Here is a 57,449-nt window from a genome sequence, read left to right on the forward strand (position 1 = left end):
GGAGCAATAAGCACATCACCACAATCAACAGTGTCTTCTTTTGGATCAACTGCTCCCTCTTCAACTGCATTTGAAAGTTCAACTGTTAGTACAGGAGAATCTACAACACCATCATCAACAACAGTCACCACTAATGGAGCAATAAGCACATCACCACAATCAACAGTGTCTACCTTTGGATCAACTGCACCTTCTTCAACTGCCTTTGAAAGTTCAACGGTCAGTACAGGAGCATCTACAACACCATCTGCATCAACCACTACAAATTCTGCTCAATCATCAACCCCTAGTGGAGCTTACACTACATCATCAACACAATTAACAGCATCCACCTCTGCTTCCACCGCTTCTGCTGGAATATCAACCTCTAATGGAGCTGTTACCACATCAGCACCACAGTTAGCAGCGTCTACCTCTGCTCCATCCTCTCCCTCATCAACTGCCTTTAAAAGTTCAACTGTTGCTACAGCTGCATCATCTACAACTCCATCTTCAATAGCAACATCAACTTCTGCTGGTATACCCACCACTATTGGAGCCATTTCAACATCACCACAATCAACAGTGTCCACCTTTGGATCCATCACTCACTCTTCAACTGCATTTGGAAGTTCTACGGCCGGATCATCTACATCACAATCATCAAGAACAACATTAACTTCAGCTGGAATATCAATCACTAATGGAGCTGTTACCACATCCGCACCACAGCTAACAGCGTCTACCTCTGCTTCATTCGCTCCCTCATCAACTATCTCTTCAAGTGCCGCAGCATCTTCTACAACACCCACCTCACGAACAACATTAACATCTACTGGAATATCCAGCACTAATGGAGCTTCTGTTGGAATATCCACCACTAATGGAGCAATTTCCACATCACCACATTTAACAGCGTCTACCTCTGCTTCAACCACAGGCGCCTCTGTTAGCTCAACTGTTACCAGAGTTGGAACAGTCACCACACCAATAAATACAGTAACTTCAGGACCATCAATAACCAGAGTGGGTCTCAGCACCATTGCTGCAGTCACTGTGTCTACAACGGCATCTATTTTTGCTTCTTCAGCTTCAACTGTAGCTTCGGCCGTTTCAACTTCAACTTCAACTACAGTAACAACATCCAGTTCAACTACTACAACTACCACCACAGCAACAGGTGCTGTGGTCTTCACCGATCTGGAGTTTAGCTCCAATGATAGTTTTACAAATGACCTCCTCAATACAAGCTCTACTACCTACAAGAATAGGGTTCTGCTTGTAAAGAACTGGGTAGGTTGAAATCTTGTCAATTCAAAAGACACTGAAAAAAAATGGCAATAACTAAACTCTAAACGGACATACTTAATAATCCCACATTTAAATGTTTGTCTGTTATCATTTCCACAGCTTCAAAATATCTACACAGAAAAGTATCCTGCATTCATCAGAGTGGATGTTAAAGGATTCAGGTAAATACAGAAAATTGCAATGTTTCTTGTACATTGTGTGTACACTGTATGGCACTCTTACTAAACAAATATATTACAGCCCTGGGTCCATCATCAGCAAAACACAGCTAGTTTTCAAATACACAACTACAGACCTCCCAACAACCGAACAAATCAAAGATGTTCTTGTGACAGCACTGCAAACAGGAACTGACAATTTACTGAATATAAACACTGCCTCAATCAGAGTCAACAGTACAGGTAAATCTAACTTTTTCAAAACATCCTAATATTTATACATCTTAGAATACTGTTTATAACTATAAAGTATACCTAAAATATACCTGTAGACTTCTAGGCAAGGCAACTTTTCGTTTTGTACACAATGGTAATTCAAAGTGCTTTACAGGATTAAAATAAAAAAAAATATATAAAAATATTAATCACGGAATTTAAAAACCTTTAAAATGAATAAACAATTGATTGATGAAGTTAACTAAAACAGTTAAGAAAAAAACTATCATACATGAAATACAATTGGTATATCTAACTGACTTGATCCTAATGATCTAAGTGGTGTGTAAGATTCAGTGAGCATATCTGCAATGTACAGTATATCAGTCCTAGGCCGTTAAGTGATTTATAAACGAGTATCAGTACTTTCAAATCGATCCTAAAAGTAACTGGAAGCCAGTGTAAGGACTTTAGGACTGGTGTAATATGCTCAGATATTCTGGTTCAAGTCAGAATCCCTTTTCCCTCGTGGAACTCCGTATGTCATTGACGTCCACATGCTCTCATATACTCACATAATATGACCTGAACCATTTGAGGATCGTCCCAGAAAGGCTGACCCAGTTTTCTAGTCTCTCTAGTATGTTATAGTCAAATCCAGCACTGAGATCTAGCAGTACCAGCAATGATATTTTGGCAAAATCAGAATTTAGGTGAATATCACTTATTCTAATGCTAATTTAATAGAAATAAGAAATATAGGTCTCACACAAAATCCCAAAGTGTTCTAATAAACATATTTTGTTACATTTGTGTATATTTGTTCAATGGTTTGGTCTTTATGGTGTTCTAATTTGTGTCTTTGTTGCTTGGTTTTCTTACAGCTACAGCTACAACCGTTAGGCCAGCTATATTTTCGACAACAATAAATAAAACCACTTCCAGTGGCCTCAAGATTGAACCCAGTCTTCTCCAAGTGACATTCCTCATTATTATGTCAAAAATATTAAGACGTTTCCTGTAGATTACTCAATCAAATGTTTGTGCTAGAAAATATGTGCTTGAAAATTAAACATACAGCAAGTTTTATTGCATTTAATAAAGTATTTACTGTAGTAGCCTGATCTAAAAATATGCTTTATGACAATATAAACATAAGCCTGATATTGCACTATTCCTCAAAAACTCAGGCAACATAAACAAGTAATTGATTTAACAGCAGGCTGCTGGAATAATGGGAAGGGATATTACTTTTAGATTTTGATGCTTTTCTTTGGAAGAAAGAAGCTGTGTGTTTGACTGCTAGAAGATAAAATACTTTTGTCATAACTTATTTTTTTTGTAAAGTATATGCTTACATTGCAATATGTCATATTTTATTTCAATCCAATAAACATAATTGAAAAATACAAATATTGAAAAGCACACTCAGATGCTATCTTCTGTCGAAATATATTTTAAATACCAACAGCCTAGTATCTGTCTGATCTATCTGATGTTCATGCAGTCACATGTAATTTATTTTGTAGAATATTTTGAATAGCAGGAAAACTTCCCATTGACAGTAAACTGAAAAGGATTAACAAAAAACATTGCACTTTTTTCTGATAAGCATTTGCGTCATAAAAGCAAATATCATTTAATTTCAGATATGCTCAAAGCAGACAATGGACATTCTTCACATATATTTTTTACAGGAGTTGACATGGTCCGTCCGGGGTAGAGCACCAGCACATTGGCTGACTGTCTTGCTCTGCTCCCCACATGTGTGCCGCTCATCTGGTGTTATGGAGTGTAACTCTGTCATGCCCCAGTATAAATCTGGTGTGCCCCAGTATAAATCTTAAATTTAAGTAATATTTTACCCTTTTTGTCAGTGTATACACTTACATTGTTAATCAGGGTAAACGGATCTATATACAAAGTAGTAACCCAATTCTGCATTAACCGTGTGCGCGCAGAAATCATTCCCTGCATTCCATTCCAAAGTGATCATCCCTATGCCCTACTCTCTTCAAAGAAAGAGATGTGTAAGCTCTGAAAGGAAAAACTCAATTGTCGGTTTAAAATTCACTTGGCAAAAGGAGCAATAAAAAACAAGTAGTTTTCTCTTTATTTGAACTAAGTGATGATTTGTATGGTGTCCCATTCCCGAAGGGCCCTTTGGAGGGAGATATATTCTGTTTGGTGAGTGTCAGCGCGTGATTATGTTTCCTTTCTGCAGCTCCCAGCCGTGTACTGCCGCTTCTCATTCGGTGCACACTGTTGTCTTTACGTTTCAAGTCATATTGAGCTGTTTGTGAAGAAAGGCTCGACTTCCAAATTATGTCATTTTTATCAAAGTCAAGCATTAAAGGGATACTCTACTACCAAATCAAAAATTCCCCATGTTTCACTCACCCTCAAGGCATACTAACTGAATATGGTTTTCTTCTTGAAGAATAATGAAGTGGGAGTTATAATACAACGTATCATTTTACTTTCAAGTGACAGAATGGGAGTGAATGGGTGTTGACATTTTGAAGCTCCAAAAAGTGCCTCCATCGATCAACAACTGCTTGACGCAAGTCTCAACAAAGGTTTACTGAAGCGGATTGATGCGTTTGTTTAAGAACAATATCCTTATTGGCAGCGCTATTAACGTTGATGACTAGCTTCCGTCAGCTCTCGAATGCGTGTGAACCAGAGGCTTGTGTCGTAAATTCCGGTGACGAATGCTTCATTGTTGGTTTTATTTCAGTAGGATAGCATCTACTTTGGCAGGAGCTTTCCTCACCGTCATTTGCCGGAAAAACCTGAGCCGTGTCGAGCAGTTCTTTGATCGATGGATGCACTTTTTGGAGCTTCAAAAAGTCAACACCCATTCCCTCCCATTCTACCGCTTGGAAGAAAAATGATGCATGATATTATAACTCCAACTACATTATTTTTCAAGAAGAAAACCATATTCAGTTAGGATGCCTTGAGGGTGAAAACATGGAGGAAATTTTGATTTGGTCGTAGAATATCCCTTTAAAAGCTGTTTGTTTGTGGTGTGTGCAGAAGCAAGGATGCACAAGTTAATGGGTAATCTCAATCATTGTGAATGTTGTATCACGTTTGACAGAAAAGTACTGGAAATATATACAATTCTGTGGACATAAATAAATGAAGATATTTGATATTGACACAAGAAAAGGCACAGGCCTACACAAAGATTTTATTCTAACATGCATCTTTATAAACTCCTGTCATCTAGAATGAGTTTGATCAGCATTGTATTGTTCATATCAAAGGGCTCTCTAAACTTATATTTACATTTTGTCAAAAAATAAACTTCGGACGCACCCCTCAAAATCCCTTGTAATCTATTGTATTATGATTATTGGTAAACATAAATAAATACATCTAAATATTTCCTAATGTATACCTATATACTGTATATGTATGTGTATGTGTTGTGTTTATAAATATAAAATTGATATGCACATGTACACATAATTTTATGTAAACACAAATTTGCGATTAATTGTTTGACAGCCCAATGTTTGATGGCCACATTTATCATTTAGTTTGATTCTACAGGTGTTAAACCTGAGCTAGCACTCATATTAGAAATTGAATGTAAAACAGATAATGTGTTCATTATGCATAGTGAAGATCAAATAGTTGGAAAGAAAAACAACTACAAAATCTCCCATGAGGTCTTTGAAAAGGTGCACAGGGAGTGCAGTGAATCAGAAAATAGAGAACATCTATTTTGCAAAGTGCTAAGATCGTCCGGTCTCACTTTCTACACATATAAACATTTAAATGACAGGCCATCTTCGCTTTCCTGTCTGACGGAAGGTAAAAGCATTCACAGCAAGATTATGTTCAGTTTCTACCCCTAAGCGATCAGACTCTTTGGTATATGTGACAAAACAAAACACAATTACACACTGTCATAACTACATACAATGCCCCCATTGTTACTGTTGTAAATGCTGTTTGAAAATGTGAACATTACCAGTTTGATGTTCAATAGTCATTCAGAAGGTTAAGAAATATTTATTTAAGCTTCAGAATCGGTATCGGCAGACATCACTCTGAATAATCGTTGGAGAAATTTTGTATCAGTGCATCTCTAATTAAAAAATATTATTCAAGAAATATTTAAGAATATTTATTTCATTATTTACCTTTAAAAATAACAATTAAAAAAAGGCATATTTTGTCCTGTACGATTTATTATAGATAAGAATCTATTTTGAAGTATGTCAGTAATTCAGAAAGAAGAAATGAGGAAAAGAATTATCTTCCAGTAAACTGGCCAACACCCAGAGAAAACATTGACAATAAACATGTAGCACTCCTTTTACAGGAAAGAAGAACCTTGGCTCTAGTTCAGTTTATACTAATAGTTCTGAGATGTTGTCAAACATGTTTGTGTCCTTCTATTTTCAGGGAGCTGAAGTCATCAAGAAAACTTATCAAACAACACATACTTGATATTCAACCTTATCATTATCATCATGACATGCTCTAATTTAAGACCAGTTTAATTAATTAAGAATGACATTGTTGACCTAAAACTCATCTATACATAAGATGATAATGTAAGCAACAACAAAACTGTGTGAAATAATGAGAGATACCACACAGCAGGCCACGAAGATCTATTTTGCAGAACTGAATAATTTTAATTCTCCAGAACAAATTTACTGCAATCGTGTCATGTGTAAAAAGGAATGCAAAGTCCAGGGTATAGACATTCTGCAGAAATCTGTAAATCGTTTAAACTATTCTAAGGGCCTCTGTCTGTGTAGCTTTTTAATGTTATAAAAGTGACGAATCTTTGTTTCAATGCTCAACATCACGTTCAGAGCATCCTCTTTCATCCAGATTTTACTATATATCTCAGTTTGAAGATGATCAGTACAAAGATCAGGTGAGTTGATTGCTTGATTAAATTTGTAAATATGTGCATTTGCATTTTTAACACTGACTAGTCTTATGCCATTTATACCTTAATAAGGCAACAGGCTTTATCGCTTTTATTTACTGTTTTAATTTTGTTGTTCAATTTGTTATTATTATATATTTATTTGTGTAGGGGCTTAGTTCTCATTCTGTCAAATCACCTGTATAAGGAAATCCTTCAACATAAATGTGACCGTGTTTAATTTAAGATATTTCTTTAAATAAGTGCAGTATACACTGTCATATCAGTTGACTAAATCAACTGCAAGTTCTTTAAAAAAATTACGTTGATTTGATTTGTATTACAAAAGAAAAATTATTTGCCTAAAACTAACAATCGGACTAACTAAAATATTGTGAGGAGGACCTGCTACAAACCTCTTCTAGTACTATGATGCGTGAATAGCAACTGATAAATGCTATCTTACATACAATACAACAGATAAAGCGACATTTAAAGCAACATCAGGTAAGCAGTGGCAATCCGTGACTCTTCTTCGGGGGAAGCAGTAATGTAAAGTTTGGCAAAACATTTATTTAGCCAGTCATGTGTATGGAAAGCCATTTGGGTCATATTTCGCCATCAACCAGACGCCTGGTGTTCAGAAGACGGCTGTTTTTTACGGCATTTAAGCCATACAGACGTTCATTTCGCCGTTTGGACTTCCATAGTACGCCGTAAACGATGGCGCTTCAGTGTAAGAAAAACGCCTTAAAAAGCTTATAATGCTTAGACTTTCATTATGTGATATTTTTCCATTGGGCACGTTTATCCTCCTTCTCGTTTATCATTTGTGCACACCTATGATAAACGAAAAGGAGGATAAACGTGCCCAATGGAAAAATATCACATAATGAAAGTCTAAGCATTATGTGCAATAAAGTTAAAAACAGGAAACGTTATTCGGATTGACATTCTACTACACATGTCTTTCTGTTCATTGGAGGGGCTGGACTGTGTGGAAAAGGCGGGGCTGATTTGAATATTAAAGAAAACGGAAGTGACACGGAAGGGCCGTCGTTTACAGCGTTCTATGGAAGTCCAAACGCGAAATAAATGACGTTTCGCATTGCATTTAAAATGCAGTTACTAACGCAATTTCAACGGCGAAAACGCCGTACTTTGCGGCGTCTGCATGGCTTAAACGCCGTGAAAAACAGGCGTCTTCTGAATACCAGGCGTCTGGTTGATGGCGAAATGTGACCCAAACGGCTTACCATAGTGGTGCGTCATGTCAAAATACGTGTCATATGTTTATGATAAAAAAGATGCTCGTGTTCACAAGATACTTAAGACACTCTCTTACCACTTAAATCTGATCAGCCTACACATGAGACTAAGCGAGTAATGAGCAAACATGAGCATCTTTTTTTATCATAAACCCCCTTGACCCGTCTGCAGCCGGTACGTATTGACATGATGCGCGATGCACATGGGTTCAGCTGACGCGCCGAACACATATTTTTACACGACTCGCTACTTACATGACGCGCTGAACACATATTTTGAATATTTTGTAAGATAAATATGGGTTCTTTGGCTGGTGGGGTGATCTGATTGTACAATGTCAGAGAGGAGTCTGGCAGCTTTAAACAACAAAAGAAAACCTAGCCTGCAGGTTTAGTGTAGCCTACATTTTTTTCCAGATGGCTGGCAGGGGTGTGAACATTCTGTAGAATTAGATGACTGCCTTAAGTGCATGTGAGACAAAATGTCAACCAAACCAATAGTTAAATTGCTCTAAGTTTACACTCCTAAAGCATTAAGCAGGTGTAGTGTGGAGGCCGATAAAATAACCATGTCGTGGCATTAAGGAGTTACAATAATTACATTTAATTAATTGAGGGGTCAGCTGTGGCCTAATGGTTAGCGAGTTCAGAAGGTTGCCGGTTCTAATCTCAGTGCCAGCAGGTCATGACTGAAGGGCCCTTGAGCAAGACACCTTACCCCTGATTGCTCTGCAGTAATGTGCCACTGTATAAAACTACTTGTAAGTCGCTTAAGTGTCTGCCAAAAAAAATGAATAAAAATGAATAAAATAACGCACTTCTACAGCGTTAAACTATATGAAATGCAACCACTTGTTAGAATTCATCTCGCATGGCTTAACACCAGAACAGAATTATTGCTAAATCAAGCTTGTGTTAAATCAGATATTTTTTACCTTCTTGGGGCCCCAAGATGTGCCACAGTTTATGGCATTTTATGAAATATATAATTTATACTAAATTCTGTGTAATCGAACATCAGAATAAAAATAGGGTGCCGGGGGCCTCACAATGGAAAAAGTTTGAGAACTACTGGTTGACATGCAGGATTTTGTTGACATGTACACTCATTTAAATTTTAAAGAACATTATGTGAAGAGATTTAATCAATAAAGTGTATGACAGCTTGTTGCATTTGTATTTATTTCCTAAACATGTAATTAATTGTTAAAAATGTATTGTTCAGAAATTAAACATTACATAACATTTTTAGTGCCAATTAAAATTATTCATAACAATGATGACTATATTATTTAGTATTATTTCGAATTATTTTACATTTCGGGTATTTCCTTATCATTGAGCTGTTTTAATTAACTTATGGATGTATCAGAACGGCAAACAAATAAAACATTTGAAGCAGTGTTTCCTGCTTGAAAAATAGTTGATATGATTTTGATATTACACACAGCTTGCACATTTTAAGATGTAGAGATATCCAAAAAGACTAAAGATCCCTATACTCCTAATGTCCTGATAAAAATAGTTGACAAACCACAGCGCATCACATAACAATGCCTGCTACACCCAAAGTCCCTCACTGCGTCAAACAACAGCGCACAAAGGTTCTGCCATTATCATCAATGAAGATCTTAAAGGAAACTGGACTTTTTTCTTGCAGACATTTTTTAAATATTTTTGAAACTGATACAATAAAGCCGGATGTTTACTGCAAGATCAGATAACAATTAGCCTACAGTAAATGTATTATGAGATCTCTGCTATGCGTGTCAAGCAAGTTCTATTAAATGTGGCATTTGAAGTGAAAATGAATCTAATGATTCACATAATCTGTATTATGGAGTGCTTTTTCTGGAACTAGTGGCAAAACCGTGAAAGAACCTCATGTTTTATGTGAAGAGAGGCAAATTATGGCCCTTATGGTTTTACATACACTCGACTCTGTTACCGCCCTCTGGTCTCCTCGTTATTGCTTGTTATGATTTCATGCCCTGCACCTGTTCCCCTCTTGATTTGATTCCTTACTTAAGGCCCCTGTGTTCTCTGTCTTGTGCTTGTTCATTTCGTTTCATGTGGTGAGGTCCTGTTTGAAGGCAGTGTCGTTTAGACCAGTTATTTGTACCTAATGTCAATGTTTATCTTTAGTCTTGGCCAGTGTAGTTAAGTCTGTGTTCCTGTCACTCCGCTATGTTTTACCCTGTTCTTCGTATTTTACTCCTCGTGGGTCTTTTTTGTTTGTCTTTTGTTAATAAATGTCTTATTAACCCCTTACTCGCTTGTCTGGGTCCTCTGTCCGTGTCTCATTGTGGTCGCGCCACATAGAGTAACATTTACATTTTAGACAGACAGTATTGGGCACTGGGACCCAGAACATAAAAATTACATGTTGGTTAAAGAAACAATACAAAACATGTAATAAATAGACCAATTAGTGTATAGAAATGGGTCAAGTTTCAAGCATATCAACTTGCAGGCATGAAACTTGTTTAAAGCCTCAGTTACTTTAAAGGGAAACTTCACCCAAATATTAGAATTCTGTTGACATATTATGAACACAGAGAAAGATATTTGGAAGAATGCTTAACTAAACATATCTAACACCCCGTGGGAAAAATTCAATGGTAGTCAAAAGTGCCCAAGAACTGTTTGCTGTCCTACATTCTTGTGTTTAACAGAACAGAACAAAATTTATTTTTTCCTACTATGGCATAGTCAATAGGGGGCAAAATCTGTCTGGTTATATGCATTCTTCCAAATATATATCTCTGTGTTCATCAGAACAAAAAAATGTATTTGGAACAACTCATGGTGAGTAAATGATGATAAAATTAATTTTTTGGGTGAAGTATCCCTTTAAAAGAATCTGTTGAATGCATAGTGTTACAAAAAAACTGGGACAGACGTTTTTTTGTTTGATTGTTCCCTAAGGACCAATTGTGCACCTTTAAAGGTTAAGTCATTTAGCAGACACTTTAATCCAAAGCGACTTGCAAAGTAGTGGAAAACAATTGAAGCAATTCGTGTAACAAAAAACAACAATGCATAGCTGCAGTAAAACTGGTCTCAGTAAGCCTACCACAGTATACAAAGCTAAGACTTTAAGTTAAATGTTAGGGAAACTAAACATTTAACATCAGTTCAGTAAAGACCTCTCAATACAGCACATATTAAATTTAACACTTTATAAAACCATGTACCATGATACAAATGACACATTATTTGAAATTCTACTTAAGTATCTACCTCATATTTTACATGCAATGTAATTGTGTTGCTAAAGTGACACCCTGTGGTTGCATTGTATACCGTATTGTATAACATATTGTTTCCATGCAGAATGGCTTTACATAACACTAGTAAACAACACTTAGGAAGTCACACCTATGGCCCGGTTGCTTAAACTAGTCTTACAAGTTATGGAAACCATTCTTCAAGACTGATTAACGTTTTAAAGTTACATAAAAAGTAGACTGACCTCATTTGAATCCAAAAAGTAAGACTGATTAGCCATAACTAAGAATCTGACTAACTAGCAGTTGAAGGAAAATTCTGTCTCATTTACATTTACCTGTGTGATTTTCTTTCTCCTGCAAACACAAAAGAAGGTATTTTGAAAAATGTTGGTAACCAAAAACCGTTGGAACCAATTAACTTATATTGTGGACACAAAACTGAAAGTCATACAGTTTTGAAATGACAAGAGGGAGTGTAAATAATGACAGAATTTTCATATGAAGGTCAACGATCCCTTTAAGACAGCCTCAATTTTGCATCTTTAGCCTATATGTTTTCGGTATAGTTTATCGATACGAACAGTATCGTTAGCATAGATTGATTTTATCGAAACTTTTTGGAGGAAGTCATCATGTCTGTAATGACTATAAAAAGACAAATTACTGAACAATTCTTAAGGAAATCACATTCACAATGCAAATATGAAAATGACGAATGTCCAATATAAAAACAACATTACCGCAGTAAGGGACACTTCCTATCCAAAGTGATATATGTCATTCTATTTATGCCATACTAAGCACCTTATTTAAATTTAATCTAATGTTTGTACTTATTGTATGACTTTTGTTATATGTTCAATGCTTTGGCAATATTTTAAGAAAACGCATTCATGCCAGTACCATCAAATTGAATTGAAAATATATCAGTTAATCGACAGCAGATGTCGCCCTAATTACACATATGCCACTGCAGCGTTAACTATGCCGACTACACGGAATCCTTCGAATGGGAATCAAACGGGCATTAATGGGATTTACGAGGTCAGACAAAGGTAAGAACGTGGTAAAGATGGTTATGTGGACATTTAAAGCATCTAATAAAGTTACATAAAGTTAAACAGTACAGTGAACGAATGTTAAATTAAATACCATAGGTTTATATTCAAATATCGTTAAACCGAAACTGTTGTAACCACGGTTAATCTTTGTAAGGGTAGTTCAGGACATGGTGTGGGAATATGATAACATTTTACAATACAAAAGCACGTGTAAAACGTGTTTAAAATGTAGTACCCTCACGAAGACTCCAGTTGCAAAGAACGTACCAGGCTAGTATTGATATGTCTCAGCTGGGATGTTTTGTGTTCGTAAGTTCTGAAACGTAAATAACATATAAAGTATAAAATAATTATACCGTTATTCTAGATTACACATAACCAACCAAGAATGCTGAACGTTGCTGGATTGACAATACGTAGACTTTAAAATGTCAGCGTTGCCGCAAAAGCACTTTGTTGCTCGATACGTCCCTCTTGTTTTTGTTAAAAAGTGACGTCATACGCACGACGCTGACTCTGTAATGTTGGGTTTCAGACACTTCGGATCCAGAGGTTATTTCCGTGTCTGGAACTTTGAGTAAGATTCCCCAAGAATCCCAGCAGAGTGTAGTGTTTAAAATCCACAAGTTTAGCAAGGAAATATTTTATTTAATGCAATTGATTTCGATTTTATAAATGGTTTTTTTTAAATGAAATGGTTAAAGTCCTTTATCCAAAATAGTAGCTAATTCTTTTTGGTACATTGCCCCAGTGCAGTTTTAAAATAATTAGGGGGAATATATTTTTTGTTAAGATGTGATTTTCTTTACGTGATTTTCTTCTCTTCTTTACGCCCCACAACACTCCGGTTTAAGAATAGTTTAGAATAATAGATATCAACAAAGTTGGGTAGAAAGTCTGTTTATTGTTAGAAATGGGAAACAAAAAAGGATTGGGCTGTTTGGGCCAGATTTTTGCATGATAAAGGGAACCTATGATTGCATGAGGAGTTTTGAGGAAGTAAACTTTAACAATCGGACAAACGAGTATTTAACATTAAAATTCAATTTTGAGGTGAATAATTGTGTATTTTGCTAAAGTAAAATTGAAGGTTTAGACCATGTTAACGTTCTTTGTGAATTGTCCAACCTTTTTGGATAGATGTACAGAACTTGTTACGATCCAAAGAGATTATATCTCACCCCTTACAGTGCACCTAATCAAATTTGGGACATTTTTTGGAAAACAAACATTTAGATTTTGTTGTTAACTTTTTTATTTATATGGTTGAGCCATACAATGCATTACTGGTATGCTCAACCAAAGATGTTAATGTGTGTATATTTTGAATTAAGATTAAATGCCTATTTTGTGTTTACATTTGATGTAGTTAATAAAAAAAGAAATGTTTTCTTTAACGTGTCTGCACTAAACAATGGTGGATTATATTGATATCGTAGATCTATTCTTAATATTGCTGGACAATTACATCTTTGCTCTGCACATACCTTACATTTCCGTAGTAGACTTCCTAAAATATTTCAAACCAAAAGTAAACACTTAACAATGGTTATATTAGTAATGAATAGATCATAGACTGTATAAAACAGGTATAGATATTATGCCTATTTGTTGTGCTCTTATTTGTTGTGCTCGCAAATAAGTACCTTTTGTCAAATGAAAGAGAAAATGTTTTTTCCTTTTGTGGTTGCAGCAACCAAATTCTTTTCACCAAACACAGGATTTCCAAGAAATCAAGGCTATAAATTACAGTCCTGTGTTTGGCAAGAAGGGCTATGTTTGTTAACCAGATAACAGACAACACACCTTTAAAAGTCTACTGGATGTCATCTGAAGCAAACTACTTCACTGTTTGTGTGTTGTTTTAATTATTGCTTCATGTAATTTATTTCATAATCTGGGTACAGGGTCCAACATACCCAGACTACGATTGAAATCAGAACCAGAAGAGCTTTATTGCCAAGTATGTTTGCACATTCAAGGAATATGTTTTGGTGACAGGAGCATCCAGCAGAGACCATAACACAAAAATGATGAAACTTAAATAAGGTTCACATTTATTACAGTATTATAGTTACAAAATAATTTGTATTACAGTGTTGATTTACAATATTGATTACAGTAAATGTAAAAGGTACATTTAAGCTCTGAAAGGTATAAAGAGCCATATTGTAAAGCAACTTTGAAGGTTAAAATGAAAAAATGATATAATGTTTATAATCTTTACGATTTTAAAGAAATTTTAATGCATATATTTGTTATATAACACATATGTCTAGTGTCTCTTTGTCAAAAGGAAAGTTGAAACATTACCACTTTAACCCAGAAAATGACTATTGTGAATGACCACCACTCCAAAAAGCATAATTTACACAGTTAAGAGCTAGATTTAGTATGACCATATTAAAAAATAGAACATTCATATAATTAATGTGGTAAACTATAAGATTCTGTCTTAAGAGATAAGATAATGAATAGCTTTGAAGGCTGCAGCGATGCTTTTGCATATTTTAACCTCCACGGCATCTCTGGTAGGTGATAAAGGTGGTTCCAGGTTTCACCTGAAGCTCAGCCATCGTCTGGTGCTCCTTGACAGGTTTTCCATTATAAGCAAGATCCAAGGTACCTCCAAAATCTGGTTTCATCTTTAAGAATATCTGCTTCAGTTTCCCAATGGTGTCGGTGCTTTTCAGATCCAAAGAAACACTGGTGCCATCGCTACCATTGAGGATGTTCACAGTAACCGGACCAGGAGTTGGGGAATGCAACCCAGTTGACTCGTGAACAGTAAGACAACTGTGGATGGTGTTCACAAACTCAGAATGGAAGGGAATAGTCTGAACGTCTTGAGGATCTCCTCTGACGCACTCCAGGGGATTACAGTGTTCATATCGGTTCTAAAAGACATTTAGGATGTAGGATATCAGTGACAATTAAAGCACGTTTTTTTATACACGTCATATTTTAATCTTAATAATGTATTTTGCATTTGTAAAGACATTTGTAAAGATACTGTTCATAAAACAGCAATCCAATGTTTTAAAATGATTTTAGATAATTTTATAGATAATATTTTAAACAGTTTTACCTGTCGAAGAATGTCTGTCATGGTGCTATGATTCAGGTGATCAATGACTGCTGTGGCATTTCAAATGTCTACTTATACTGTATGGTCTGTGATACCATGGAAAGCACCAGATTTACCATAGTAAAGACTCCGCCTTTGCAGCTCGGTTCTTTAGAGTTCACAATAGATAAATAGAAAGCATATTTTTCCTGTATCTAAGACTTAAAACCCTATAAAACAATACCATCGTTACCTATAAAATAATAGTAATGTCACTTTTAGTTGCACTCAGATGTTACGGTAGATTACCGTGATATAATTTGTGAAATGAAAGAGAAACTAAGATTTTTTCTTTTTGTTGTTGTAACCAAACATGCCTAAACATTCTCACCAGAGAGGCGATTTACAAGAAATCGAAACCAAGTGTTTACATAATGATTAAGGTCATTGAGATAAGTCCAATGGAAATTACCACACTTTTCTGCAGCTCAAAGCAAACTACGTCATGTAATGTATTAAAAATATCTGGATCATTGTATCATAGCCAAGGCACCAAACTTAAATAAGATTCTCTAGTTGTTCAATATGTATATGAATCCAAGAACCCCCATTCCATTCAACAATATTCAAAGGCCCCCCTCCCAGTCAGAAATAGCTCTACCCAATAACATATTTGTAATTGTGTAAAATAGCTTGACATTAACTGGAGAACTATTTACTATGTAATATATTTATTTTAAATGTATTTCGGTGCACAATTAGTCTGATTTTCTTGAGCCCCCATTGTATGTCGGCTGAATGGTTATAACATTTGCATGGACATTGAAGACATAGACTATACTGTCTAAACCAATATAGTCTGTTATATGTTTTTAAATCATCAAACTAGTATTAAAAATCTATGTGCATGTGTGTAAAATGAGTTTTGCCAAAGATTATGTGCTAACATTTTCGGGAGTTTCAGCAAGATGTGGCCGGTAAATCAATTAGCTGCTTCTTTGAGCTTTTTTATTAGTTCTGGTGCTTTGCTTAATGCGTGACTTATATCAAGTCTCTTTCTATCATGACAGACGTTTCAATATCATTATTTTAACCCAGTACAAATTATTGACAACGTTACTATTGTGGATTGCCACGAGTAGAACAACACATTAGGCAAAAAAACTGTACACAATAGTATATTGTAGTATTATACTAATTATAACAATAGAATAGAGTATCCTTAAGTGTTGACTAGTAAATTAATAAACTTAAGTTGGCCTAAATAATGTACAATACTGTAATATTTAAGGCTAAAAACAACTATAGCATCAATTAATTGTACCACACTTTACTATAGCAAATAATATAGTAAATCATTTTCATGTGGGCATGGACATTACACAGGGAGGGATTATGACTTTGATGTACATCACATATTTCACGAGAACAGTGTCACCTATGCCCAAATACCCATTTAGGAGTGGTTCGCACAGAACGCAACAAAAGCTTACGACAGAATTGTCCCGCCTTCGGGGTCTTCTGATTGGTCAACTGCTGTTCAATTGACATTGATGAGCTGTGCTATGTGAAATTATTTCTTTTCTATAAGCATTTATCCCCCATAAACAGAGGATGCCTACCTTATGAACCCATTGAAGCCTCAGACCTCCTTTACCCTATTCATGTTCTTGACTGTTACAACTGTACTGTGGATTAGCATAATAGAGAAAAATATCTTCTGTGTAAATGGCACAAAAAAACAAATTGGTTTATTTATATTTCACAGTACTCGAAACGATGCAATGCTTGACAGATTTCTGAGGATTTAAACATATTTGGTTATTTTGCTGTCTTCTACACGTGACGTCAGCAAACTTATATTACACAGTGTTTTTTACGCGCCTCGAGATGTCCCCCTAATACAGTGTTTCTCAAAGTGTGGGGCGGGCCCCACTGATGGGGAATAAAGACATGACAAGTGGGGTGCGACAGATGGGTGGACATTTTGTCATCTCTATTATTATGGAGCGATTTTAGTCTCATTAATTATTCATGCGTAAAACAAGATACACACATGCGTAAACAGTTTCGCATGCATAAAACCTAATTTACGTGCACATAGTATATATTTACATTTACGAAAAGCAATTCACGTGCGTAAAAAAAAACTATTTTCTCACAAATTACGTTTCGCAAAACATACAACTTCGCACATAACTTTCGAAAAGTATTTGTCTTGTCTTGTTTTACGAATGTGCAAATCGTCACACACGTGTGAATCGCCATGGACGTGTGTGTGTTTTTTGAGACTCTCCTGGCGACGCAACCCCTTCTACTTCGGTTGTCGTACTCTTTAGCCAATCAGATTCAAGCTTACCATTCAACCAATCACAACCCGCTGAGGCTTGCGCAGCTTTGTGGGTACAATTTATTATATTTTTTACTGTTAAATAAAATACATTACTCAATTTACTTCGCTGCTGTCCACCTGATCTCATTTCACTATGCGTTCTGTCAAGTCAGTTTGAAATACTGTAATGTTTCCCCTGACTTTGTAGTTCTTTCTTCATGTAAATTGATATAGTCTAGTTAGACATACGTGTTATGTTCCTTATTGGCTTCTGTAAACGCCATTGAAGGGATTATTTTACTAATGGATAGATATATTAGCCTATATAGACCCAAACTAATAAATGACTACATTTAAAGTTAACTAGTATTATCAGATTTTAATTTAAAAAAACGACACAAACCGTCTTTGACAATACTACTGACCGCAGATAGAAACACTGTAAGGTAAATAGACATGCCATACACATTGTGCGATCAGCGTGGCAATGCATTAGGATTATTTATTTGATTTATTCGCTAAGGTAACTAATTCACAACTTCTAAAATGTCCCTGTCTACAGTATTCAGCGCTTCTTTATTGAGAAAAAATAAAAACTGTAACAATTTTTTATTTGCCAGGGCCCCTGCTGGTCTAGTGCCCCGTGCCTGTGCTTAATCTGTCCCTTACATCAAATGCTTTTGATATGCAGGGCAAAAGATGCTGCTTAAAATTTCATCTGTTGTGGCTTGACAAGCTTTTGATAAATTCTTAAACAATAATGTTAGAACTGAAAGTACAAACAAACACCAAAAAAAGAAAAATAGACCAAACTTTGTTTTTCTTTTATTTCCTTAGCAAAGCAAAATAACAATCAAGGGTTTCACGGTAAGGCATTAGTTTAACGTTAATAAAATACAATTTTTGAAAGTAGATGGAGATCCACAACAAAGTTGTATTTAGGAGTCTTTTCAACCTCCGTGGCATTTTTGATAGGTGATGAATGTGGCTCCACCTGTAGCTCAGCCAGCGTCTGGTGCGCCTCCACAGGTTTTCCATTGTAAACGAGACAGAAGTTGCTTCCAAACTCTGGTTTCATCATTAAGAATATCTGCTTCAATTTCCCAATGGTGTCGGTGCTGTTCAGATTAAAAGGAAGGCTGGTGCCATTGGAAGCGCTGAAGATTTTCACAAGAACCAGACCAGATGTTGGTGAATCCAAAACAATCGGCTCTTGAACCTTGAGAACACTATGGGTGGTGTTCCAAAATCTAGAATGGAAGGGAAAGGGCTGAAGGTGTTGAGGGTCTCCTTGGACACACTGCCTGGGTCTACAGTGTCCAAATGGGACCTACAAGACAATAGGACAAACCATAACAATGACTTGACAACTAAAGCACATTTCCTGATTTATTATCCATCACCTTTTAATGTTAAAAACCCGTTTTCCAGTTGAAGACATTATTCAATGTACGTAAATGTTTTCCTGTGTTATAAAACATGTGATTCTGCATTACAAATAAATCTTTAAGTACATAATATTTAAACCAATTTCACTTACCTGTGCAAGTACTTCAGCAGACATGTTTCTTATGAATGCTGTATGTATGATTCTTCAACCCTGTTGTGATCTGCGGCTGTTGTTGTGTGGTAGGCAGTCTCGTCTTTTAGTCACTCCCCAAATAGGAAAGCACCTTTATTTACAGAGTAAAGACTCAACCTTATGACTTGCGTGGACCTACAGACTGCTTTATAAAACATTTCTTTTAAGCTACATCTCAAAATGCACCACTTCTCTCGACTGTTTGACTCTTCTGTAAGTGATCAAGTGTAAAAATTATTCATGTACAGGTTGGACAGTCAATATGTCGAGCCAGAATATATGGTGAAGCCCCGTTTGGATGTTTTATCATATCCGGAGGATTCTTTATTTGAGCGATACAGTTTTTCTTTACAGTCCATTAAATATATCCACACTCTGCTTCATCCTTACATCACAAACCTCACTCGTCGGGTCGCGCTCTTACATCTGAGCAGATTCTCTGTATTGCTTTACGTTTCTTTGCTAACGGAAGCACACCGGGGATGCAGAACACGTTAGCAAGGCAACTGTATGCAGAGCAGTAAGAAAAGTGTGAATCGCTCTCAAGCACTTTTTATACATTTTTGTTAAGTTTCCTGTGAGAGCCATCAAAGAGGAATTTCATAGGATTGCAGGTGAGTGGTGTACATTTTTTCTGAATTAGGCTGATCAAATAAATGTGTTCTTGCTGCCACCTCTGGAATTAGATAATTCAAATACCCTTTAGGATTTCCCATTGTGATTGGGTGCACATTTAAAAGGTCCCACTCGCCCCGTTCTGCGCAGGCTTCGAACTGTTGGTCAGAATGAGAGACAAGCGCTCTAACGAGGAGCCTAAAGGCCTCAGACCCTATTGCGTCTGTCAGTAGAGCGTCTCTGTTGAGTTCATATTTAAACTCCGTGTTGCTTGAACCTCTATTGAAACCGGTCCCTGGTACGTGAATTCAACTATCAAAACAAATATACCACAATGGAAAGTACCATTGTTTTATGTGATGAGGACATTTTTATTGCAGACCAGCATCTGTAATCCAGGAAGAAACTAAACCTTGATTACATGCACATATTTGAAAGTGAAACAAACTTAGAAAGTGAAAATATACTTCTAAAAAGTACCCGAGAGAAATACTGGCATATAATTCCACAGTGGAAAGTCCCAAATTGTAGTGTAGAGGAAAACAATAACAAAAACAACCAGCATGCATAGAGCAGGAAGAAACTGAACTTTGATGACATAAGATATTTATTAAGGAGAATGATGTCAATTACATAAACTTTTGTTTACACAAAAAGCGATAGATGTCAGGTCTATGTATTCTCAGCGAATTAATTGCTGTACAATTGTTACACCCACGGGAGACCTCAGTGAGTCAATTTTTCATAATAGTCGAAATACAAAACAGTCTTCTTAAGAGTCTCTGCCAGAGAGTAGACTGGCATTAAATCTTTACACCCGTAACGGCATATTGATTTTCACACCCGTGGACACAATCCTAGCTGCTGTTTGTCTTTCCTCCACTTTTTTTTACACTAGGAGGCGTCTTCTGAAGCACTGAGAGTGTGTCTCTTTTCTCAATCTTCCTCAGCTGTTTTTTCTTCATTCTCTTGATCTTTGCAGTATTCTTAATCTGAAAGGGTAATAGCAGTTCATATCACTCAATAGAAGTCATTCAATAATGCAAAGAACACGCTAGTGGATTGTACGAAAAGAAAGTTAGTTCGGTATTTACCACTTGTACAATCTCAGCTTTCCTCTCATTTTCTGCTCGTCTCTTCAGATTTTCTGCTCTACGCATCTTCTTCTCCTGCAAAAAAAACCCCCAGGTATTACACTTCATTTAAATTCAAAGTAACCAAACAAACTTTGAACAAAGTTTCTTGCAAACACTGAAGAGCATAAAACCATGGCTTATTTTCCAGGTTCCAGGAACAAGCTGCATTATTTGATGTGTTGAATAAAACAAAGACAGCACTCTCGCCAACCCAGTCATAAGGGCTAGAATATCTGACACAGGGCGGTGCTCCGTAATTGTAACCATTCGTAATGTGTCACACTCTGTTCAACCAAGAGCATTAAAAAACACCTCCTAGAGGGGCTCAATGCTCCGTAGTGTATCCAACACATGTCACAACATAGTCCCCGACACTATGAGTTGTGTGTACTTTTGCCATAGGAAGTAATGGTTGAGAAGGGAAACTAACCCGGGTCTACCACGCAAAAGTGTCCCTAATACCGTCCTTCAGGGACACCTTACAGATGCACGAAACACCTGCTAGAAAAGACTCTTCGCCATTTTGATCGGCACACATGTGAAAGAATAATCACAACACGTGCTTACATGGCATGCCGCCATTACAATGGGGGGCTACTCACGTGAAAATTAGCTTTCATATACCGCATTTGTACAAAGCCAGAGCCCTGAGCATGGAGGCTTCTGACATAAACCAAGCGGCTGAATATGCAACATATACAGCGCAAACCTATGGAAAAGGGTCTGCTCTTTGTAAGAGAAATGGCTGAATTACAAGGCACTTGGCCACTGCCTGCAACCTGTAGGCCCCTTGGGTTACCTACAAAGCAAAGTTCTTCATTTAAATCGCCTGTCCCATACTGTAGCGACCTATCAAAGGCAAGACTTCAGGCTCGTGGAGAAGATTCTGAGGCAATGCCGCTGTGATTGTGCATTATATTTCACCATCCTGAGCAGCATTGGCAAGTGCTAGTTGAATGGCCCTTCAGAATAAGGCTTCAGGAAAGGTAGAAAAAGAGGGATTACCCACGTAGCTACGCAATGTCGAGAAACCACTCTTGAAAGGGAACTCATTGACATTTTTGGTGCACATGAGAACTAAATTTAATCCTTAAATGTTCTAACGGTGACTTTAGTAATTATTTGCATGGAGACTTTGTTATAGCCACAAAGGTTCATGTATATTTAGCAGGAACTTTAATTCAAATCTTTAAAACTAGCAAATTAGATTGAGAATGGTATTTTGCCAGTTAAGTATATAGGAAAACAGTCTTTTTTCTTTAACCAACAGGCTAAAATCTACTTCTAGTTCTCTAGTAATTCTAGAAGTGTACCTCTTTCTCTCTGGCTTGCTCGTCCTTTAGCTGCTGCTGGTACTGTTTCACTTGTTGCTTTTCTCGCTTGGCCTCCATCTTCTTTTCCCATGAAGAACGTAGAGGTTTGTCCCTTAAAAGAGCAGAGAACCTAGAAAACAATATCACACATGAACCACTACATACACAATGCTAAACATTTGTTATACAGCATTGACAGCTGGTAATGGTTGTGCACCATTTGGCACCATAATTGGGACATATCACGGTTTTGCCACAGAAAATGTGAGATAAGAAAATCCTAAAAATTAAAAAGACAGACAAAATGATATAGCCACTGCGCTAACAGAACGGCAAAACTATTTCAAAATGTAAAGACCTTTGCTTGTTGCGATCTTTCCACACTCGTCCAGATTTGGGTTTCCCAAGAGGCATTTTAACTTTATTCTCAGTTGACTCTGAGTGAGTCCTTTTTTTGGCCTTTTTTGCTGCATCCGTTGACCCTGCATCCGTTTTACTAAGTATGTTTTCTTTCTCACTTGTCTGGTCAGACTCTTTCAAATGCTCATTGTCCAAAACTGGTTGCCGACTGACTTTATTTTCTTCGACTGTAGTTGATTCGATCACTTCATTCACTGTCGGTCTTGGATCTACTTTTGGTTGTTCTGTCCCTTCCTCGGAAGGTTTTTCAGATGCCGATTCTAGTTTGGATTCACTACTCTCCGCAGGATCTTCTCTGATTACAGACTTTCTGGTGCGCCGGACGGGTGTTCTGGTCGCCGGTGTGGCAGAGTAAAGCAGAGCCGCGGGCGTCCGAACTCTGCGGCCGCTTCGTGTGCGGCTCACTACGGGTGGATCCGTCTCCGTTTCGGAATCTCCACGTATCTCCTTGTTTGCGGAGGCTGACATCACTCGCGTTTTATCGGTCACTAAAACCGATAGTAGTAATTTCAATATAAACAAAACTACTTTAACAGTAAAACACAAACATGCGCACTATCACACGTGTGTTGCTACTTCCTTACAACTCAACACCGAGGCTGAAGAAGAAGCTATTCCAAAAAGTATTGAGTATCAGCACATAGTGGTTGGGAGACGCATAGCAAATTTGACATCCGCATCGCGTATGCTGACTTAAACCAAAGTCCCTTCAAGTGGCCATAATTCAGTCATACAACACCAAATTTACAGGTTGAAATTTTACAGGTTGGTTTACGGAAGTCGAGCCATGTTTTCAGCGCCTCTCGGCAGCTATTTACGTCATAGCAAGTCCATATGCCTATGCTTGAATGGAGACAGGCAAATATTTCTAGAATCGCTGGCATAAATCACTAATAAACAGCATATTTCCGATCAATAGTCAAACATGACATGAACTGTGTCATAACATTGGTTTGCTAAGCTTAAATCGCGCTAATAAATCAAATTTTCTACTGCGCCTGCGCACAGGCTGGCAAGCGCCTTACGAGAGCCCCGCCCAAGAGAATCGTCAGTCTGTATTGATTGACGATTGGCTCGTTTTACTGGAAGGCGGTGCTTTCTTCGCGCCTCGCCATTCATTGCAATGGCACAGGCGCAGCGCATTCTCTGAGTGCTGAGGCGTCTTGTTAAATGTTTCGGAAGTCTTCGTTTACACACACACACACACACCATGGCGCCTGATGTTGGGAAAATGCTGTTTATGCTTCTGATCCTACCACCGATCACGGTAAGTATATTTGTCTGGTTGGAAAGCATCATTTAAGGCGAACGTAAGGTTACAAATTGTCAGAAGTGCAGATGTTCTCACTGTTTACTTTAACGTTAACGTAGCTTGAAATAGCGTCTTGTCAGAGGAGTGTTACGTTAATGCAGCATTTTGAAATTCTGTTTAGTTTTGGAGTAAAATTAGCTTGGCCACATAGAGTATATGGAAAATAGATCCATAGATTCAAGTGTGTTGAATACTGTTGTGATTCTGGCGTCTTGTGACTGTCATGTGATGACATCACATCATTTAAGCGTTTTCATGATACTCGCATGTTATTCCCTTAGGAAAATCAACCATTGGTCTATTGTGGTAAATGTGTTGTAACCATGTTTTTGGCAGATTGTATTGCTTTAGCATGAAATGCATGGATGGTTATATTGGGCACCTGTAACCGGCATGAACAACAATAATGCTCAGGACAGTTGACGAACATGTGACAATATCGTAATAAAACTATTTAAATCTTATTTATATTTAAGTGCAAGTATATGTGAAAGAAAACTTAGTTTTGTTCCTGTGTACTGAAAAATAATGCATCACGTGTTTAAAGTTTAGTATTATATTAACAAGAAGCCTTCTAGATTATATTTTGCGTCCCTCCCCCATTCTACTGAAACACCTGCACAGACTATCACACACACAAACATAGGCCGCACTCGAGGGCGGTCTCCCATCCCCAGATCCATCGCCTCCGTCGCTTTGACCCGCCAGCCTGACAAGCAGGTCTGTATACGGCGCCACCATGGCAGCAGGATCAGATGGCTGCTTGTCGGAACTGGATTACTTATCCCATTCCCTGTTGCAAGTCTTGTCTATGGTGTATTGTGTACATGTTTTCTCCTCACCTTCCCCATGTTATGCTTTATCTTCTTCTAAAAATACATTTCGTGGCACTGAACTTGTATGTGTGTAATGACAATAAATTGAATCCAATCCTATATTATCTCTTCAGGTAGCCCTTGCTTACCAAAAGGTTGGAGAACGCTGGTATACAGCATATAATGGCTTATATGTGTACCCCAATTTCCTATAAAATACTGTCATTGACTTACCCTTATTTTGATAGACAACATGGACAAACTATTCCTTCTCAAACAGAACATTCTAATTTTGACACAAGTTTTTTTCTTTATTCTTTAGCTTTCCACACATCCCAGTTTCACTGTGGATTACCATCAAAACAGCTTCCTTAAAGATGGAAAGCCATTCCGCTACATTTCTGGCAGCATCCACTACAGCAGGATTCCAAGAGTCTACTGGAAGGATAGGCTGCTGAAGATGTACATGGCTGGTTTGAACGCCATCCAGACGTAAGAAACACACTGGTTATTGTTTAGTGTCGGTCCCAAGCCATATTTAGGATGTCATGAAAAACCTGAAGAATAAAGAAATGTTTAATCAGTGGTTTCCACGTAGGACAAAAATATCTAGCAGATTTATTCCAGGGGGCCAGTACCCTCTGAGTACATCCAGTTTGTGTTTTTTAGTAGTTTCTTATTACTTTTTAGATTTTCTTTGCATTAAACTCAAAGTTTACATTTGAGCTGTCTAATGGCCGTGTTCATCCACAGATATGTGCCGTGGAACTTCCACGAGTCGGCGCCTGGCATTTATGACTTCAGCGGAGATCGGGACCTGGGGCACTTCTTGCAGCTGTGCCAAGACATCGGCCTCCTAGTCATTATGAGACCAGGTCCATACATCTGTGCAGAGTGGGACATGGTAAGAGAGTTTAGAGGTCTTTAATGAGAAAATAAATGGTATTTACTATTTATACTGATGTGTAAATCTGAAGATATCTGGATGACCTCAGCTGACTCCATTGTTCTTGTTTTAGGGGGGCTTGCCTGCCTGGTTGCTGAAAAAGAAAGATATTGTCCTACGATCATCTGATCCAGGTAATAAAGTGAGGAAGAGATACTGCCTGAAGCTGTGATGGATGATCTAACAAACTGTATAGTTTGTTACATAACAACATGTGTTTGTCTTTATTGTTTCATTGGTCTAGATTACCTTACAACAGTGGATAAGTGGATGGGGAAGTTGTTGCCCTTTTTGAAGCATTACTTGTACCAGAATGGTGGACCTATCATCACTGTGCAGGTTTGAGAATTTTATAAACATAATAGTGATGAAAAAACATTGCTCATTTTACTGCCGATATGAAAACAACATATATGCACTATTTGGTAGTTTTATGTTCTAAAACAGTGTCACGGTTCCCTTTTGTGACTTTAGATGGCTAAAAGAGATGTTTTAATAGCATCTCTGATCTAAACTTTAGTGGCAAATATGATAGATTAATGTAATTATATTAGTTCAAGGTATCTACAAACAGTAATAAACATGCATGTACGTGTTGGTGAAATTTTGCTGCTTCTGTCTTTCCTACGTAGGTCGAGAATGAATATGGCAGTTACTTCGCCTGTGATTATAACTACATGCGTCATCTTGCCAGTCTGTTTCGGTCTCATCTTGGGGAAGATGTGGTGCTGTTTACCACTGATGGGGCAGGTGTGGGTTATCTGAAATGTGGGTCCCTGCAGGGAATCTACGCCACTGTTGACTTCGGTCCAGGTCTGTGTATTCTAAGAAAATGTCTAACATTTTTTAAACATTGCCTTCAAGGGATCTATTTGACACGTTTTTGTACAGTCTTTCTTTGGTTTTGTTAGTAAATGTCATTGTTGTCTTTTTTACAGGCGCAAATGTAACCGCTGCTTTTGAAGCTCAGAGACATGCAGAGCCACGGGGCCCTTTGGTAAGAACAATCTCCTTCCCAATAGTTTTCAATATGAAGACACTGGAATTATATTAACAAAAAACACAACAGCATTGAACTGAATGATGTATTTAACAAAGTTAAAATGTTTAACCAAGGAGAGACAGTCTGAAAAATGTATACTGAAATACTAAGTCCATCTGGTTGCAGGTGAACTCCGAGTTCTACACAGGCTGGTTGGACCACTGGGGCCAGAAACACTCAGTTGTGTCCACAAAGGCTGTGGTGAAGACCCTCAATGAAATTCTGGAAATAGGAGCCAATGTCAATTTGTAAACATGACGTAATTCTGTTTGACACTGAAAAGTTTCCTTCAAGGAATGCAATGTTATCATATTTGTCATTTGTGTAATTCATAGTTTTTGTTATTTTCAAGATACATGTTCATTGGTGGGACTAATTTTGGTTATTGGAATGGTAGGTTTTGGCAGACATTTTATCCAAATTGATTATCAGTGCACACATGTGTTTGTATTTTAACAGTCCATTAATCTGGGTATTGAACCAATGACTTTGTCATTGCTTGCAACATGCTGTACACGCTTAAAACGGATTGGAATGTGTCCTGATCTATATTTATTTTAATTGGTTTATAGGTGCCAACACAGCATACGCTCCTCAGCCAACCAGCTATGACTATGATGCCCCACTTACAGAAGCTGGCGATCTTACAGAGAAATATTTCACCATCAGAGATGTCATCAAAATGGTACAATTTGTTATACAGTTTTTATCATAAAAGTTATGAAATGTGAGGAAGCAATGCAATGCCATGCCCTTAACTGATGAGAATGTATTGATTGTTGTCATGGAAACAGTACAGAAAGATACCAGAAGGCATAGTGCCTCCATCAACACCAAAATTTGCATATGGACCAGTGCAAATGAAGAAGGTAAATAATGTGTTTGCTTATGTAGTGATATGCATTTCGCACGATGCTTTTATATTTCAGTTTTAACCTTTACCTCTTTTTTTTAATATAGTGTTTAGTGTTCATTGATAAGTTTGATTCTTTCCTATTTGATCTCACAGTTGCTGACAGTGGTGGAGTCTTTGGATGTACTGTCTTTATCTGGCCCTGTCAAAACAGTTTACCCACTTACATTTATTGATATGAATCAGGTATGCAGGCATCTCTCATTTGCCATGCATTCTCATTTCTTTATTATTAAACAACTTTTTTTGATTATGATCATTATTGTATGTTTTGATTATGTGTTTTTATTATTGATTATTTCCACATCAGGCTTTTGGCTTCATGCTTTATCAGACTGTGTTACCTGTGGACTGTTCAAAGCCCACCCCGCTGTCATCTCCACTCAATGGGGTCCACGATCGAGCATATATATCCATCGATGGGGTGAGAGCCACAGTTTCACTCTTTTTAGATTTTGGCTAGAAAAACTTTGGAAGTGCTACTAAAATACACCTAATAACTTAATTGTTCAGATTGCTGCAGGCATTTTGGAGAGGAACAATGTGAACACTATAAATATAACGGGAAAAGCAGGCAGTCGTGTGGATGTGCTAGTGGAGAACATGGGGAGAATCAACTACGGCAAAGAAATCAATGACTTCAAGGCAAGATAGTGGATAGACACACATATTGACTGTTTCATCGGACGCACATGCCTGGCCCAAATTTTAACTTCCGTACTGTGTTTGTTTATAATATAACAATTAAATTTTTTATGTAATTTACATTAATATTAACCTATATTCATATGTTATATATTTATTGTATTAAATAAAATTAATACTACTCAACAGTTATAGATTCTTTGTGGGAGAAGTAAAGTTTGGGTCACATAAGTTGGGGTCTATGTTGTTCCCACTGAATCATGTACATACTGTATCTATATATATATATATATATATGTATATATATATATATATGTATATATTACATCTAAAATATTATTTTCTCATTTATCTCTCTCTCTCTCTCCCCTGCAGGGTCTGGTGTTTAACTTGACTCTGGGATCTGATGTATTCACTAACTGGACCATGTACTCTCTGAGTATAGATGAAGCTGTGAGCCAGGGACTGTTGCCGGCATCTTTTTCCAGCTCTCCTGCGCCCCCTGGCTTCACCACAAGCCCACCTCCTGCTCTGTCACCCCCAACATTCTACTCTGGCAGTTTTAACATACCCGATGGCATTCCAGACCTGCCCCAGGACACATACATTCAGTTTCCCAACTGGAGGAAGGTGGGATGCCTAAACATGTTGTTGGAAATAATGACATTGTGCCACTTATAAATGTTTAACTAACGGTTAAACCCAGAATATAATAATCAGAGATATTGTTTAGTTAAACTGCTTGTATATAAAAAGTGCAGAAAACTATTTTTTATTCGTTGTTTAGGAAAAATATGATCTGATTTTAATTATGAAAATTACTGTAAACATAAATTCTAATGAGAAAATGTTCACTCTAAACAACTTTCCTCCAACAGGGTCAGGTATGGATTAACGGCTTCAACTTGGGCCGCTACTGGACGTCCCGTGGGCCACAGGTGACCCTGTTTGTCCCGGCACATCTTCTCAGCACCTCTGTTCAAAACAACATAACTGTCCTTGAGCTGGAGGCAGCCCCCTGCTCACCAGGACCCTGCACAGTGGAGTTCACTGACACTCCCGTTATAAACGGCACAGTGAAGTCAACATGCCAATACACAAGACGACTGTTTAGCAAACAGGACCTCGTATGAGTTTAGGAACCACACACCTAAGAATAACTAGTTTTACACACTTTAATCATTTGAACATTTTTCACAAAGATTGAAGGGACAAAATCAACACAACATATGTTCACTGTGAATGCACTGTTATATCACATCTATGCTCAGGTTTCGGGAAGTCAAATCTGCTCAGGCGTCTGCGTGATTTGAGTTCATGTTGTTATTTGCACTTTAAATCGCAGGGAAAGTGTTTAGTCAATGTTTAATGGATCTAATTATTTTATCTGGCTTTTTAAACACCATCCAGAAATCCAATGTATGTGAATAAATCATTTGCTTCCATATTCAGTGTTTACCTGTTTTTATTCCGACCAAACTTTGGCCCAATTAATGTGCAATTTGCTATTTAAATGTAATTGAAACCACGTCATTAAACGTTTATAAATATAAATTGATTGCACTAAAATCAATATATATGTTACAATTCAATGTTTTTACTTAACTAACTTGCTGACTGTAGGTCTGGCCTGTTTCTCCTGCACCGCTGGTGTCGCCAATGCCGTGCGCGCACGCATTCTAGCCGGAAATGGTCTCATCATCGTCTACGGGACGGGATCGGAATAAGGTACGTGACATAATTTCATTCACAACAAACAAACTTGACTTTAAAATCAAAATCATTTTACCACGTTGGACGGTTTCATGCATAGGAGTAAATATTTTGTGTGACGTTTTCGTGCTTGTCCTTAAAACCAGATTAGCCAGCTAGCTTCTATGCTAATCAACAACAACAACACACCTTCAACGTTACTTGTAAACACAGTGAGCATTAGTTGTTGTCAAATCTGCCTGAATTAGATTCCTTTTTAAAAGAACTAAAAGCAATTTGTGTGTTTCAGTACTGCGTAAGTCATGCCAAGGACAGCGATCTGATTCAATAGCATTTGGTCAGTTGTTTCACTTTAAGCTTTTTTTAATCAGAAATCAGTTTTCCATTGAAGTTTTGGCGTGTGAAAAAACAATGAATTTCTGCAATCTGTAGACTAATAGTTCACAAGGGCAGTAATAATTTTTAATACAAGCCTAAACCAAAAGTTAAGATTGTAATGTTTTAGCTTTGTAAACTGTGTCTTTCCCTTCCTACTATTGTATTTACCATTGCTACTCGTGTGATTGTTACTAGAAATGAAACGTTTGTATGAATTTTTAAATATTATATGCTTGCTTAGTTAAAAAATAAACATAATAAAGATGTCATTTTTATAAAATATCTTGATCTTAAATGTGCTCTACCAATAAGTACTCGAGATACCCTTGGGTTTTGGCACACACCTGATTTAAAGCCACACCTTTCTTTTCAGATGAGACACCTTTCTGGAAAGAAATAACGCCCCTGATCTCAAGAGTAGTTGTTCAAGGTGCAGGGAAAGATGTTGGTGCATGAGATTGCTCAACGCTCGTAAAAAAAAAGCCTTCAACATCAAAGAAAAGGACAAACACTATGCTGATTCTTATCGGATCACTCTGTAAACTCATCTGCTAAAGGCTGAGATCTTTGTTATTCTTGCTACAATAAAGTCTTGATCTACATCATCTACACCATGGTGGACAACCGTTATGCCACAGCGCTGGTCATCGGCTCTGTGCTCAGCCTCCTCGCCTGTGTTTACCTCTCTGTCGCCATGGGAACACAGCACTGGTACCAGTACCACAGCCAGCCGGCTAGCAACGATGCCAATAATAGTTCGGATCTGAAGAAAATGCAAAGCAACTTTGAAGACCTTGAGGGGGACGAGCTAATCTACAGTGAAGCTCTCTTTAGGCTTAATGGCACGCTTGGGCTTTGGTGGCGCTGTATTCAGGAACTTGGCAAGTAGAGAGTCAAGTCTTATCTGATTACTGTAGTATATGTGAGTGTTTCAATTGATGTTAACTTTTATTTCTCTCTCTGGGTCTTTAGATTCAACAAGGGTGACTAAATGTCAGGCCTTTACTTTGCACCAGCAGTGGGAGTCTAAGTACATATCGCCTGGAAATGTTAACAGTGGTGAAGATCTAGTTTGTACCTGTACGTCAGTACCTAAACCCACACATAACAAGCTTTGCATGCATTTTTACAATTGTGCTTTTCAAGAAATTTGTATAGGGAATAAAATGTTGACTGTTTAAATTCAGCTGCAAATGATTTCCTCTAAATATTTGTTACTGCCCTCTTGTCTGTTCTCAGACCTGTGGAGGTGTCAGTTCCTGTTGCCGCTGGTGTCTGTGGGGCTGGTGTTTCTAGCCGCATTGATCGGAGTGTTTGCTTGTCTCTGCCGCAGTCTGAAGCCCACCCTATTTGTAGGGCTGCTGCATCTGCTGGCTGGTAAGAATCAAATACACGCATAAAACGAGTATACACAACTTTCTCCTTTAAATTTCTTTTTATCTAATAACTGATGTTGCAATGCAGATGTTTGGATAAACTAGGGATTGTTTTAAATTCACCATCATTCTTGGTATGGTACTGTTAGTTCCTAGCAAAAGCGGTTTGAGTACGTAGTAATTCTTATCAAGATATTTAGCTTGTTGTTAGAGATTTCTGATCTTTTGTTAGAATTTCAATTTTTTTATTTCATCATTTTGCAGTGATTCATACATTTTCTTTCTGCACTTGCATCATTTGAATTATTAATGTGACATTGCGACATTGCTTGGCAGCCTTAAGACTAAACAGTTTCACCCTGCTTAAAACCAGATTTTCTTCTCTGTTTCAATTTGTTTAAGACAAGTCTCACTCTCCATTGCCATTTTGCTATTTTGTTTCCATTTTCTTTATTGATCTTGTGCCAGTAAAGCTAAGCTGACCTGCTTGTTTCTGTACAAATGCATCTATTGTGGAATAGATAAAAGCTGTGCATCGATCTCTGTTATTGACACGTACAGTGATTAGCCCCAGCGCTAACACTCACTGTAATATATATTTGGTCTGTATTTATTATTTATTCATTTGATATTAAGTAGGGTGGTCAACCGATTAATCGCATCCAGAATAAACGTTTGTGTTAACACATAATGTATGTCTTTGTACTGTGCATAATAATATTTACGTGTGTTCATTTATATTTACCAACAATTTAAAATATATAGAAATGTTTATTATTATTTTGTATATTTTTTCTTAAATATATGCATGTATGCGTATGTTTTTATAAATAGACAATTAATATGCACAGTACACAGACATATATTATGTAAACGCAAACTTTCATTTTGGTTGCGATTAATCATTTGACAGCCCTAATATTAAGCCACCTTTTCCTAAATCCGTCTTCATTATGTGTTGCTTACATGCAGATTATTGCCAGTAAAAATTAAGTAAATAACTAAATTGAAGTAGAAGTTCTACATTAAGCTTAGATAATAATTAAAGTCTGTATTTTCTTAACTCCCAGAAGACGAAATCATAACATTTCGCAACATCAAACAAAAGGTTTATTATATATCTTGTTTCTAGGCCTGTGTTCTTTGGCAACGGTATGCTGTTTTCTTGTGGGTGTGCACCGGCTACATGAAAGATCCCAATTGCCAGAGGGTATGGACTCTTCTCTTGGATGGTCTTTGTTTTTGGCCCTGGTCTCTTCTCCGCTGCAAATAATGGCCGCTGCACTCTTCATGTGGGCTGCAAGGAGCCATCGCCAAAACTACACTCGTATGACAGCCTATAGAGTTGCCTAGGCAACAGAGGACTGACTAACATTGCTGAAGCGAGCGTACGCTCCTCCAAACTTGCGCACCTGTTTGCTATAGCAATTGCTTTACCACTAAACCAGCTGATTTTTCTAGAAGAAAACTGTCAGAATACACTCCTCACCGTAAGTGAAACTAATGATCTGTCCGCCTGAAGGATTCAGCTTATGAATATTTGCATCACATGAAGGATTTTTCTGTTATACAACTGCCTTTCTTATCACTAGGTTTAACTTTTCTCCAACAGCCAATCAAAGGCTCACTTTATAATCAGCAGAAAAGGACATCTATAAACATTTTCACCTACCGAGTAAACTCGTAGGCATTTCTTTTAATTTTCAACCAACAATCAGGTTGTATTCTCATCTGTTTCGAGATTTTGTTTGGTCTTCCTTTGCACTTTTTACGTAATAGCCCTGTGTTTTTAGTTAGCCCCGTGTCACTTTTTTTGAGGAGATTGTGAATTTGTGCTTTGCAGGCCTGAGGTTCAGGAAGGTTTTGTCTTGAATGTTTGTCTCTGCCATGAGCATTAACCACTAAAGCTGGAGGCTTTTCTTAAATATTTGTTGTGCTCATTTATTGTTTTTGTTTCGCATTGCATTTGGTTATGGCGTTTTGTTTACTATTATCATAGAATTGTGAGAATGTATTTCATCATGTGTGTTACATTAGTAGTCATTTTTGTCTAGAAGACATTTTTTTATGGTTCAGGTAGCCATTTCGATCCATCTTCTGGTTTACATACTTTTTATACTTAAAAGCAGTTAGATGTCTGAGATACAATTTGGAAATGGTAAGCAAATACTTTTGCCGCAAATCTTGTACTGAATAGTAGGGCTGTGCAATTATGAATAAATTAATCCTAATCGTCAATTGTGGCCTTCATCAATTACAAAAACTAAATAATCGAGGTAAACGATTATTGTGCCGCATTCGATTTTGCAAGGATCCTCTCTTTTCTTGTAGTATAAATCGACAGCGCACCCTTTTCTTTACAGTGGTTCAGTAGTACTATTTCTTTAAATTTCTTTTCAGTTAATTTCAGAGTTTAAAAGCCAAGTTTTTTAATTGTTCTATGTTGTTTTAAAGGTTAATGAGTAATCGTGTTAAATAATCAGGATCTCAATATTGGTAAAAGTAATCGCTATTATTATTTTTGTTATAATTGAGCAGCCCTACTGAATAGTGTTATATTATGGAAAGAAAAGAGATACAAACTTATCGCTGTTTTGTACATGGCACCAATATTGCCCAAATATAAATTAATTGTAGATTGGTAATATGTAGTTAAAGGGATAGTTCACCCAAAAATAAATCTTTTATCATGTACTCATTGTATGTCATTGCAAACCTGTTTGACTGACTTAATTTCCTCAGAACACTAAAGAAGATATTTTAAAGAGCTTTGGTAAACAGACAACATTGACCCCCACAGACCTCCATACAACACATTTATGAACGTAATCTTTTGTGTTTCACATTCATATATAGCTTTTTAATGACATGGGGTTTAAAACAATTTAATTTTTTGGTGAACTTTCCCTTTAAGTTGTAAAGTCTCAAAGTTTGGTTAAAAAAAGTATAGTAAAATCAGTGTACACCTTGCCTGAATATATTTGTTGCTACAGTAAATTGTCACATGGTTTATCCTGTGAATTGTTATATTTGAGATCCAACTTTGTTCAAGTGAGGTTGTCTTTTTTTATCTAGTCCTTTGATTTGTATCTTTTCCAAGCAAACCTTAAACACAGCAAATGGATATAAGCAATATGAGCCCACTGCGACATCATGATGGTGCCCCAAACACTTCCAACACTTTTTTAATTCATTTTATAAGCACTCCTGTCAAAGGTATATATTGCTGGTCACAATAAATATAATTTCTTTCAAAACAAGAAAACTGGTCATTGTTAAATAAGGCAGATGTTCTCAGGGAGCAAGCGTATTAAAATACTTTAATCAGCAACAACATCAAAATGCGTCAAAACGTTTCCATAGTGAAATGTCTTTCAAGGTATGGCGTGGATCGAGTGATTCTTCTCAAAATATTGTGCTTGTGATTTCTGATCTTCTGTGAGAATTTCCCTTTTTTATTTCATCCTTTTGCCATGATTCCTGCATGTTCTTTCTCTGCTCTTTTATTATTTCTGCACTTGCATCGTTGGTACCGAAACCTTCTTCTTTTTTGCCAAGTGAAAAGCGATTCCTTTTTCATAGTAGGCACACTCATTAATAAAAAAAGGATGAAGCGTTTCGTCGTCATCATACTTCACTGTTTTTCCAGAAAATGTTAAAAACATGGGATCACCTCGCTTGAGAAGGCAAAAGTCTCTGTCCTAGAAAATATATAAAAAGTTACATTTTTCCCAAATGTATTATATTTTACCTTAGCAAATATTAAAAGAGATAGATCTGCACCTGCAGCTGAGGGTGGATGCAAGCGATGAGCTCGCGGGTGTCTGGTTCTCTGGGATAATCAATACTTTTCTGAAAGACATAGACCTCAATATCTCCACCTTCAAGTACCGTTCCTGAAATAACAAAATCACAAACCCCACTATAACTTAAACAGTTACTACAACATACAACAAAAATACACAAATAAAATACTTTTTTAGGTTTTGTACCGGAGTTAAATATTTTTATCCAGTCCATCATGAGGTCAACGGCCTCTTTCATGACCTCATAGATGTCCGCCCTGATGACCCCGCAAGGCTGCGGCCCGACCTCTATCGCTACAGAAATGCATGTTTTCTCATTATTTCATCAGTTTTGCATTTGAGTATACAAATAAGGAACATCGCTGTTATGATCAACATCACTTACAAAAGCCATGTTTGGACACAGTTTCCAACGAATATGCAGCACTAATGGGAATATCCAGCACCAAAACTCTCACAGGCACTCTGGTTATCTTTGTCTTAAATGTGCACACGACAACACACGTCAAAACACACATGCACACAAACACAAATGGCACATAAACTGTAGTTGCATACAGAGGATTCCCTGTGGCGGTTTGGTTGGCGTCGGTTGCTCTTGCCTGTAAGTATTTGCAGATGTGCAGGGTCATCCAGTCATCGGTTGTGTAATGGATGAGAGTCAGGCCCATGTTTGCAGTGGTGTTGTGAAGGTCACAGAGCAGGTCTATCGCCCCCTCAGATTCCTTCGGCCCCAGCAGAGCGTTGAGTTCTTGAGCGCGCCGTACCTCATACGGGGTGCTGTCTGTTATAGGTGCGCTTTAAGAGAAAGATGAATTTACTCTTACATTTACATTCAAATAAATATAATTTTTGTATTTAAAAATTGTTAATAATATATATAATAAAATCTCAGTTATTAATAATCCTCATGTCATTCAAAACTGTGGAACATAATGGAAGTCAATGGGGGCCAATGTTGTTTGGTTACCAACGTTCTTCAAATATATATTTTTCTGTTCTATAGGCTTAGAATGACATGAAGGTTCCACTTGATTTTCAGTTGAAGAAGCCATTTAATATAATTAATTAGACAAATTATACATTTCTATAAAATACAATTCAAATAAATAAAATTTACCTCTCCTAACATAAATATTGGGAGAGAAAATGGTGTGAAAATTATCCAGCGATAGTTCGTGATGCCGTTTCACATGTTACCTCAGTGTGGCGTTGTTGAAGCAGCGGTTCATATCCGTCTCGACGTATCTCCTGCACGCTTTTACAGCCTGCGGGTTTGACACCACTGCTGTCACAGGGACAGGCCACACGCTGTCTCCCTTCTCCTTCCTCTTTCGTTCCATCTCTTGCACCAGGTAGATGCCCGACAGCTCGTTGCCATGGGTACCGCCACACACGGCAACACGGCCCACCGTTGGCAAAAAGATAGATGCCATCTAGCAGTAAAAACAACAATATTGTGTTTTCAAAGCGCTTGCTCGCAACATCATATCAGCTGGTATGGATTAGATAGACAACAGTTGAAAGAGGATAAAACAATCATGCCGTAAATAGGGTCAAAAGTACAAGGGGCTCCTCGGGTCACAGAATGCATGACTTGTCATGTCATTCATTCACATTTTTGCATAGCTTGCACAACAAGACGTGTTCTCGACAGTACATAGATACTTATTTAAGAAATCAAGTTACATTATTACAAAAATGTCTAAATAGTTGCCAGACAAACTGAACATTGTTTTCAAAGCCCCTCAGAGACAATGTTTCACTTTTTGGAACTTTACAACTTTACAAAAGGCTTCTTTATATGCACCCCTGCATATTAAAAGGATAGTTACCCAAAAATGAAAATTCTGTCGTCATTTTAACCCTGTATGCCTTTCTTCTGCAGAACACAAAAGAAGATTTTAAATAATGCTGGTAATCGAACAACTCCGGTACCCATTGACTTTGGTTTTGTGTCTAGTGAAATAGAAGTAAATGGGTAGGCCTACCGCTGATCGGTTACCAACATTCTTCAAAAGATCTTCCTTTGTATTCTACAGAAGAAAGAAAATAATTTTAACATCAAATGCCTTCCCCAATGTAACAAGCCAACTTCAAAAGTAATAAGAATTATTTGAAATAACTTAGCCCTAAAGTCTTACATTTTTCATGCAACACGTCTACAATGTAAAAAGAGTTGTTTAAACTAATAATCATTTAGGAAGTAGTTCCACAGAAATTTTAGGTTCACTCAATTTCTGTCCCCAAAGTGTTACTTGAATTGTTATTTTTTAGTTGGCCCAAAATTCACCTTAATATTAAACCGTATGCTTGCTCAACTAGTTTTATAGTTCATTCAACTTGAAGTTTTTAATTAGTTTAATATTTGAAAACATACAGCAAAGATGTGTATTTACCCCACATTTTATCTGTTAAGTCAATTCATATGTATGAATTATAAACATAAGTATTTTGAGTTTGTCATAGTGAATTCCTGTGGAGAAAATCACTTCCTCTCCTCAATGGATGCATGGTTATATCGGTGGTCTGCAATAAAGAAAACATATGTTAAAATATTCAAATGAATTATATGTAAAAATATACAAATAAATTTATTGGAGAACAGTGTGCATGTGTGCCTCATCTACATCAGGCTAGTTAGTATAGCATTATCTTCACAATTGTCTGTGTCAATTCATTTAGTCTAAGATTTTAATTTATTTGCGGCAACTTACCTGACGTGAACTTTGGAAAACGGCTGCCCGACTTGTGTGACACCGGCGGAAAGTAACTCCGGCGGTTATGTGCGGATTGATCCCGAATGAGCAGTGATCAGACTAAAGACATCTTAAATTCAATAGCATATACACTCTCACAAACTTTATATATATATGTATATGTATATGTATATATATATATATATATATATGTATATGTGTATATATATATATGTATATGTGTGTATATATATGTATGTGTATATATGTATGTATATATATATATATATATATATATATATATATATATATATATATATATATGCAGAAGAGGGTTCGTTTCAATTGTGGTATATTTTGGACTATTTCTTTATCCGCTGCTTCAGACTAAAGTGAAAGAAGATACAAGTTATGAAATATATCTTTGCCCTCAGTCAAAACGATTTCCCAGGGGTTAATGATAGATTCATAAGACCAAAGATTGCCCTTTAGATATAGTCAAAATGAATTCAATCCCATGTTTAAACGCCACAGAGACATCAGAGCCAGCGATACATTTCAGAAGCACTTGTCCGAGGTGAGGCAGCGTTAGCCGGCGTAACGTTACATGAGCGCTGGAGCTCACTCTCCGAAAGCGATCGAGCTAATCTTCAAATATTAGCTCTTTATTAACCGACCGCATATTTTAACTTAAAACAGATACATTCTCGCCTGAACAGATCTTAATCTACATTTCATGACCAAATAACAGTCTTATGGGCATTTTGCTGCATGGGCAACGCATGAAACATAGAGACAGCTTCTGTCTTAAGTCCATATCTATATGGACTATATTTGTCTTAATTAGTTCAGCCAACATTCGCTATTATGATGTTTGAGTGGATTTTTAGAATAACCCTTGATTGAATGTTTTAAAATATATGTATGCTAACTTAAAATAATATGTCTTCCTAACTAAGCCCGAACAAGAATATTGGTTCAACAGTATATGCAATGACTAAGAGAAACCTCTTACCGTTGTTTGCAAGACAGGCTCTGATGTGGTTTTCCTGTTAACGTCCAGTGGCTTTACCTATAATCTTCTTTAAGAGTGAAGTTGCACAAGACACTAGAACCTTTGAACTCATGGCGAAGTGTCACAGGACATGTGTATACTGACACACACACTAGCCTGATCTAGCTGCAGGGGCCAAACTGCTACAGGATCTACAAACATGCACAAGCATGCAGAGGTCTCCTACATTATCAGCTGAGAAGATTCTTCCAGAAACACTTGCACAGAAGCGTATAATGTATAACAGTTGACCACTGCCTCTCCAGCTCTTAGTCCTGGATCATCTTTAACATGTGGTGATGTAAAAAGACACTCTCACTTCCACCGACCAAGAGACTGTTGTATGTAACATCTGCTGACTCACACATGCGTCGCATAGGAATGGGGCGTGGGGGAAAAAATACAAGAGGGGTGGGAGACAGTGACAGCGAAGCATTTTCACCGGTAATTCTGGTCAGCATCCCTCCATGGGGGTGAAAACAGAAACATGAGAACATGTAGGAATTGTCCCTTGTGAAAATGGGTTCAGCTATCTTTTTTTTTAGTTAAACCATTACCAAAAATGCAGGTTCAGCAGGTTGAGCTTTTATGGGTCAGTGACTTTAAATGTGAAGTCCTCAGTCAAGAGATGACACTTTACATTGTCTTAAATATTGTCGAAACCATGTTATTAATGGCTATATATTCAAAGGATGCTATTCCCATGCTGGCAGGTTTCCAAAGCTTTATTAGGTGACACCCACCATGGCATATACATGTTGCGCCCGTCTGTCAAGTTTTAGTTTGTTAAGTATATTGTTCTTGTGTTTCCCTCAAGGGATTTTGAGTAATGTTTTGTCCCATGTTGAGTTAAATCTATTTTTGTTGAGAGCATTCTGCACTTGGGTTTTGTTTCATGACAATATTTTTGGAGTTTAAAAAAAACTAACCCTTTCTCTCAACAGGTATTGTTCTGGCTTTTGTGGAAACTAGTAATTTGGTATTAGCACTATTGTATTATTGCTTTCTTGAACTCTAGCTAAATGTAAAGTATATAGCCTAGCTGAATAGCACTGGTACGTCTCTTAAATATCTGCTGAAGATCATGAAGCAAGGTGAACAAAACCGGAGTTGCAGAGTAAGTTGACAAAACCAGACAGACCCTATGGTTTAGATCGGGTTCCGCTGTTGCACGACGCTTGGTATAAGCAGTGTCCCAAATGACATACTATGCACTTAAACTATGCAGTGTATGGATTTTAGAAGGGTATCGCCGTCTCAATTGTAATACTAAATGGTTTTATGCTAACCGGCAGACGTGCGCCAATGACGTCAATCGCACGGCACAATGCGTGTGAATAAATATCAACTTGTACATTGTACTTTTAATGTACTTTTCATCAGTTATGACTAGCAGGACTCTAGTCATCATCAGATTGAAGCGTTATCACTATGCAGGAGAGTTGCTCGACCAGCGTCGTGATAACCCCGCCTCCATTGTTGAATGCGTAAGTGTCCACAGAGCCACACTTCATATTTTGGTTTGAAAAAGTGCACCATCCGTACTTCTTTTTTGAGGATTAAAGCTTGTTTTTATACGAATGTAGTTATATTAATTTAAATGCTATGTTTAATAACAATTAATAAATATTATTAATCAATTCATTTAATAATTATATGAACGCGTTTTTAATTATAATCAATGTAAATATACAAATAAACATTTCGTAGCTAAATATTTTCTCTCTAACATCTTCTCACATGTAAGTGTTTTTAATTTGAAGATATAAAGTCAGATATAGGCTACACGTCGCGTTCTCACAGCTGAATGGTCCAGTTTTGATTTGCGATGTCTAACCCAGAATAAAACCTCCTCCGGAGCAGGTAAGCCGTGTGGCTCTAGTTACCCTGGCGACGAAACCCGTTTAAAACCGATCCACCTTCCCGAACACTAGTGTGTTCACACCAAACGCGAACTTACATAAAAACCCAAGCCGGCTTTGTGATACACGCCACAGTAGAACATTTGCTATGTAAACATCTGTTAAACGTTTTAAAAAAGTCAGTAGAAAAATAGCAAAAAAAAGCACGTGCATTAACATTGAAAGAATGTTTGCTTGTTATTTATTGTTGGACTTCTGTAAGGCGCACTGAAACATAGAGGCTGAAAAACCAAACGCACATTACGCAACATTTCATTGCGTTTTGTCAGTCATACTCTGGTGCCCTCTTCTGTACATTTCCTTAATGTTATAATTAATTCTCATAATACTAACCCCACCTTCACTTACCACAAAGTAATCACCCAGATAGCACAGGTACATCTATAAGATGTCTGGCAAAAGATCTGGAGATCTGGAAAGTATCTGCTTGCTGTGTAAACTTATCTGATGACATTTAGAAAAAAGCAGTTTTCCATAAACTCTAAATCAGAAACATCTTATAGATATCTTCTAGATAGATATCTCACAGAAGACATGTCATAGACATATGAGCAAACATTTGAAGATGTATCTGTGCTATCAGCCTGATAGTAGGCCTATCAGTTATTTTATTCTGTTTAGGCTATATACGTATTACTTTCGTAATAGGCAATGCTGTGCATGAATGGGCACTTCCTATAATGAGTTGGAATAACATTACCAAAACATAACATATTGGAATGCTATTATGACGAGTATTTTTTTTTCATGTCAGACAGATGACAGACTGGGTGTGTCCAGTGTGTCTAAAAGGTGCAATTTACCTGTCAGAGCTGAACTCAAATCAGGTGGCCCTGTGGTGTTTGGTTCTCCATCTTTTGAATGCAGAGAAACCAATCTTTAGCTGTGTGCATAGTGTATGTAATCTGTGTTCTGAAGAGTTGAAGAGACTTAAAAGGACTCCTGGGGGCTTCGGCTATCAGAGTGTGGGGACACAGGCGACAGTAAGATGTTGGAGATGTCAAGAGGTGTGACACACAGGATCTAGTTAAAAAAGCTTTCAATTGAACACGACATAAGTCTCAGATTTTTGTCATTGTGACACAGCAAAATTCTTTATGGTAAAAGAGTATAAACATCAGAATCAGAAAGAGCTTTATTGCACATTGTGCTTGGACACACAAGGAATTTGTTTCAGTGACAGAAGCTTCCATTGCGCATGCAGGTTAAAAAAGCGACATGGCACTGGTAAGTAAACGTAAAAATAAATATGTGAGAGACAAAACACATTTGATAAAAAGGACAATATTAGACAAACGGACAATAGGCAATATATTGTTAGTACAGATGTGCAATATACAAATCATGTGTTGTATACAAGTTATGCCGGGCAATGTGGATAGCTCAATATTATATCAATAACATATGTACAATAAAAATGAGTGTCTATATAGTTGTGCATTGAACATGTTTTTATTGCACATTAGATCATGGGTCTCAAACTCAGTTCCTGCGGAGGGCCACAGCTCTGCACAGTTTAGCTCCAACCAGCTCTAAACCACACTTGCTTGGAAGTGTCTTGTAATCCTGAAGATGTTGATTAGCTGAATCAGGTGTGTTTGATTAGGGTTGGAGCTAAACTGTGCAGAGCTGTGGCCCTCCAGGAACTGAGTTTGTGACCCATGCATTAGATGTTGAGGTAGATGGCTGGCTGTTTTGGTGCTCAATCTTCTGTAGCAGTTCAAAGAGAAAGTGTGCAGGGTTTGACGGGTCCAAAGTGATTTTTCGAGTTATTTTACTCACTCTGGATGAGTACAGTACTTGGAGAGTGGGGAGTGTTGTGCCAGTGATTTGCTCAGCAGTCCGGACTATCTGTTGTAGTCTAATGAGGTCCGTTTTTGCAGCTGAGCCGAACCAGACAGTTATGGAAGTGCAGAGGACGGATTCAATGACATAAAAGTATATAACTACCATGCAACTACATGATTGTCTGAATCTTGCAAAAAGGTTACTCTCACACACACACTTGCAATGTGCCATTAGATTTTATTTCCCCTTGTGACAGGCAGGAAGTAGGCTATCTGTTGATCTGTTCATAAAGTGCCCTTCAATCGGCGTTTAATCCCTATTAATTGGAAGAGCATCTCCCCAGGCGTTGACAGACAGAGGAAAAACTGGACCCCTCAATCAGGCGTTAGCGGAGGTTGCCAGATCTGCATAAAAGGGCAGATTCCCCCGCAGAGCTCAAACACCTGCAGATGCATCAAAGGATGGATGAAACGTGGAAGATAAAACGCACTAAGCAACTAAACCCTGAATGCGTGCTGGGATGTGCAACATGGCCTTTCTGTTGTTAGAACACATACAGACAAACACAGGCATGGGTGTAAACAAACACACAAATGATCCAAAGAACCCTTTAATTAAAGGCTTTTAAATGTATCATTTCGTTCATACCAAAAACTAGGACTCCCCTTTAACCTTGTTTTTGAACAGAAAATTAACTTTACCTAAAATAAATGCATCATTATTTTGCATGGGGAGGGGGGTTGTGGCATCATGTAAAAACTATATCTTAACCCTTTTATTTTATTATGGTTTAACAATACAAATAATAGACCTCTCCCTCTCTCTCTCTCTCTCTCTCTCTCTCTCTCTCCCTCTCCCTCTCCCCATGCATTTGTAATAACACGTTGATCGCTGCAAATTCAGCGTGCGTCACCGCGCACCGTAACTTTGGATGGGTCGCGCGTTGTGACTCTTCAACAGATGGGTGCGCAAAAGGACAATCTTTAGTCATACGCATGAATCAATAAACTAACAAACGGTAGTTTAAAGAAAGTATTACATTTAGTTTACAATGGCTGGTCTTCAGAGCGCATCAAACGTTACGCGTAATTTAACGAACCAGTTCGTCCAGCCTCCGTGGCGCGTCGCGATCTGGTCGGTCGCCTACAGTTCAGTACTAGCGGTCGCCGTGTTTGGAAACCTTATTGTTATTTGGATAATTTTGGCCCATAAACGGATGCGCACAGTGACAAACTATTTCTTGCTCAACCTGGCTTTCTCCGACGCCTCAATGGCTGCCTTCAATACGCTGATCAATTTCATTTACGCCACGCACGGAGAATGGTACTTTGGAGAGGTCTACTGCAAGTTCCACAACTTTTTTCCCGTCACCGCAGTGTTTGCCAGCATTTATTCAATGACAGCTACTGCAGTCGACAGGTAAGACCATTGCAGACTATGCAATCATCATCATTTACACAATTTTACATAACTTACACACAAATATGCATGTATTAAGTTGTTTTGTGGTTCATATAATATGGAACATCTGGACTGTGATTTGAAATCTGTGATTTTCAGATATGGAGAAGTTTAATAAAATCTTTGAAATTCATAAACATAAGTCACAGGCACATAATACATAACATTATAATACATCTCCAGGATAGCACATAGAGAGGAACAAGTGGTTTTAAAGACCAATCTCCTCAAGGGAGCCCATGAACTGCTATGCTTCCTTTCTGACCTAACCATCGTGGACCTTTAAATCATCCTTCTGAACCACAGGGAAATGAAGCTACAAACGCCCGATACAGCTGCACTTTAAAGGATCAAAACACTCTAGTGGTACACCTGTGTTCCCAAGCGTGTCAACTATTAGCTCGGTTTAATTTATACAGACCCATACTGAGCACTGCAGCGATACCCTGCATAGAGGTGTCAATACTACCATTAAAATTCATAACATCCAGTTATACCCAGCAGAAGCATCTATTGAGAGATTTATAAGATCTTAGAGCTGCATGTTTAAGTGACGGGGGATTTTTCTTTAATTATAAGCGGACCTTGAACCATGACTAGTGAACACCATTTTTATCTGAGCTATGTGTCATTTTTCCAAATCCACCAAAATTCCTTGTCCACTTTGACATGAGTAGAAATGACAAATCAGGCCAAATTAATTGAGGTTAATAATAATTTATGTCATTAATCATGTAATTCATGTGTGATGTCACAAAACATTGAAAACATGAAATTTCTGTTATTCATAATGTTTATTTCTCTTTTGCAATGTAATTGAGTAAAGCTAGTAAATTAAGAGGAATGTTTATTCCAATTCAACATTCTGTGAAGTGTGGCCAATGTAAACTCATGTGGAAAGGAAATAAATTCGGCTCAAATCTGACTTCATAACTCTCCATCGCCTTTTTATTGTGCAGGTACATGGCTATAATTCACCCATTGAAGCCACGGCTATCAGCCACAGTGACTAAAGTAGTCATTCTCTGTATTTGGGCACTCGCTGTGGTTTTGGCGTTTCCACTCTGCTTCTACTCAACCACGAGAACGATGCCTCGCAGGACCGTCTGCTATGTTGCCTGGCCGAGATCTGCTGAGGATTCATTCATGTGAGTTAATGGAAAATATTATTTATAATTTTTTCCCCTCTTAAAAGCTCATGTCTGAGCAAGTTTTGTAATAATCTACTGACCCAATCTCTCGCAATGTTCAGGGCTCTACCCTGAACATTGCGAGCTTCTACCTACAAAAACAAGTGATAATAATGTTTATTCTACAGCAGTGATATCTATTGTTAAAACATCTCAGTGAGCATCTGTTTTAAAACCTTGTGTGCTGCATGGCATTTTTGAATTTTCTTCTGCTTGACTGTAATGTTTTTGATTCCACTCCACCACTATTGCTTATGGTTTCTGAATCGCAGTTTCTGCCATCTTGACACTTAGTGCCATGCAGCGAGGTGACAAACACTGAAAGCTAAACATTATGGTCAGGTGGCATATGGCAGATTCGCCACAACGCCGAGCATGACCATTGCATGGGGCGTGACTCAACTGCAAATGTATTCGCTTACTCACTATTCCACATTTCTGGGCTAAATTTCTCACAAATGCATTTGAAAGCTCGGTTTTGGCAATCGCCATGTGGGAACCTGATTGTTAGGCCAAAATACACGTACGCAGATGCTGGGTTAACACAATGCTAGCACATCATCCAGTTGAATAAGATCGATGTACTGTACATTCTTGCTTTGGGTGGCAGTAACAAAGTCTGTAGATTAGATCTGTAAACTATAAATGTGACAGTAGTCGACATCAAAGATAAAACTGATCATATCATTCTGGCATATAGCTAAACGTATGACCACCTACAACTGAAAATGTTCTTGCAATAAAAATGTTATGGCCAAATTTCACACTCCAGGTGTTAGATATCTTATTTAATGTCTTCTGAGCCTTTAAGCTCCCGCTCGCTACACAAAGACCACCTGTTCTTTAAATTGTCTTCTCTCACCTGTGCAGGTATCATATCATAGTAACAGTGCTGGTGTACTTGCTCCCCCTTGTGGTAATGGCCATTACGTACACTATAATAGGGGTGACACTTTGGGGAAGTGAGATCCCTGGAGATTCTTCCGATAACTATGTGGGACAACTGCATGCCAAAAGAAAGGTGAGACTTGACATTTAACATACAATTCAAGGGTTAATGTATAATTTTCGTGACTCAAATCTTCAGTTCTCTCTCATCTATAATCTTCCATATTGAATTGACTGAGGGCAAAGTTTAGCCTAATGAATGAGATCAGATTAATCCATGTCCGTTCTGTTACCTCTGAATATCTCTGTATTGTTATAGCCATTTGAAATGATTTTCCTAAGATTAAGGTCATGATTGGTTAATCTGGATGCTTTTTGCTCCAGTGTTCAGACTGTTTTGATATTTCAGATTAAATCGTGGGATTACAGCGGATCAAAGCATTTGTTAACTCACCTTTGTACAACCTCACTTTTCAACGCCCATTCACTCCGTTGTTGAAGGGACAGTTCTTCTAAAAATTCTGTCTTCATTTACTCAGCCTCAAATTGTTCCAAATCTGTATAAATGTATTTGTTCTGTTGAACAACAAGAAGATATTTGAAAGAATGTAGGAAAGCAAACAGTTCTGGGGCACTTTTAACTATCATTCCTTCCTTTGTAGTCAATGTTGGCCAAGAACAATTTTGTTACACGCATCCTTCCAAATATCTTTCTCTGTGTTCATCAGAACAAAGACATTTATACAGATTTGGAGCAACTCGAGGATGAGTGACTTTTGACATAATTACATTTTTGGGTGAACTGTCCCTTTAAATTTGATGGATTTTCAAAACAGTTGACAGAAGCCAATAGTTATATATATATATATATATATATATATATATATATATATATATATATATATATAAATAAAAGTAACATAGCGCATGTTTCTGCCCTTAGAGATTATTCATAATACTAAAGGGGGGGGGGGGGTTGTTATTGTTATAAAATAGATAAAATAGAATCCAATCTAATTTATGACATTCGCTAATAGGAAATGTTACAAAGTCGGTGTGAAGACAGGCTAAAGCAATATGCGATACATTACTGCCCGACACCTAGTCAGTATTTTAACCATACTAAAATGAAAATTAGCAGCACCCTGCAGACAGATCATGTTCATCTGCCTTCCTTAAAGACCCAATTTCAATCTGATCAAAGATCATTTACAATTTCCTTCCCACTTTAATAAACCTCAGAGAAACTTGTGTCAAACTGGCATGAACATTTCTGCCACCCAAAGCTCTTTGCACCTGCCGGGATGGCTACGTCACACCTAACCTTTCTCAGCTCTGTGTAGCTGTCAATCAGCAATTATTCGCAAGACTACAGCGGGGTCTCTTCAGGGAACAAGACTGTTGGAACTTCCTTTTAGAGGCGATGCAAATGAACATGTTCATTGATTGATCACAAATTACTTTCCTTTGTCTTTTCAGACAGTTCCTTGTTTAATTATGCAGAAATTAATTGGGAGAGAGAGAGAAGTTATGAGTGATGTTTCAAAGGTTGTCGTGAGCTAGCTACCAAGTGATGGAAAAACCTGGGTGAACGATGGTTGTTGTCGAAAGCCGTTCATTAATAGTTGGGAAATGTTTAACGATAACAACCGAGGTGCCAAATTATAAAACTGCTTTGGTCTAAAACAAAAGGGGAGGATATGAGGTGCAGAAAAGGGCAAATCTTACGTCTTTGTTGGAGTACAAACTGTGAAAAAAAGTTTTATCGACTAGTGGGGTAAACAAAATTCGACATTTGGTATTCACGAGCAGATAAACAGGGATGTTGATAAAAACGTTGGAGACCACCTGTATAGACCATAGTAATAGAACATTTCAAAAACTATTTTCAGTTTTTCTGAATCTTTTATATATAGGTATGTGTTTAGGTAAAATTATGGTTTTTGATTAATTCTGTGAACTACTAATAATATTTCTCCCAAAATGTTCAATAAAAATATTGTTTTTATTTGTATTTATTTGCAGAAAATGAAAACTGCAGAAACAGATCAAAATAGATGCTCTGTATTTTTTTCCACCTCAAATACCTCAAAGTATTTCTAAATTAACTTTTAAGGAATACAACAGTAACAGTAGACTCCTATCTGTGGCAACACAAGAAGCGATATATGCTGTCATATGTTTTACGTTTGACCATAAGGCTTCAACTCTCTGCTCAGGTGGTGAAGATGATGATCGTGGTGGTGGTGACCTTCGCCCTCTGCTGGTTGCCATATCACATTTATTTTATTGTGACTGGACTAAATAAGCAACTGAACAAGTGGAAGTCAATCCAGCAGGTCTATCTTTCTGTGCTGTGGTTGGCCATGAGCTCCACGATGTACAACCCGATAATTTACTGCTGCTTAAACAGCAGGTAATTCAAACTCATATATACAGATATATAGTTATATTACTGTACATTAACAATTACATAATCAGTGAACTGATTATAAATATTCAATACATAGTATCCTTTAGTATTTACTGTGGTAAACTGTAGTATACTATAACAAATCACAAAAAGATATAGTATAATATACCATATATTTAGTTAATCCCAAAATATATATATAAATATACGTCACAACAGTTTCTGTTTTAAGATTATTGTACTAATTTCCAGGTTTAGGGCTGGCTTTAAACGGGCCTTCAGGTGGTGTCCCTTCATCCAGGTATCGAGCTTTGACGAACTAGAGCTCCGCCCCACACGCCTCCACCCACGAAACCAGAGCAGTATGTGCACCCTGTCAAGGATCGACACCAGCATCCATGGCTATGACACCCGCCACAGCCATCGGAAGAGTGCCAAGTCCCACAATCACGTTGAGGTCAAAGACGAAAACGCAGTTGCCGTAAAACACTGTCTACACAGAGAGCCGACGTTTGCTGCCGAGCAGCTCAGCTAAAATAAAAATATGTAGGCCTACCTGATCACCAGGGTTGTGTCCAAATTTGCCCCAACAAACAGTATTTGACTATTCCCTACAGTACTTTTATATAGTTCACTTGAGGAAGCCAAAAAAAGTGAACTAATTCATACAGCGCCGTTTCAGAAAACACTCCAAAATGACTGTGCCTGTAAATAGTGCACTATATTAGGTTATAGCAGGCAATTTCCGGCAAAGTCTTGGTGTAAATGCTCCTTCTTGTAGGTGCCAAAATTCCATTATAGACATAACATGTACAATACTTTTATTTACATTGGAGTCTATGACAGTTTTGCAGCCCACTAAAAACAACAGGACACTCAAACCCTATCTGTTAGAGATTAATACTGCCACCAAGTGGACAACTTTGAAACTTGGATCAAAAATAATAAACATGTGTTATATGATTTCATTTTGATCAAGTATATTACATGTGGTGGGGATACAGATGAATGTGTCATGAACTGTGTAGGAGAACGTAGTGGAAGAACCCAATAGCAGGCAGCGGGGATGACGGGGTTAACACAAGGACATATATATATATATATATAAACAGAAAACAAAAACCCACAAGGGGGGTAACAAAACAGAGCACACAATAACAAACACAATAAACTGAAAAACTAAACACTCAACAAGAACTCTACTATAAAACACGAAGACTAGAACGAACACTCACAAAGACTAAATATACTTAGCCTTATTTGTCAGGACAAGGCTCCTAGGACGGGGTAACAACAAGTACAACGAACGAGCACAGGACAGTGAACACGAGGATGTTTTAAAGGGGAACAAACACAGGATAATTACTAAGGGGCAGGTGAAGGTAATGAAACACTAATGGGAAGGCTAACGAGACAAAAGGGCGGGGAACACCGGGACACGAGAAAGCACATGGCAAGTCAAAATCTAAACAAAGCTATGTCTTTCTCAAACAAAACCTAAGGCTATACCATGACTCCGCTGCAAGACCAAGAATAAACATGACATGATAGCGGAATCATGACATGAATGTATATAATAGACAACATGTCATGTGTCATCCACTGCTGAAACAAAAACAAATTATAATGGTTTGAATTACCAATTGTCAGTTGTTTACGTGTTAAATCATAACTAAATTCCTTGATGTAATATGTTTTGGGCATTGTTTTAATGGTGGTCTGCGCGACAACAGAACAAAATACTATTCCAGTAGAGACCCACAGAGACCATTATAATTAAACCCATACAATTCCCATTATAACCAGTCTATTTATTTGAATTCATGTGATGGTGGGACATACGTGGAATATAACTTATAATGTGCTATATTTATGACAATATTTACAAAACATTTTTACATGTGTGATAAACATGAATGTTTAATTAAATCTATGAGATATCTGACTCGTAATGTGAATATGCTGTTAGTAACTTGTAGTTATCACATTTTTATGTTGGATGTGAGCAAATATTTATTAAAGTGAACAACTTGAATTGCAACATTGTTTATTTGCTATTGTTAAACCGTTTTCAGTGTCCATGAGATTGTGCTGAAGGATCATTTTCTTCACACACATTTTTTTGCCTACAAATCTGGGAAAATTTTAAATTGAACGGATTTCTAATATATTGATATCTCAACAGAAACGCCATACTTTGATGTGGTGCGTGCAATTTTAAATATATGATCCTGTTTTTTACGTGTCGCCCATAGAAATCACTAGAGGGCGCCATGTGACGCAAGTTTTTGTTGGAGGAGATTTTCTGCTGAGCTAGGCAAAAGCAATAGGTCTCAAGTTTCCTACAAGTCTGCACTAACAAGGACATATATTTCCCACAACGATTCCAATCCATATCAAATGTTCAACTTTGAAAGAAAACAAAATAAAGGTTAGAAATGCAGAGTGGTTGTTTTCAATATTGAAGAAACAATACGTTACATGCTATTGCAGCTAAAGGATGCTTGTCCTATACAGTGTTTCTTTCTATTTGTCCTCTGAAATAGACAATTAATATATAGTTCTGTTATATTGAAGTTCCTTTTACCGTGTCACAAAAATTGTACATGACTCACACATGACTTGCCTGTTTTGTCCTGCCACATCCCCTTTAAGAATATCTTCCACAATCTCCCCTCCTTTTCTCTGTTGGATAAACCACAACCAATCCTAAACCGAATACATATGTTTAACTCTACCTACAACATTTCATTGTAATTCATAAAGAGACAGAGTAATACAAAATGTATATAGAGACTATGTTGAAGTATGAATTGAATAATAACAGGTTTAATACAGCAGTGACTGGTCCCGTCCATAATGAGGGAAGTCACAAAGAAAACTGATAACATCTGTCTTATATCACAGCGAGCTTTGCTGAACAAAACTTACATCACATATCTTAGCAGTAGTTTGCCCAAAACTGTTTGAAAGAGCTTCAGTGCTTTCAATGTCATTTGAAATAGCATGTGACTTTTGGAAAAAAAAGGATTCTACTGACAGAATCTTCTTTGCGGAAGGGCGAGGAATAGAAGGAAAAACATATGAAGATAAGTACAAAAAATCCCTGAGGAAATATTTCGTTTTTATCCGACATGCAATAATATAATGACCAAGGCAAAATGGAAAGAGTCACGCCTGGGTGGCTTAAAGTAAAAAAAAAGACTAATGTCCTGGAGAGACTGTAACACAGCTGAACAGCTGTGGAATTGCATAAAAACACTTCAGCCTGATGCGTTTTGAGCAATATTGGGCAGAGGAATGGACTGGCAATGCTGATAATGACTTACAGTATGCAATAAAAATGCACCTGATGGCAGAGGTCGTTTGACCAACTCCAGGAAATATAAAAAAGTATGTACAATTTAAATTTCGTATTAATATTATTATTATAAAAAATGTGTGGGTGTGTGGTTGTGTGTTATGTATAGTTTCTGATTATAATTATAAATCATCAAAGGTGCACAACCTTTTTATTACTGCATTATTTATAAGCCCACATAAACATTTATGTCCTCCGTCACTTACTTTCCAGAAACTGGATTTGAACATACAGGACGCTGACAACCTTCCACATCCTGACTGATGGTCTCTACGTGTTTGACTTTAAACCAGAACACCTACATACACAAACAGAAGATGAACTTTAGGGCATCACAGAAGCATGTACACAAGGAAATCAGGTTCAGCAAAGGGTGTATTATGTTTGTTGAGGTTGATCAATACATTCACATGAAGTTGATGATGTGCTTACGCTGAACTGTAGATTCTTCTAAAAATGTCACGAGGCATTTTGGGAATTAAATGTTTTAAATGATTAGATCTAAAACAGAACTCTTAATATGAAAGCACAAATGGCATACATTTCACCTATTGTTGACTATTGCCAACAGAGGCCAAACTCGACAAAAGGCCGCCGTTAGTTAGTTTATATGGTATGTGTGCAGTCATCACTTTTCAGCCCTGTGCAGGGGACCTAAACCTCCTGCTTAAAAAACAACAGTGAAGATTTTCACAAAAGGCAGTGCAGGACCATCACGTGTAGTGAGACAGGCTGTTCTCAACAGCTGTTTCTCAATGAATGTTCCTTTCTGTCTGACACCTGCTGCTAGGTCTTAAGTGACAGCACATATGTCATATACATGGATACCATTAGTATTATCTGACATGACAAACACCTGACAAACATCCTGCTTTTGTATTAGTGTCCGTAATGTATTGTGCACCCCTATTAATGGACAGAATTGCTTTTTGATGGCTTATGAAAAGGAGCCATGAAGATAAACCTTAATAAAACTGTGCTAGACATGCACAGATGCATTACATATGCCAAAAATAAACCATATAATGCATTCTATGAAGAAAAACTGATACACCATATTCAGTCATTTGTAAATTGACCTGGTTTCGTTTCAATGGCATGCCAAGAAAGCATATTCTCTGAATACACAATTGTAAATCACATGATGAAACAACCTATAGGTAATGCAGCAGTCGAGAAGGTTCACCGGCTCACAGCAAGTGACGTCATGTCCCCTTTCACCCAGTTTCTGCTGCTCCTACTCGGGCTCGGAGGCGAGGTTACTATCGGTCATTTGCAGCACTCTGCAGGCACAGACAGAAGTCTTTCTTCGCAAGAAATTTCTTTGTAAACAGTCGTTCGATATGTCTCTAAACGTTTTAAAGGACAATGAACGAATTCACTCGACAAAGTGAGTGTTTAATAGAGCTTATCAGGAGATGCAGACAACAATCTTTGTAATGCAACGAATCGTAAGATTTTAATGTTAAACGTGACGACTTAAATATAACACTAGAAAACATTATTGCTGACGTTCTAGTATTCAGGCCCCTCCCCCTCGCTATTTTGCGGGGTTACTATCGGACAAACTGTATGTGCTCGGTAGCCGAAAACAGGCTGCACAACTAATACTTGCGAATAAGCTTATATAGAATATGCTATATGACTCAACATTATATTCGTATTATTAGGTATTAATGCAAGAAAACTGCTGCGCAAACGCGCTTGGTCTGATGTCTTTTGGCTTTGAGAAGGCTTGCGCGCCCTATTAAATGTAAGATAGTGAAATGAATCATGCGTTTGTGTTGCGCATTTGCAACAGAGATATTGCTGCAGTAATGAACGTGCTCAGAGTGTGTCATCGTGTTTCTGCGCAGACCCGTTCTTCGTCTGGGAAATCTAACGACAGCGATGTTTTTTCTTTTTTCAACAAAAGACAACAGGGGCAGTGCGTTTTTATATCCACTGTTTAGGCGATGATAAGCAGTTTGTGCTCAAAGGCAGTGATTTGTTGCTGTTGCTGTGGTATATTCGTCAGAGCCGAGACGCGTGCTCTTAAAAGGGCAACAGCTCTCGCGGCTAAGCGTTAAAAAGTAATGCGTACATTCCAGTGTAAACAGAATCTTCTGCACCATTGCTTGACATGACAACAACAAGTATGCCATGATTACATACAATGTTTCAGTCATTTTCACGGAATGTTATGTTGTTTCGACAACAGTTTGTGATGACCATGGCTGTTAAGTTTCATAAACACAATAAACATCCATAAAAATATTACTTGTCTTCTGAAGAGTTTTAATTGTTCTTTATGGAGCTTGCTAGCTATGTTCACAGTGATCTTTGTATGGAGGCCAGCTGCTTATCGACATGCGGGTGTGTAAATAGTGAATTTTCATTTTTGGGTGAAGTATTCCTTTAGCTCTAAATCACATGTCCTGGGTTTACCACAGTATAAACACAAAGCTTCCTCCTTAGTTCAGGCCTGACTGCGGTTTCCTTTGCAGATGCTTTCACATGTTTTGTTCTCTAGCTTTCAAATTCTGTGTCAAACAGTACAGGCTCACAACTCTGGGAGAGAACACCAGGGCAAGAGGGCAACATTACACTTGGCAGCCTCACCGGCCTCTGTGAATACAAAGAGGTGAAGGGGCTAAAAAACAGGATGAAAGTTCTGATCACATGTTCAGATGCATAAAAGGCTCAATGTTAGATTGCCAATGACAAACCAGAATCATTTAGTTCTTTTTGACTGTGTGGTTGGAAATGGATTCCAATTCACATTCATAATAATCGTAATTTGAATGGAAATAGCTGTTATGACAAATACATATTCATTGCCGATAATAAATGTTATACCTTCAAAAGTTGGTACTCATTGCTTTCCTCTTTAAATGGGTAGTTGAGATATATTGCATTGTTCGATTATGTTTTTAACCAAAAACAAAATTTTCAAGCACTATTTTTTAAAATGAGCAAATATGAATCTTAGTTAACTGACTGACAATGAACAGGTAAAGACCAAAAGGGATTGAACATGTAAAATAAAATAAAAACTCATGATTCTTTGACTATTGTACAAAATTCCACCTGAAATTATAAACTATGGTCCTATGTGTCGACTACCTAAATAATGTTCAAAAACATTTGTTCTGAGGAAGGGAGACATCTGTAAACACCATACCATATAAGCAGCTGCTTACCTTGCTGTGGTGTCAGACATTCTGGCATCCCTCCAACTCTGTACTTAAGATATTTCACCCTATCATGTATTGAAAGTTGAGGAACCTTGATTAAAATGCACACTTTGCGGATCATGTTTCCTTAATCGCTTAAAGATTAAATGTGAAAAAGAAGTCATGAAGTAGATTTAATAAATGGTTGACTCTTCACAGCTATTGAGACCAGTGATGCAGAAAATCCAATAAGCTAGATCAACAGAAATAGTGCTTTTTTCTTTTTATCAGTATATATTCACAACCCCCCTTGAGTGTAGGTCACATTTTTATATTTTGTTAAGAAACATTTGGTCTTATGCATTTTTGCTGCTCAGCATCTTTAGTATATCTGCTCAAGGCCCAACTTGTCACGATCTGGGAAGGACAGAACCCAAACGCAGGCAGCGGCGATGGAAAAACAAAGGCTTTATTAAACAAACACAAAACACGACCCACAAGGGGGTAAAATAACACTGACAAGGAAATATTAGAACACAGACTTGACAGGAGCCTGACAAAACCTGACAAGACTTAGCCGGACCATGGCAGTACCCCCCGCTTAAAAGGACGCCCCCTGGCGTCCTCTAACGGAACAACACTAACAAGACACAACAGACTGGGAAACAGACAAGAAGAGGCTGGACTGGCCGCCGGCTGGACTGCTGGCTGTTACGCAGGATGGTATACCGGAGTAGGGGCAGGCCGGCCCGGATTGGATGCCGGTGCTGACAGCGACCCCTTCTTACGCTTCTCGCTGCAGCTCCCAGGCTGCAGGAATGCGGTGGGGGGTGTGGCTTCCTCCGAGGTGGAGGAGTCCGAGGCCGCCCCAGGACTCCCTTCGATCCTGCTTGCCCCGGAGGTAGGCTGGTGGGGAAGGACGCAAGCTCCCGGGATGCACGGCACGGGATTCACCAGCATGGTGGCAGCAAAGACACGCCCCTCCTGGATGGGGGACAAGGAGGTAGGTGGCGTAATGTAGGCTGAGACCCTGGACTCCTCTCGGTCCATGGCGAACCTGACCACGTCAATGAGGCCCAAGGGCCTCAACCTCCTCCAATTCGCAGGCGTGAGGGGTTGCTGGAGGCAGCTGCAAAATATTGTGGCTAGTTTTGCCTCGCCGAAACCCAAACGGTGCGCTTCCACCAGGAACTCCAGAGCGAAGGCCCGGACTGGAGTATCCCCTTGCTGGAAGCCCAGGAGCATTATGGCGTTGTTCAGACACGTAAACGTTGTTCATGGCCTTTGGTCACTGCCTGCGGGGCTCTCTTGTGGAACAGGAACAAGGTATAATAACATAACACACAATACAAAACAAACGAGCACAGGACAGAAAATGCAAGGGCATTTAATAAGGAATTAAATCAAGCAGCTAACAGGTGAGGGGCATGAAACCGTACCAAGATAATTAACGAGGTAACGAGAGGGCGGGGACTTAGATGAGAGCAGAGAGAAAGCACATTATGTTGTGACCGACAATATCATTAACATTTAGTCATTTAGCAGACGCTTTTATCCAAAGTGATTTACAAAGAGTTTGTGGAGCAATAAGCGATATGTCATACAAAGAGCAATAGGTGTAGGTGCTAATACAAAGTTACTAGTTTCAACAAAAGCTAGACCACTACCTGTTGAGAGAATAGGTTTAGTATACTTTTTTTTAATTTGTCTGTCAAGTATTCGCTGAAGAGGTGTGTTTTAAGTAGTTTTTTCTAAGGTTGTAAGAGATGTTGTTGAAAGGACCACATTGGGAAGAATGTTCCACCAGAAAGGAGTTGTGAAGGAGTATGAGAAGGAAAGGGATTTAGTGCCCTTATGAGAAGGCATTACAAGGCGCCGCTCGTTTGCTGAACGCAGGGTTCTTGATGGGGTGTAGGAGTGTAGTAGGGTGTGAAAGTATGCCGGCACAGATCCAGTGATAGTCCTGTATGCAGAAAAC

The 57,449-nt window shown here is 37.8% G+C and overlaps 7 protein-coding genes across 13 annotated transcripts in view; 4 read left to right on the top strand and 3 right to left on the bottom strand.

The window, feature by feature from the left end:
- Positions 1-3,248, top strand: part of LOC306897777 (uncharacterized protein) — a 6,953-nt gene extending 3,705 nt beyond the window's left edge. Inside the window, exons 8-11 of the mRNA XM_079462772.1 lie at positions 1-1,272; positions 1,390-1,451; positions 1,531-1,691; positions 2,549-3,248. The exon at positions 1-1,272 is cut by the window's left edge and continues 308 nt beyond it. Of these exons, the coding sequence (XP_079318898.1) occupies positions 1-1,272; positions 1,390-1,451; positions 1,531-1,691; positions 2,549-2,688 (1,635 nt within the window). The 3' untranslated portion in view covers positions 2,689-3,248. The remainder of the gene's footprint in view (positions 1,273-1,389; positions 1,452-1,530; positions 1,692-2,548) is intronic.
- Positions 3,249-14,061: 10,813 nt separating this feature from the next.
- Positions 14,062-15,527, bottom strand: LOC306898003 (uncharacterized protein). The gene is made up of 2 exons (XM_079463203.1): positions 15,218-15,527; positions 14,062-15,026 (listed from the first exon to the last, which is right to left on the bottom strand). Exons 1-2 carry the CDS (start codon positions 15,236-15,238, stop codon positions 14,640-14,642), a joined length of 408 nt encoding a protein of 135 aa, XP_079319329.1. The 5' UTR covers positions 15,239-15,527; the 3' UTR covers positions 14,062-14,639.
- A 4,500-nt stretch (positions 15,528-20,027) lies between these two features.
- Positions 20,028-23,593, bottom strand: ccdc86 (coiled-coil domain containing 86). The gene is made up of 4 exons (XM_079462321.1): positions 22,533-23,593; positions 22,175-22,304; positions 20,820-20,894; positions 20,028-20,717 (listed from the first exon to the last, which is right to left on the bottom strand). The coding sequence occupies exons 1-4, from the start codon at positions 23,060-23,062 to the stop codon at positions 20,583-20,585; spliced, it is 870 nt and encodes a 289-aa protein (XP_079318447.1). The 5' UTR covers positions 23,063-23,593; the 3' UTR covers positions 20,028-20,582.
- A 54-nt stretch (positions 23,594-23,647) lies between these two features.
- Positions 23,648-29,713, top strand: glb1 (galactosidase, beta 1). The gene is made up of 16 exons (XM_079462320.1): positions 23,648-23,861; positions 25,044-25,213; positions 25,475-25,625; positions 25,741-25,801; positions 25,912-26,006; positions 26,300-26,480; positions 26,606-26,664; positions 26,836-26,957; positions 27,062-27,102; positions 27,282-27,394; positions 27,504-27,578; positions 27,719-27,808; positions 27,933-28,046; positions 28,136-28,267; positions 28,643-28,897; positions 29,146-29,713. The coding sequence occupies exons 1-16, from the start codon at positions 23,805-23,807 to the stop codon at positions 29,398-29,400; spliced, it is 1,971 nt and encodes a 656-aa protein (XP_079318446.1). The 5' UTR covers positions 23,648-23,804; the 3' UTR covers positions 29,401-29,713.
- Positions 29,714-29,925: 212 nt separating this feature from the next.
- cldnd1b (claudin domain containing 1b) lies at positions 29,926-34,987 on the top strand. Of its 3 annotated transcripts, none has more exons than XM_079462701.1 (6): positions 29,926-29,995; positions 30,270-30,317; positions 30,732-31,239; positions 31,331-31,438; positions 31,598-31,735; positions 32,867-34,987. In XM_079462701.1, the coding sequence occupies exons 3-6, from the start codon at positions 30,972-30,974 to the stop codon at positions 33,085-33,087; spliced, it is 735 nt and encodes a 244-aa protein (XP_079318827.1). In that variant the 5' UTR covers positions 29,926-29,995; positions 30,270-30,317; positions 30,732-30,971; the 3' UTR covers positions 33,088-34,987. The 3 variants fall into 3 exon arrangements, with proteins under 3 accessions (XP_079318827.1, XP_079318826.1, XP_079318828.1); XM_079462702.1 differs by having other exon boundaries at positions 29,994-30,192; XM_079462700.1 differs by lacking the exon at positions 30,270-30,317 and having other exon boundaries at positions 29,934-29,995.
- Positions 34,988-35,035: 48 nt separating this feature from the next.
- On the bottom strand, positions 35,036-39,640 carry acy3.2 (aspartoacylase (aminocyclase) 3, tandem duplicate 2). Of its 5 annotated transcripts, none has more exons than XM_079462698.1 (8): positions 38,258-38,359; positions 37,940-38,069; positions 36,741-36,976; positions 36,143-36,338; positions 35,926-36,019; positions 35,727-35,834; positions 35,518-35,630; positions 35,036-35,435 (listed from the first exon to the last, which is right to left on the bottom strand). In XM_079462698.1, exons 3-8 carry the CDS (start codon positions 36,974-36,976, stop codon positions 35,241-35,243), a joined length of 942 nt encoding a protein of 313 aa, XP_079318824.1. In that variant the 5' UTR covers positions 37,940-38,069; positions 38,258-38,359; the 3' UTR covers positions 35,036-35,240. The 5 variants fall into 5 exon arrangements, with proteins under 5 accessions (XP_079318824.1, XP_079318825.1, XP_079318823.1 ...); XM_079462699.1 differs by lacking the exon at positions 38,258-38,359 and adding an exon at positions 37,532-37,576 and having other exon boundaries at positions 37,940-38,015; XM_079462697.1 differs by lacking the exons at positions 37,940-38,069; positions 38,258-38,359 and adding an exon at positions 39,255-39,640.
- A 4,256-nt stretch (positions 39,641-43,896) lies between these two features.
- tacr3l (tachykinin receptor 3-like) lies at positions 43,897-50,994 on the top strand. Its single transcript, XM_079463424.1, has 5 exons — positions 43,897-44,422; positions 45,424-45,612; positions 46,525-46,675; positions 48,762-48,958; positions 49,208-50,994. Exons 1-5 carry the CDS (start codon positions 44,055-44,057, stop codon positions 49,488-49,490), a joined length of 1,188 nt encoding a protein of 395 aa, XP_079319550.1. The 5' UTR covers positions 43,897-44,054; the 3' UTR covers positions 49,491-50,994.
- Positions 50,995-57,449: the final 6,455 nt, after the last annotated feature.

Source organism: Barbatula barbatula (assembly GCF_947034865.1).
Source record: "Barbatula barbatula genome assembly, chromosome: 8".
Lineage (NCBI taxonomy): Eukaryota > Metazoa > Chordata > Actinopteri > Cypriniformes > Nemacheilidae > Barbatula > Barbatula barbatula.

Coding starts and splice junctions, on each gene's coding strand:
- LOC306898003 (XM_079463203.1), bottom strand. CDS start 15,238: ATGACAGACATTCTTCGACAG. Junction 15,027..15,217: donor TGACAGACATTCTTCGACAG/GTAAAACTGTTT, acceptor AATGTCTTTTAG/AACCGATATGAACACTGTAA.
- ccdc86 (XM_079462321.1), bottom strand. CDS start 23,062: ATGTCAGCCTCCGCAAACAAGGAGATACGTGGAGATTCCGAAACGGAG. Junction 22,305..22,532: donor AAAGATCGCAACAAGCAAAG/GTCTTTACATTT, acceptor ATTGTTTTCTAG/GTTCTCTGCTCTTTTAAGGG. Junction 20,895..22,174: donor AGCAAGCCAGAGAGAAAGAG/GTACACTTCTAG, acceptor TTTTTTTTGCAG/GAGAAGAAGATGCGTAGAGC.
- glb1 (XM_079462320.1), top strand. CDS start 23,805: ATGGCGCCTGATGTTGGGAAAATGCTGTTTATGCTTCTGATCCTACCA. Junction 25,802..25,911: donor CCTACGATCATCTGATCCAG/GTAATAAAGTGA, acceptor TCATTGGTCTAG/ATTACCTTACAACAGTGGAT. Junction 27,103..27,281: donor TAATTTTGGTTATTGGAATG/GTAGGTTTTGGC, acceptor ATTGGTTTATAG/GTGCCAACACAGCATACGCT.
- cldnd1b (XM_079462701.1), top strand. CDS start 30,972: ATGGTGGACAACCGTTATGCCACAGCGCTGGTCATCGGCTCTGTGCTC. Junction 31,240..31,330: donor GCGCTGTATTCAGGAACTTG/GCAAGTAGAGAG, acceptor CTGGGTCTTTAG/ATTCAACAAGGGTGACTAAA. Junction 31,439..31,597: donor TGAAGATCTAGTTTGTACCT/GTACGTCAGTAC, acceptor GTCTGTTCTCAG/ACCTGTGGAGGTGTCAGTTC.
- acy3.2 (XM_079462695.1), bottom strand. CDS start 36,976: ATGGCATCTATCTTTTTGCCAACGGTGGGCCGTGTTGCCGTGTGTGGC. Junction 35,835..35,925: donor TGTGTCCAAACATGGCTTTT/GTAAGTGATGTT, acceptor GCATTTCTGTAG/CGATAGAGGTCGGGCCGCAG. Junction 35,436..35,517: donor GCATCCACCCTCAGCTGCAG/GTGCAGATCTAT, acceptor TATATTTTCTAG/GACAGAGACTTTTGCCTTCT.
- tacr3l (XM_079463424.1), top strand. CDS start 44,055: ATGGCTGGTCTTCAGAGCGCATCAAACGTTACGCGTAATTTAACGAAC. Junction 45,613..46,524: donor TCTGCTGAGGATTCATTCAT/GTGAGTTAATGG, acceptor TCACCTGTGCAG/GTATCATATCATAGTAACAG. Junction 48,959..49,207: donor TACTGCTGCTTAAACAGCAG/GTAATTCAAACT, acceptor ACTAATTTCCAG/GTTTAGGGCTGGCTTTAAAC.